Source organism: Bufo gargarizans, chromosome 2 (assembly GCF_014858855.1).
Source record: "Bufo gargarizans isolate SCDJY-AF-19 chromosome 2, ASM1485885v1, whole genome shotgun sequence".
NCBI classification, from domain to species: Eukaryota; Metazoa; Chordata; class Amphibia; order Anura; family Bufonidae; genus Bufo; species Bufo gargarizans.
Window position 1 is genome coordinate 355579791 of NC_058081.1, and position 67643 is coordinate 355647433.

At 46.8% G+C, this 67643-nt stretch overlaps 2 protein-coding genes across 2 annotated transcripts in view; both read right to left on the reverse strand.

Moving 5' to 3' along the window:
* Positions 1-10151, reverse strand: part of PCYOX1L (prenylcysteine oxidase 1 like) — a 17298-nt gene extending 7147 nt beyond the window's left edge. The window contains exons 1-4 of the mRNA XM_044277471.1: positions 10036-10151; positions 6509-6715; positions 4880-5054; positions 269-480 (exon numbers count right to left, since the gene is read on the reverse strand). Coding sequence (XP_044133406.1) covers positions 269-480; positions 4880-5054; positions 6509-6715; positions 10036-10120 — 679 coding nt within the window. The 5' untranslated portion in view covers positions 10121-10151. The remainder of the gene's footprint in view (positions 1-268; positions 481-4879; positions 5055-6508; positions 6716-10035) is intronic.
* A 16736-nt stretch (positions 10152-26887) lies between these two features.
* GRPEL2 (GrpE like 2, mitochondrial) lies at positions 26888-41068 on the reverse strand. The gene is made up of 4 exons (XM_044277474.1): positions 40941-41068; positions 33562-33712; positions 30066-30147; positions 26888-28993 (listed from the first exon to the last, which is right to left on the reverse strand). Exons 1-4 carry the CDS (start codon positions 41012-41014, stop codon positions 28644-28646), a joined length of 657 nt encoding a protein of 218 aa, XP_044133409.1. The 5' UTR covers positions 41015-41068; the 3' UTR covers positions 26888-28643.
* Positions 41069-67643: the final 26575 nt, after the last annotated feature.

Below are 67643 nucleotides of genomic sequence, written 5' to 3' on the forward strand. Positions count from 1 at the left end.
CTCCCCCATACTCATATACGTTCGGCTAGGCCAAATGTGTATTCTATGGGTAGAGAGGAGAAAACTGTTGCCAGACACCTCTGGTGGTGGGTTATCTTCCTGGAGAACAAAAGGATTGGCCAAAAATATTTATTTCGCCTGATAGTTGTCTCTCCCAACATATTATCTTATGTTTCCCCTCTCACAACATCACACCAAATACTGAGGGAGAGAGACTGCAGCTGCATCCCCTTTCTGGGATGGAGATCAAAACATTATTTAGACTTACCCACTAATGCTGGAATTGATACAGATTGCCCATAGCTGGCTTTCATTACAGCACTGATGACATCATCAATGAATCGCTGTGACACTCCAATGCCTTGCAATGACTCCCCAACCGACCTCTGAGTCATATTTACAAAGTGATCCCCTCCCAGTGAACGAAGGAGCCCTTCTATTGTTGAGAAAGCGTATTCATGAGCTTGATATTTATACACTCTGCAAAAAAAAAACCATTATTTATGCTTTTTATAACCTTGATGAAAGGATGCAAATGTCCTAAACAAGGCGTTACACACAATAGGGACAGAAAGGCCCTAGACATATCATCACTAGGGTAGTCTAAAGCTGTCTAATCCAGATAAATTACTATACCTTAAAAAGGATTGTCAATTTGTTTACAACCCTGATTTGTAGACGGTTCCTCCATAAATCAGCTGATGGCAGGTTGTCCCACTAAGACCCCCAGTAATCTGCAAGGGAATCCAGCAGCAAATCCCACCACAGGTAAATAAAGCCTCACATAGTACCCATTGAAATCAAAGGGCTGAGCTTGTAGGTAAAGATGAGTTTCCTAAATCGGACGACCCCTTTAACACACTTAATTGGGCGTAGACCGTGAGAAGTACCCGCTGTTGCTAAAGAATGTGTAATAGTATCCTAAAGCTTGGGATCAGAAGTTAATCTTCATCTCATTTTAACCCCCCCAACAGTCACATTAAAGCTACTTTTACACCAGAGGTTTTACTGGATTCATCAGGGTTCAGCAAAAACGCTTCCGTTGCGGATAATACAACCATCCGCATCCGTTATGAGCGGATCCGGTTGCATTATCTTTAACATTGCCAAGACTGATCTGTCATGAACTCCACTGAAAGTCAATGGGGGACAGATCCGTTTTCTATTGTGGCAGATTATGGCAGAGAAAACGGATCCGTCCCCATTGACTTGCATTGTGTGTCATGCCGGATCTGTCTTGCTCCACATCCCAGGACGGAAGGCAAACTACAACATGTTGCGGTTTTGCTCTACGGTATGAGAACGCAACTAAACGGAACTGAATGCATTTAGGAGCATTCCGGTCTGTTCAGTTTTGTCCACATTGTCAATGAATGGGGACAAAACTGAAGCGTTTTTTTTCCGTTATTGAGACCCTATGACTGATCTCAAAACCGGAAAACTAAAATGCTAGTGTGAAAGTAGCCTAAAATTGGGAAAAAAGCCCGAAAATGTCACTTTTTATTGTAGATTTTAAATGTGTCTCAAATAGAGTTGTCACACAAGTTAGGTTAAGTGCACTGTAACCCCTTAGTGACAAAACTCATTTCAGCCTTAACCGTTTAAGGACCCATGAGCTGTACGTCATGGGTCCGATCCCTAAACATGGCGCCTTACCCGCAGGGTTTCTGCTATTTTAAAGAGGAAGCTTACCAGGCTGCGGCGGAGGGATCCACAGGCTTCTTGGCGGTCTCCATGTCTCCCGGGGCTAGCATGCTGTCAGCGCAGAGAGAGGAGGACATCTGAATATATCCCCATGAATTTGAACGCCGCGCCGCCGGAAGCTCCACCCACTTGCAAGATTCTCTTGCCCAAGGAGAAACTTGCCTGATAACATCACATGCCAGATCCCGCAATAGTTCCTCCAGAGAAACTGCCGTGCGTGCCCGGGGAAGCCTGCAAGCAGGGCTTACTCCCAGGAACGGGTAAGGGAGGCCAAGTGTCCCCGGGGGACACGATCCCTGCTCCAGCCCTCCCACATGAACGTGGGGAAGGACTCCCCCGGAAGGAGGCAAGGCTGGGCGATCTCTGCAAAAACGTTTTCCCGGCACTACGCATATTCCCGAGGACAGGAAACAACGACTGATTAGGTCAGGGGGAGGAGGCCATTCAAATCTTCTGCTTCTACATTGTTTCCTGTCCTGGGGGCGGGGACACCCTCCTGTGAGTGCTGTTGTGGAGGCGCCGGGGAAATGGAACTATGCGTTGTGATTGTTATGGAGGGAGATGACATAAAGGGTTAATATCTAAACCCATGCAGGGACAGGAGAAAGATCTGTAATCTGTCTCCTGTCCCTCCACGTTACCTAGTTGTTCACCTCTCCTCTTCCACACAGACTGAAGTGAGAGCTGCAAGTAAAGTAAATGCAGCTCTCACTTCAACCTACAGTTTTTTTAACCGTATGTCACAATGGCTGAGGGCTTGTATGGAGCGGGCTGCTGCAGCGAGCCTGCTACATATGCGGAAGGCGCCGGCTGTATCATACAGCAGACTTTGTGCCGCAATGACGGGGAACGGCGATCACGCCGAACCCCATCATCTGGGAGGTAAGTTAGAGGGATGCGGCTCCCTCTGCCTTCCGATCAGAACCCCTGCAGTGAAATTGCGGTATTCCGATCGCTTACCATGGCAGTCTGGGCGCAGCTGAAGCTTCCCTGGTCTGCTCATCAGGGAGTGTGTCAAATTGCCATTCACCGTAATAGATCTCTATTAGGGTGAATAGGACAAGGGATCAAAAAAGCACAGGTTCCAGCCCTCTAAAGGGGCTAAAAGTTACAGTTAAAGTAAGAAAAAGTAAAAAAAAAAATATATACATTAAAAGTTTAAATCACCCCCTTCCCAATTTTACATATGTTTATTTTTTTTACTGTGTATCTATTTTTATATCCGTTATCGCAGCTTCTGAAAATGTCTGACCTATTAAAATATTTTTATTTATTTTTTATTTCCTGTGTGGTAAATGCCGTAATGGAAAAAAATAAATGAAAAACACACGATTCGCCGTATTTTAGTCATCTTGTCCCCACAAAAATTTAATAACAGTGATCAAAAAGTCATAAAAACAAAAATGGTACTAACAAACTACATTTTGTCCAAAAATGAAAAAAATTTATAAAAAAAACAAGCCCTCAAACAAAATTTTAAAAAAGGTACTGCAGTTAAAATGGTGATGCAAAGAAAATGTCAATTTTTTTAAAAGTAGTAAAACAAACAAACAAAAATACAAGTTTGGTATTGTCATATTCATATTGAGCTGCACAATAAGGATGTCCTTTTTAGTGCATAGTGAACACCATAATATAAAAACCCCAAAAAACTGGTGGAATTGTGTTGTTTTTTTTGTTTTGTTTTTTCAGCTTAACCCCCTAAATAATTTTCTTCCTGATTTCCAATACAAACCTGGTAAATTAAATGGACCACTTCTTGGTCTGTACAGATCCCTTTACTGCAGTTATTTGCTTATCATTACAGGCAGAATAGGAATGACACATATCACCTATATATAGATAACACCGGATCCAATATTGACAATAGGTGAAAGCTATGGTTAAAGCTTATCTACTCCCTTCTGAACAGGTCAGAAAACATGCCTAGAAAAGTCTCCCATCGAAGTCGGAGGCGCCCTCCTGACCATTGTGTCTATGGCCCATGGGGCTGCCATAAGGCAATTTTCTTAAAGGGATTCTGTCACCTCCCCTAAGCCAAAAAACGATTTTAAAGCAGCCATGCAGCACAGCTTACCTGGATTAGGCTGTGCTCTTTTATCTTGCAATCCGTCCAGCAGTTACTGCAAAAAACGACTTTTATTGATATGCAAATGAGTCCTGAAGGTGCCCAGAGGGGCGTTTTGTTCCTCTTAGAGAGCCCAGTACCGCCCCTCTTACAGTGCCCAGCCCGCCTTCCTTGCGACTGTCTAACTGCCCCCAGCCTGCCACAGCCTCTCCTCCCTCTCCCTCACGCCGAACGAACTCTCGCACAGGCGCAGTACCCACTGAGGGCTGCGCCTGTGCGATCAGCAGGAGACTGAGGGCAGGAGCTTCATCCTCGTCACTGGGCATGCGCCGAGCCCAGTGACGTCCGATGCTCGCTCTTCCCTCAGTCAGCAGGGAAGAGCGAGCATCGGACGTCACTGGGCTCGGGGCATGCCCAGTGACGAGGATGAAGCTCCTGCCCTCAGTCTCCTGCTGATCGCACAGGCGCAGCCCTCAGTGGGTACTGCGCCTGTGCGAGAGTTCGTTCGGCGTGAGGGAGAGGGAGGAGAGGCTGTGGCAGGCTGGGGGCAGTTAGACAGTCGCAAGGAAGGCGGGCTGGGCACTGTAAGAGGGGCGGTACTGGGCTCTCTAAGAGGAACAAAACGCCCCTCTGGGCACCTTCAGGACTCATTTGCATATCAATAAAAGTCGTTTTTTGCAGTAACTGCTGGACGGATTGCAAGATAAAAGAGCACAGCCTAACCCAGGTAAGCTGCGCTTCATGGCTGCTTTAAAATCGTTTTTTGGCTTAGGGGAGGTGACAGAATCCCTTTAATGCTTTCTCAATTCTATTAAGAACAGCTCAGGCAAGAAGGCAGCCCCCATAATCATGTTCAGGAAATACAATTAAAAAAATAATTCAATCAGAAAATAAAAACAGATTAGAAAAAAATAATATTTGTCGCTGGTTAAAAAAAAAAAAAAAACCTTCAGTGACACATTCCCTTTAGGGAAGCTTGGAACGGAAAAAGATGTTTGACGCCTGGGCCATTTAATGCTTTCTCTCTCTAACAAGTGCATTACACATAATGGTAGATTTACATGGTTTCCTAGAAAAATATAGACACACATTTTACCAAACACTAACCTCAGAAATTTTTCCATGGCTTCTTCCACCCACATCTGCAGTCTCAAGAAACTGATTCCATAGTGCCACCAAAGTCGGAAAAGATTTAAGAGGTACCAATCTGTCTCCTCCAGAACCAAATGCTCTCCATTGAAGATAGCACTCTTCCCCGCCACCTCTTTACGGTGCTTTATTCCTTATTATGGAAGACAAAATTGTTACTATAGCACCATGGATGAAAAAATGCCTGAAAAACCTGCTGTCTGGGAAGATTACCAGTAGAAGGCAGCAAGGCACAGCTCCAGAACTTCACAGTGTTTTGTTGGTTTTCTGGATCGGTAAATGCCGCCTATTTCTTATTCATAAAGCTTGTGCACCAAGTTTATTTATAAGCCATTGCCACATGTTCTATAACAAAAAATAGCTGTAGATCTGATGTTTTATTTAACATGCAGAAAGTCTGGCCAAAGTGAGCAAACATTAGTATTTAAGGGTCGTTACATTTTCAAAACACTTATCATAGAGACATATCAAAAGTTTTGGTCAGTGGGGGTGGGGGGGGGGTCTGAGTGCTGAGACCACCACCAATCTTTAGACTGAGGGGAGAGAAGTGCACCCATATCACACTCTCCTCGCTGCACTAGATGGACTAGAAAGTCTACGGGCTGGTCTCCACTCTGTCCTCTCTCTGCATCGAGGGGAGGGAGCGCGATATTCTTGTGCTTCTCTCCCCTCATTCTACAGATTAGTGGGGGTCTTGTTTATTTATTTATTTTACTCATTTAGGCTAATTTCACACTTGCGTTTTTCTTTTCCGGCATAGAGTTCCGTCACAGGGGCTCTTACCGGAAAAGAACTGATAAGTTTTATCCCCATGCATTCTGAATGGAGAGTAATGTCTTCAGTTCAGTCGTTTTGACTGATCAGGCAAAAGAGAAAACCGCAGCATGCTACGGTTTTCTCTCCGGCAAAAAAAAACTGAAGACTTGTCTGAACGCCGGATCCGGCATTTTTTCCCATAGGAATGTATTAGCGCTGGATCCGGCATTCAGAATACCGGAATGCCGGATCCGTCGTTCCGGCATGCGCAGATCGGTAAAAATGTGAAAAAATGTACAAGACGGATCCGTCCTTACAATGCATTCGGATCAGTCTCACAAATGCTTTCAGTCAGTGGCAGATCCGGCGGGCAGTTCCAACAACGAAACTGCCCGCCGGATCACACTGCCGCAAGTGTGAAAGTACCCTTATATAGAGCTGACGTATTCCACGGCACTTTACAGACATTATCATTGTAGTCCCCAGTGGAGATCACAATCTAAGCTCCCTATCAGTATGTCTATGGAGTGTTGGAGGAAACCCACTCAAACACAGGGAGAACATACAAACTCTATGCATTTTTCTTTGGTTGGATTCGAACCTAGGACCCCTGCGCTGTAAGGCACCAGTGCTAACCACTGAGCCACCATCATCACTAAGACCTCAACCTATCTAAACTGAATGAGGAATTGGGCATGTTAGATTCCAACAAGCCCAATCCTCTTCTCCTGGAGAAGGTAAGCTGCTGCTAACAGATTTAGGAGAGTTGACAAGGAAACAGCGCCAAATTTAAAACATATAAGCATTAGGTATACGCACATACATACTCACCCAACAGCTTGACGAAATCCTGCATGTGCAAGTTTAATGAGTGCATTGATGGGCTGCCACACTCATACTGCTGGCTGTTCACGGTTAGGGTGGCCAATCGCCCACCAACACGGTCGGCCTCATATACATCAATCTGCACTTGGGGTCCAAACTGCTGGTGAAGAAAGTATGTGACTGCTGAGCCCCCAATTCCAGCACCAATTACAGCTGCAATATATAAAAAGAGCAACAAAAGAGTTAATCACAAGACATGGCTTCAGCCACATTTGCAACCTTTTTGTTGTTCCACTGCATCTGCACTGAAAAAGGAATAGTCTACCTAAAAGTCTCATATACAGACCTATGTGTCTCCATAGTAAGGCTACTTTCACACCTGCGTTAGGTGCGGATCTGTCTGGTATCCGCACAGACGGATCCGCACCTATAATGCAAACGCTTGTATCCCTTCAGAACGGATCCATTTGCATTATTTATTTATTTTTAAAGTCTAAATGAAAACGGATCTGTCCTGACTTACATTGAAAGTCAATGGGGGACGGATCCTTTTTCAATTGCACCATATTGTGTCAGTGAAAATGGATCCGTCCCCACTGACTTACATTGTAAGTCAGGACGGATCCGTTTGGCTCCGCATCGTCAGGCGAACATCAAAACGCTGCAAGCAAGCGTTTTGGTGTCCGCCTCCAGAGCGGAATGGAGGCAAACTGATGCATTCTGAGCGGATCCTTATCCACTCAGAATGCATTGGGGCTAAACTGATCCGTTTGTGAGAGCCCTGAAACGGATCTCACAAATGGAATTCAAAACGCCAGTGTGAAAGTAGCCTAACAGACTACATACATACTCTGTGGTACTGATTTACTAATGTGTCTGGGCCAAAGATCTGTATCAATTTGGCGCATCTAGGGATTCTATACTTTTGTCCAACCTGCTCACATGGCTTAGCGCAAAGTGGGCGAAGCTTTGTATGAAAGGTACATGGGCTAAGACGCACCATTTAGCGCCAACGATTTGTTGTAAGAATCAGTCTCAAAGTAAGCCAACCAATAATTGGTATAGAGTCAGTGACAGGCGTCTATCCCTGCACCACATTTATCATCTACAGGATTAGTAAATCTGGGCCTGGGTCCTCTGATCCTGTAGTCATACTCCATTCCATCTGCCTATACATTACCGTTATTTTTCCGCTCTTCTCATCCATCCTGCATGCAGGACTTTTGTTTCCGTCAACAACAAAAAACAAAAACGGATCTCAGACAGGAAACGACTCAAACAGATGCACTGGATCCATTTTTTTTTTTTTTTTACAGGATCAGTTTTTTTCTCTTTATATTTCTGTTCTTCTGAAGGATCAGGAGAAAGGAAAAACAATGTTGTGAACGCTCGCTTACCAACATACGCTGTATTTTGGGAATTATGACCCACTTTTCCCCCCAAAAGTGAGTGAAAAGTGGCAGTGCATCTTATAGTCCGAATGCTAATGACCGCACCCATTATGGAAGCGGTCATCAGCAAGCAGGAGGCATGGGGAGGTCAGGGCAGCGCTGCACTGGCTCTACTCACCTCTCCCTGGTCTTCTTCCATGTCCCACTGTGCACTGTGTCCTGACCGCACAGCAGCAGGACGTAGTGCACGTAGGCGCACACTATGGCGCTGTCAGGTCACAGTACAAAGCAGAACCCGGAAGAAGTGATGCAGGAAGCAGTGAGTCATGGATCGGCAGCACCATCCAGAGCATTATTTTTTTTTTGCAATGTCAGATCTAAAGTTTGATGGGGGTTGGGGGTTCTGATGGGGAGTCAATCTGAGGCTGATGGGGGCGGAGTTCTGATCTGAGGCTGATGTAGGCTGAGGGGTCTGATCTTAGGCTGATGTAGCTTGGGGGGTTCTGATCTGAGGCTAATGTAGGCTGGGGGGTCTGATCAAAGGCTGATGGAGCTAGGTGTGTGGGGGGGGGGGGGTTCTGATCTGAGGCTGATGTAGGCTGAGGGGTCTAATCAGAGGCTGATGGAGCTGGGTGGGGGGGGGGGTTCTGATCTGAGGCTGATGTAGGCTGAGGGGTCTGATCTAAAGGCTGATGGAGCGGGGGGGTCTGATCTGAGGCTGATGCAGCTTGGGGGGTTCTGATCTGAGGCTGATGTAGGCTGAGGGGTCTGATCTGAGGCTGGTCTGATCGGGGGCTGAGGGGTCTGATCTGAGGATGATGTAGGCTGAGGGGTCTGAACTGAGGCTGATGGGGGCTGAGGGGTCTGATCTGAGGCTGATGGGGCTGAGGGGTCTGATCTGAGGCTGATGGGGGCTGAGGGGTCTGATCTGAGGCTGATGGGGGCTGAGGGGTTTGATCTGAGGCTGATGGGGGCTGAGGGGTCTGATCTGAGGCTGATGGGGGCTGAGGGGTCTGATCTGAGGCTGATGGGGGCTGAGGGGTCTGATCTGAGGCTGATGGGGGCTGAGGGGTCTGATCTGAGGCTGATGGGGGCTGAGGGGTCTGATCTGAGGCTGATGGGGGCTGAGGGGTCTGATCTGAGGCAGGCTGATGGATGGAGCGGGGGGACGGTTCTGATCTGAGGCTGAGGGGTCTGATCTGAGGCTGAGGGGTCTGATCTGAGGCTGATGGGGGCTTGGGGGGGGGGGTTCTGATCTGAGGCTGATGTAGGCTGAGGGGTATGATCTGAGGATGTGGTGTAGGCTAAGAGGTCTGAACTGAGGCTGATGGGGGCTTGGGGGGGGGTCTGATCTGAGGCTGATGTAGGCTGAGGGGTTTGATCTGAGGCTGAAGGAGCTTGGGGGGGGGGGGGGTCTGATCTACCTCTTAGTAGTTTAGAGCCAAGGGTTATTAGATGACTGGAACAAAGTGAAAGCACCAGTAAAAAAAAAAAAAATGTTAACCCATTGTGACTGAACAGCTCAATATTTTTTAATAAAGGCCAATTGAAAATATGATTTTTATCCAAAAATAAGTTAAGTGCAATCATAAAAATGTTTTACTCCGAAGTTGTACATAGGAAGGGGCACAGTATGCCAACATAGATACCGGCTGCTCTAATGATGTAAAGCTATGTGCCCTTATAACAGCATATGGGGATGAGTGCATGGAAAAACATCAACAAAGACTGTGGTCAGGTTCAGCCTCCTGCTGTGATGGCAACATTAATGGTCAAAGGCACACAGTACGGATCATCTACACAGAAGTGTCACATAAAGGAGCGCTCCAGGATTTTTGTAAAAACTGTCCTTTCTTCTAACCTGTGGACATTTATCAAAGGAAACCTGGATTAGTTGCCCACAGCGACCAATCAGATTCCATCTTTCATGTTCCAAAGGAGCTCTAAAAAAATGAAAGGTGGTATCCGATTGGTTGCTATGGGCAACTCAGCCAGTTCTACTAAATCTCTCCCAAGCTATCCTGACGGGGTGAAGCCCATTTTCTGCGCTAAGTCTGCACGTCATGGTCATAACCTGGAAGATGCCCCTACACCTAGGACCTCACTGTCACATGCTGCTACAAGCCACAGGCTGCCTGTTACCTATCCTGCCAGGCGGGTCGGGAGGGCCGGGCTGCCCGGCGCACAGCTGGGTGACCACAGCAATCAGCAGCACAAGCGGAGCCATGCCGAGGATGCGAGGTGGAAGGAGAAGCTCACTGGCGACCAATCAGCGAGAGGCAGGGTGAGGCGACCCTGTCCGGAGGGAGGCTTGGAACGCAAGCGGCTCAGCGCCTTAGAAGAGCGCATGCGTACAACTGCATCTCTACAGTGCTGCGTATAGACTCTGGGGTTGTAATGTATTTAGAGCACAGCACTTGTGAAGCAAATCGTCTGAAAATCACAGCACATCTCTCTAGGATATCAGATAGGGTGCAGAATACGGTTCAATCACAGACACATTACATGTTCTACAGTCTGCCTGGTGGTAGGTGAATAACAGCTGCAATACGTGACTTAGAAACAGCGCCACCCCTGTCCACAGGCGGTGTCTGGTATTGCAGCCGAGCCCTGTTTCTAACTCAATGACAAGCTGCGCTGTCTGGAACGAAGGCCTCTGGGTAATAATGGTTAGATCTGGGTTCTGACTGCTTGGACCCCACAGATCAGGAGCATGGGAGTGCCATCCATGTGTCTATGGGGCTGACAGCAATCCGAGCACAGTGACTCCGCAGCCCCACAGAGCTGAATGGAGCAGAGGGTTTTGCATTTTTGCTTTTTCGTTTTTTTACTCTCAGCCTTTCCCATAGCCATAACTTTTTTATTTTTCCATTCACATAGCTGTATCCGGGCTTGTCTTTAACGGGACAAGTTGTAATTTCTAATGGCACTGCTCTGAAAGGGTTTCTGTCATCAGAAATAACGTTATTTAGCTGACTGACATTAGCGATGTGCTAATGTCAGCAGTACATAACTGTATGACTTATATCTCCCTGCCTGCCACCGGTCGTGCTAAATAAAGACTTTATAATATGCAAATGAGGCTCTAGGTGCTGGTGGGGCGTTGCTGCAGCACCTAGAGGCTCCGTCCTCTCACCGTTTGGCACGCCCTTGTATCTGTGATTGACATTCTCGGTCTCCTCCGTGCCCCGCAAATCCTGCGCCTGCACCGTCCATTTTAGTATTAGGCGCAGTGAGTGAAGGACGCTCGCCTGCTCCTTCGCTGTTTTCGCACGTGGGGATGTTCATGATGCTCTTTTTTTTTATTGTTTATTTTGGTTTAGAGTAAAGGGGGTGATTTAAATATTTTCTTTATATACTTTTAAAAACATTTATTATTATTTTTTACAATTTCTTTTTTATAGTTCCCCTAGGAAGCTTTAACAAGCAATCATCAGACTTCATTAGCATTGCAGTCTATGAGGATTACATTATCTTCCTTTAGGCCCCATGCACACGGCCGTGAACAACGGCCGTGTGCATGGGGCCTTATAGTGGCAGGGACTCCATAGGAACTTAGGTGTGGCAGCCACAGATCATTCAGGAGGACTGAGGCAGCTGCACACACTTTCTGGCTCCCTGATCCCTAGGATGAGCTGGTGCACTCCTGGAAATGCGCACTTCCCTGTTTTTCCACTGGCACGTGCCTGCAGGACTGGCCGCTCACCATCTTTCTTAATTCCTCAAAGTTGCGTAAAACCTCACAGAGGTCAGACATCCATGCCCACTCGTCTCTTGTGAATAGCGGAAGCTGACTGGAAAGGTGACGACCATGTTGCAGCTGGTCTCTGCTGCTCACAAAGCCTGGCCAACATGTGGAACAAGGAGTTCCAGCGCGTGCTCACGTCGCACAAATGGAAAAGGATTTAGGAAAACTAGAGGAATGGTCAAAAATCTGGCAACTAAAATGTAATGTTGATAAGTGCAAGATAATGCACCTGGGACGTAAAAACCCAAGAGCAGAATATAAAATCAGTGATACAGTCCTAACCTCAGTATCTGAGGAAAGGGATTTAGGGGTCATTATTTCAGAAGACTTTCGCTGGGTTCAGACCTGAGCGTTCGCCATGAAGCGCTCTGTATGCGCGATTGTACGGGCGTTTGCAATCGCGCATACAGAGACAAGCGAACGCCCATTGTCGCGCGTTCCCGCTGAAGTCTATGTACGGGAATGCGCGACAAGACGCCCCAAAGAAGCTCATGTAATTCTTGGGGTGTCGGGCGTTTTACAGCACGATCGTACGCGCTGTAAAGCGCTCAGGTAAGAACCATTCCCATAGGGAATCATTGATTCTTGCCTGTTGAGCATTTTACAGCACGTAGGAACGCGCTGTAAAACGCTCAGGTCTGAACCCAGCCTTAAAGATGGGCAGACAATGTCATAGAGCAGCAGGAAATGCTAGCAGAATGCTTGGGTGTATAGGGAGAGGCATTACCAGTAGAAAGAGGGAGGTGCTCATGCCGCTCTACAGAGCACTAGTGAGACCTCATTTGGAGTATTGTGCGCAGTACTGGAGACCATATCTCCAGAAGGATATAGATCAGGGGTAGGCAACCTCCGGCACTCCAGCTGTTGTGAAACTACAACTCCCAGCATGCATACTGGGTCTGCTCTTCTAAGAACTCTTATACAAATGGATGGAGCATGCTGGGAATTGTAGTTTTGCAACAGATGGAGTGCCGAAGGTTGCTGATCCCTGATATAGATACTCTAGAGAGAGTTCAGAGAAGAGCTACTAAACTGGTCCATGGATTGCAGGATAAAACTTACCAGGAAAGATTAAAGGACCTTAAAGGGTATCTGTCACCTGCTTTTACCATTTTAAGCTGGCACCATTGCTTTGTTGACTAAAGTACCTTATTTCCAGCAGTCTTCTTTTTACTTTATTTCGTTTTGTAGTTTTGATATAAAAGCAATGTTTATGTTATGCTAATTAGGGTCCAAGGTGCCCAGAGGGGCGTTTTTATCACTCTTCGTGCCCAGTGATGCCCCCCTGCAGTGCCCAAGAACGCCTCCTGATCATCAAATAACCTCTCACAGCCCGGCAAACGGTTCCGCCCCCTCCCCACGTCATAGTCTACCTTATAGAAATGCCCCGTCCTTCTTCCTGTCTGCGGCCAGAAAACTCGTGCAGGCGCAGTACCACCTGCGGCCTGCGCGATCATCAACGTCCTGAGAGGAGAGAATATTTAAAAGAAGAAAAACTTCTACAAGGGGACATAGTTTTAAATTAGAGGGGCAAAGGTTTAAAAGGAATATCAGGAAGTATTACTTTACTGAGAGAGTAGTGGATGCATGGAATAGCCTTCCTGCAGAAGTGGTAGCTGTAAATACAGTGGAGGAGTTTAAGCATGCATGGGATAGGCATAAGGCTATCCTTCATATAAGATAGGGGCAGGGACTATCCATAGTATTTAGTATATTGGGCAGACTAGATGGGCCAAATGGTTCTTATCTGCCGACACATTCTATGTTTCTATGTAACAGCCGGTGAGCTGGCAATTTCCAGCGCTGCTGCAGCGTTGACAGACCGGCTAAAGATGTCAATGAATAGCGGAAATGGGCACACACGCGGCGCACCTTCACCAGTAGCTCAGGCAAATTGGGGTAGGTTTTGAGAAACCGCTGAACCACTAAGTTAAACACGTGGGCTAGGCATGGGATGTATGTGAGCTTGCCAAGCTCCAAAGCCGCCACCAAGTTCCAGCCATTATCAGACACAACCATGCCTAGTTCTAGGTTGAGTGGCGAGAGCCACAGCTCAGTCTGGTGCCTTATATCCTGCCACAGCTCTGCGGCGGTGTGCTGTTTGTCCCCTAAGCAAATTAGTTTACGCACGGCCTGTTGACGCTTTCCCACTGCAGTGCTACACTGCTTCCAGGTACCGACTGATGACTGACTGGTGCTGCACGCGGATAATTCGGAGGTGGAAGTGGAGGAGGAGGCGGAGAAGTGGGGGTTGGAGCCACTAATGTAGGTGCTGGCACAAACCCTGATCGACATAGGGTCCGTAATCCTTGGCGTCAGTAGCACCTGTGCCATCCCAGGGTACGACTCGCTCCCGGCCTCCACAACATTCACCTATGTCATGTGGTGGATCATGCTGGTGGTGGTGAGGTTGCTAGTGTTCACGCCCCTGCTCATTTTTGTATGGCACAGGTTGTAAATTATAATTCTTTTGTCGTCTGCACTTTCCTCAAAAAAGCACCAGACTGCGGAACACCTACACCTTGGCAAGGGAGATTTCTGCAAGGGAGTGCTCCATGGAAGTTGCGGGCCTGTTTGGTGTGCCCCGCCTTCTCCCTTTTGCCACCACACTGCCTCTTCCAGCCTGTTGCGTTGCTGCAGATCCCTCCCCCTCTGTACTGCTGTCCTCCCTTGGCTTTGCACCTTCCCAGGTTGGGTCAGTGACTTCATCGTCCACCACCTCCTCTTCCACTTCCTCACTCTGATCATCCTCTTGATTTGTTGACCTAACCACAACCTCAGTGATTGACAACTGTGTCTAATCCTCTTCCTCAACCTCTTGAGACAGTAATTGCTGTTGAGTTATTGGCAACTGTGTCTCATCATCATCCACCTCATTAAACAGTAATTGCCGTTCCCCACCGTCATCTTCTTGTGACTGTGGATGCCTAAAGGTTGGGGAATCAGGGCACAAGATCTGTCTCTCTTCAAGCGTGCTTGGCGAGAGGACCAAATCAAGGAATGGCAAGGAAAAGAAAACCTCAGAATATCCAAGTGTGGGATCACTTGTTTGGTCAGACTCTCCATGGTGGGAGGAAGGAGTATCAAGACTGGACTTGGTGGAAGACAGGATGGTGCTTAACTGACTGGAAGCATTATCTGCTGCAATCCAACCGACCATCTGGTCACACTGGTCTGACATCAAGAGTGCTGTCCTGCGCCACCCTGCAACTGGGACATGAAGCTAGGTATCGTGGATAACTGTCTTTCTTGTGCTCTGGCAGCAACCACAGTTTCAACTAGCCCAGGACCATGACCTCTGCGTGCACCATCAGCATCATGGCCACTTTCCCGTCCCTTACTGCTCATCTTCTTCATTTGAAATGTGATATATGCTTAAAAGTATGTCACACGTACAGTAGCGTAGAATTTGGAAGTGTGTGTGCACACATTTTTTTTTTTAAAGGTATTTGGGATGTGGAAACGTCACCCAGGAGATATCCCGCAGATAATGTCAATGCTGTCACTAGCGGCTAATAAATAATTACAGGGAATGTCACATGTATTTGGGATGAGGAAACGTCATACAGGAGAGGTACCACCAGTAATGTCACTGTCCAAAGCGTCTACGTAAAAAGTACACTGTATGTCATAGATTTAGGCACACACTTTACACTGGAGATGTGGCACTGGTAATGCCCGCAATGGACACAGTCTATTAAAAAAGTACACTAGATGTCACAGATATTTTTTGGTTGCACACACTTTACACTGGAGATCTGGCGCAGCTAATGTCACTGTCCACAGTGGACACCGTGTATTGAAAAAGTACACTGGATATCACTAATGCAGTCCTGATCAAAAGTTTAAGACCACTTGAAAAATGGCAAAAAAAAATCATATTTAGCATGGCTGGATCTTAACAAGGTTCCAAGTAGAGCTTCAACATTCAATAAGAATAAATGGAAGTGACAAAACATTTTTTGAGCATTCAATTTAATGAAAACAACGAATAAACTGAAACAGGCGGTTTTTCAGCTGATCAAAAGTTTAGGACCACACCTCCCAAAAAAACTTAAACCGCCCCAAAACAGAAATCCAACTTCCAAACATGAACTCAGTAATGAGTAGCTCCGCTGTTATTGTTTATCACTTCAAAATTTCATTTCAGCATGCTTGAGGCAAGCGTTTCCATAAGGCGAGTGGGAACATTTCTCCAAGTGGTAAAGACGGCCGCACAAAGGCCATCTACTGTCTGGAACTGTTGTCCATTTTTGTAAACTTCCCTTGCCATCCATCCCCAAAGGTTCTCAATTGGATTTAGATCAGGGGAACACGCAGGATGGGCCAAAAGAGTGATGTTATTCTCCGGGAAGAAGTCCCTTGTCCTGCGGGCATTGTGTACTGTAGCCTAGTCCTGTTGAAAAACCCAGTTGTTACCACACAGACGAGGGCCCTCAGTCATGAGGAATATTCTCTGCAAAATCTGGACATAGCCAGCGGCCGTTTGACGCCCCTGCACTTCCTGAAGCTCTATTGTTCCACTGAAGGAAAAAGCACCCCAGACCATTATGGCGCCCCCTCCACTGTGGCATGTAGAAAACATCTCAGGTGGGATCTGCTTGTCATGCCAGTAACATTGGAAACCATCGGGACCATCAAGGTTACATTTTTTCTCATCAGAGAATAAAACTTTCTTCCACCTTTGAATGTCCCATGTTTGGTGCTCTCTTGCAAAGTCCAAACGAGCAGTTCTGTGGCGTTCAAGGAGACGAGGTCTTTTGAAGACGTTTTTAGTTTTTGAAGTCCTTCAGTCTCAGATGCCATCTGATGGTTATGGGGCTGCAGTCAGCACCAGTAAGGGCCTTAATTTGGGTTGAGGATCGTCCAGTGTCTTGACGGACAGCCAATTGGATCCTCCGGCTCAGTGCTGATGAAATTTTTTTTGGGTCTTTCATTTGACTTTTTTGTTCCATAACCCTCAGGATCATTTAGGAAATTCCAAATGACTGTCTTACTGCGTCCCACCTCAGCAGCGATGGCGCGCTGTGAGAGACCCTGCTTATGCAGTGCAACAACCCGACCACGTTGAAAAAAGGGAGAGTTTTTTTTACCTTTGCCATCACAACGTGTGACTACCTGACAGAAAATGACAATGAATCCATGTCTTTGCACAGATTTGGCCTTTTAAAGGCATGTGGTCCTAAAATTTGGATCAGCTGAAAAACAGCCTGTTTCAGTTTAATCGGTATTTTCAATTAATTGAATGCTCACAAATGTTTTGTCTCACTCTCATTTCTTCTTGTTGCATGTTGAAGCTCAACTTGGAACCTTGTTAAGATCCAGCCATGCTAAATGTGAGTTTTTGCCATTTTTCAAGTGGTCTTAAACTTTTGATCAGGACTGTATTTTAGGGATGCGCACACGTTAAACAGAAGATGTGGCACTAGTAATGTCACTGTCCGCAGCGGAACAGTCTACGGAAAAAGGTACACTGGATGTAACTGATATTTTAGGGATGCGTACACTTTACACAGATGTGGCTTCGGCCTATTAGATGCTATTTAGCCCAGGATGCGCTAAAAATATATATTGCTGCTGCCATACACAATAGTCCTTAAAAGGACTTTTGGGTCTCAGAAAAGTTTCTCTAATAAAAATCTTCCAATAACACTCCCTACAAAATATGTCTCTTCCTATGCACAGCTCTCCTTAAGTCCTCATGCACACTACCTTTCTGTTTTTTGCGGTCTGCGGAACGGAGCAACGGATGCGGACAGCACACGGAGTGCTGTCTGCATCTTTTGCGGCCCCATTGAAGTGAATGGGTCCGCACCCGAGCCGCAAAAACTGCAGCTCGGATGCGGACCAGAACAACGGTTGTGTGCATGAGGCCTAAGTCTGAGCAATTAAGCGCAGGATGCGCTGCAAACATATATTGCTGCTGTCACACACAATAGTCCTTACGAGGAATTTTGGGTCTCTGAAAAGTTTTTGTGATAAAAATCTTCCAATAACACTCCCTACACTGTCTTTCCCTTCCTATGCTCAGCTCTCCCTGACTAAGGCCTATTGCACACGACCGTATGGCTTTTTGAGTATTTTGCGGTCTGCAAAAATTTACAGGATTTGATAAACCTTTTAAAATACAAGATTGTTGTTTTTTGTAAATGTTTTTGTTGTTCTGTCACATCACTTCACCCATCAGATCTCCTTTTTACAAGGAAAAAAAATAACCCTCTCAGGGGCACATTTACTAAGAACAGCTTTTTACGTCAGTCTCAGTTTCCCCCTTGCGTTGCCGTTAGATCTTTCTAACTTATGACGAGGTGTACGCCTAGTCATAAATTAGGCGCATCTGTGGCAGTTCTTGCGCCTGGCGTGATGCTAGCCCCTTAAAGTCCTACTTGCACAGGCATGGCCACCTATCATGCTTTGTGTCAAAAAGTAGATATTATGTTCCAAAATGTCTCTGCAGTACTCCCTGCTTGCCACCAGATGGAGCTCATTGCGTAGCCAACAATGGAGACCAGATACAGTCAACCTTCAGCCTTGCGTCCAAATCTATACAGCCTCCGACTGATGAAGAACTGCCAGATAGTCTTCCAAAAAAACAAGATGCCTGATTTATTATTAATAGATCATATTGTACTTGAGTCTAGACATCAATTTCCTATTTTCATAGAGGTGCATTACCATTATGACTGCTGTTACTTCTGATGACATTCTAGTTTTGGTCATCGGAGGTATTTTTCCAGTGTCCGTGATCCTCTATTAGATATGTCTATGATTATTTTTTTTTAAGTTGGTGACACTTGAGTTATTATTATTTTACAGTTCACAGTAAATGCTGGTAATGAGGTCCCATATTGAGCTATAGAGAGATATTACTTATAATCTCTCCGTAAAATATGTTCGCGCTCCATGATTTTTGGATAGGTTGACAACACTGATGAAGGCACACGCTAGATTCTATGGAAGCCTGATGAAATCTGTATTGGTTTACTAGCCACATGCAAGAACATACAAGGTTGAAGTACAACATGCCTATGTAAGATTATGGCAGAGCTTGGGTACTGCTCAGGGTCAGGCTAAATGGGATTTTAAAATGCCAGAAGTATGAGCTGCTTATTCTCTTCTCTAGAGGTCATAGACTAAATATATGACTAAGGGCTCATGTACACAACCATGTTTTTGTCCACATCCTGTATTTTTTGCATTCACTTCAGTGTGAGCCGTAAAAGATGTTGTCAGCACATCATGTGTTGTCCGCATCCATATGTCCGATCCGCGGCCCCGCCAACATGTCCTATTCTTATTAGTTTTACAGACAAGGATGGGACTGTTCTATAGAGGGCAGGACGTTCCATTCTGCAGAATGCACATGGCCAGTATCTGTATTTTGCAGATTGCGGACCACGTAACAGGCTACAGTTGTGTGCATGAGTCCTAAGGCATATACAGGTCCTTCTAAAAAAAATTGCATATTGTGATAAAGTTCATTATTTTCTGTAATGTACTGATAAACATTAGACTTTCATATATTTTAGATTCATTACACACCAACTGAAGTAGTTCAAGCCTTTTATTGTTTTAATATTGATGATTTTGGCATACAGCTCATGAAAACCCAAATTTCCTATCTAAAAAAATTAGCATATTTCATCCGACCAATAAAAGAAAAGTGTTTTTAATACAAAAAAAGTCAACCTTCAAATAATTATGTTCAGTTATGCACTCAATACTTGGTCGGGAATCCTTTTGCAGAAATGACTGCTTCAATGCGGCGTGGCATGGAGGCAATCAGCCTGTGGCACTGCTGAGGTGTTATGGAGGCCCAGGATGCTTCGATAGCGGCCTTAAGCTCATCCAGAGTGTTGGGTCTTGCGTCTCTCAACTTTCTCTTCCCAATATCCCACAGATTCTCTATGGGGTTCAGGTCAGGAGAGTTGGCAGGCCAATTGAGCACAGTAATACCATGGTCAGTAAACCATTTACCAGTGGTTTTGGCACTGTGAGCAGGTGCCAGGTCGTGCTGAAAAATGAAATCTTCATCTCCATAAAGCTTTTCAGCAGATGGAAGCATGAAGTGCTCCAAAATCTCCTGATAGCTAGCTGCATTGACCCTGCCCTTGATAAAACACAGTGGCCCAACACCAGCAGCTGACATGGCACCCCAGACCATCACTGACTGTGGGTACTTGACACTGGACTTCAGGCATTTTGGCATTTCCCTCTCCCCAGTCTTCCTCCAGACTCTGGCACCTTGATTTCCGAATGACATGCAACAGTCCAGTGCTGCTTCTCTGTAGCCCAGGTCAGGGGCTTCTGCCGCTGTTTCTGGTTCAAAAGTGGCTTGACCTGGGGAATGCGGCACCTGTAGCCCATTTCCTGCACACGCCTGTACACGGTGGCTCTGGATGTTTCTACTCCAGACTCCACTGCTTCCGCAGGTCCCCCCCAAGGTCTGGAATCGATCCTTCTCCACAATCTTTCTCAGGGTCCGGTCACCTCTTCTCGTTGTGCAGCGTTTTCTGCCACACTTTTTCCTTCCCACAGACTTCCCACTGAGGTGCCTTGATACAGCACTCTGGGAACAGCCTATTCGTTCAGAAATTTCTTTCTGTGTCTTACCCTCTTGCTTGAGGGTGTCAATGATGGCCTTCAGGTCGGCAGTCTTACCCATGATTGCGGTTTTGAGTAATGAACCAGGCTGGGAGTTTTTTAAAGCCTCAGGAATCTTTTGCAGGTGTTTAGAGTTAATTAGTTGAGTCAGATGATTAGGTTAATAGCTCGTTTAGAGAACCTTTTCATGATATGCTAATTTTTTGAGATAGGAAATTGGGGTTTTCATGAGCTGTATGCCAAAATCATCAATATTAAAACAATAAAAGGCTTGAACTACTTCAGTTGGTGTGTAATGAATCTAAAATATATGAAAGTCTAATGTTTATCAGTACACTACAGAAAATAATGAACTTTATCACAATATGCTAATTTTTTTAGAAGGACCTCTACATAGTAACATGGGGGGGGGGGTCATTTAGGATCCAGAAATACACCTATATTAGGCATATTTCTGGCACAGATTCCAGCGCAAAGGTTATCTGAGCAGCAATCTGTGACTTTCCCCATTCATGCTAAGTGTTATATAAAAAAAATAAAAAAAGGGGGGGCATGGCGTGTCCAGGGAAAGGGACGGGCATGTCTCATTCATTATTTTCTACACCAGTTTTAGACATAGAAAATGGTCTAAATCAGGGATGCCCAACCTGCGGCCTGCCAGCTGTTGCAAAACTACAACTCCCAGCATGCCTGGACAGACTACAGCAGGGCATGGTGGGAGTTGTAGTTTTACAACAGCTGGAGGGCCGCAGGTTTAGCATTCCTGGTCTAAATGTAAGTCTGCAAGGGAGCAGTCTTACATTTAGAACTGGAGCTGGATGTGCCGAAGTTATGTAGAGCAGTGTTTCCCAACCAGTGTGCCTCCAGCTGTTGCAAAACTACAACTCCCAGTATGCCTTGACAACCTTTGGCTGTGCGGGCATGCTGGGAGTTGTAGTTTTGCAACAGCTGGAGGCACACTGGTTGGGAAACACTGATGTAGAGGCAGTCGCCAATTCAGAACTTCTTTGGATCCACCACCAACCATAGGGGTTTATTAAGACCAGCGTATTAGACCCCCATAGTTTGTAAGGCAGAGGAGAAGAAGAAAAAAAAAAAAAATCGGTCAATCCAGTTCGGCCTGTTAGGCTACTTTCACACTAGCGTTCGATCGGATCCGTTCTGAACGGATCCGCTCATATTAATGCAGACGGTGGCTCCGTTCAGAACGGATCCGTCTGCATTATAACTTAGAAAAATTTCTAAGTGTGAAAGTAGCCTGAGCGGATCCATTCAGACTTTACATTGAAAGTCAATGGGGGACGGATCCGCTTGAAGATTGAGCCATATGGTGTCATCTTCAAGCAGATCCGTTCCCATTGACTTACATTGTAAGTCGGAACGGATCCGCTCGCCTCCGCACGGCCAGGCGGACACCCAAACGCTGCTTGCAGCGTTCAGGTGTCCGCTCACTGAGCGGAGCGGAGGCTGAGCGCTGGCAGACTGATGCATTCTGAGCGGATCCGCCTCCACTCAGAATGCATTAGGGCCAGACGGCTGCGTTCAGGGCCGCTTGTGAGCCCCTTCAAACGGAGCTCACGAGCGGACACCTGAACGCAGGTGTGAAAGTAGCCTTATCCTGCAAGTTGATCTAAAGGAAGGCAAAAAAATAAAAATAAAATATATGTGATGTAGAAGCCAATTTTCCTTCCCGACTCCAATCAGGCAATCAGAATAACTCCCTGGACCAACGACCCCTCTCTAGTAGCTATAGCCTGTAATATTATTACGCTCCAGAAATACATCCAGGCCCCTCTTGAATTCCTTTATTGTACTCACCATCACCACCTCCTCAGGCAGAGAGTTCTATAGTCTCACTGCTCTTACCGTAAAGAATCCTCTTCTATGTTTGCGTACAAACCTTCTTTCCTCCAGACACAGAGGATGTCCCCTCGTCACAGGCACAGTCCTGGGGATAAACAGATGATGGGATAGATCTCTGTACTGACCCCTGATATAGTTATACATATATTAGATCTCCCCTCAGTCATATTTTTTCTTAAAGTGAATAACCCTAGTTTTGATAATCTTTCAGGGTACTGTAGTCCCCCCCATTCCAGTTATTACTTTAGTTGCCCTCCTCTGGACCCTCTCCAGCCTGCTATGTCTGCCTTGTTCACAGGAGCCCAGAACTGTACACAGTACTCCATGTGTGTACATTTACTAAGAACAGCTTTTTACGTCAGTCTCAGTTTCCCCCTTGCGTTGCCGTTAGATCTTTCTAACTTATGACGAGGTGTACGCCTAGGGCATATAACCCTTGTTTGTTCAGCGCGCCGACGCTAATACCCCGAACCCCTGACGAAGCCGCATTGCGGCGAAACATGTCGGGTGGGGACTAGTGTTAGGCGCTCTTTTTAGCTCAGTTGGCAGCAAATGTGTTAACCCCACGTAGTAGTGGGGCTTTAGTTCTGTGTTTGTTGAATCAGTGTGGTGGTGTTGTGGTACCAGTGCAAAGATACCCAACGTATTGGTGTCCGGAACTTGGGCCCAGGTCCCAGGACGCCAAGCAATAGGGCATACCCAATTGTGGTCAACTGTCACCAACCACCCACCTGCACATATATCTCCCCTATTAAATGAGAGAAAAGCAAGTCTTTACACAAATTTGCATTGCCACCTGACAGTTTTAAAATGTGTTTTTTTTTTTTGTGTATCTATTGACTCCCTTTTTAAATGAACTTAATAAAGTATTTAGTTTTAACTTCTAAATTAGTAGACCCCTATAGGGACTTTCTTTGGTCTTTTGACCAGTGGTGTATTTGAGGGTTAAATCCCGAGGGTCTGACTAGGGCCTAATTTTGTGCACTCTAGTCATAAATTAGGCACATCTGTGGCAGTTCTTGCGCCTGGCGTGATGCTAGCCCCTTAAAGTCCTACTTGCACAGGCATGGCCACCTATCATGCTTTGTGTCAAAAAGTAGATATTATGTTCCAAAATGTCTCTGCAGTACTCCCTGCTTGCCACCAGATGGAGCTCATTGCGTAGCCAACAATCGAGACCAGATACAGTCAACCTTCAGCCTTGCGTCCAAATCTATACAGCCTCCGACTGATGAAGAACTGCCAGATAGTCTTCCAAAAAAACAAGATGCCTGATTTATTATTAATAGATCATATTGTACTTGAGTCTAGACATCAATTTCCTATTTTCATAGAGGTGCATTACCATTATGACTGCTGTTACTTCTGATGACATTCTAGTTTTGGTCATCGGAGGTATTTTTCCAGTGTCCGTGATCCTCTATTAGATATGTCTATGATTTTTTTTTTTACGTTGGTGACACTTGAGTTATTATTATTTTACAGTTCACAGTAAATCTCCAAGTTGTGGACACAGAGGAGGATTTTTACACTGAACTCTAAAGCCCCCGATGCACAGTACATTGTGGAGACTGGCAGTTTAGCTGACAGTGTAATGTGCATGGCTGCAGTAACATTCAGCACATATTCTTCTTATGATTGGGGCAATAAGCAACAGATTCCAAGCACTAATGTTCACATCAAATTTTATTTGGTGAAACAAACCTACAATTTGTGAAAAACTCGGCGTGTCCCCTGAATAAAGACCTTTTACGCTTTGCTGCACAAGACCAGAAGAGGCACACAATGCCAATGTCACATGCTTCTCTGGCACCACTGGGTATGTACAGAGGGTGCAGTGCGGCACCATGAACTTCAGATACCTGGCGGGGAAGCAATTCTCTCCCCAGCCCCTATAGAACAGCTCCCCTTACAAATAAAACACAATTCCTAACAATATAAATTAACTAAACCAACATGAGAAAGAGTAAATAAAATGGAAAACTTGTACTAACAAACCATTTACTATACAATTTCCTGCATTTTATGCACTAACTCGTGATACACAGGGTCAGTACTACCACATACTAGCAGTCTGCACTCTGTAAACAGCCAAGTGGGTTGCAGAAAGAAGTAGTGTCTGGAACTCAAGGGGGAGATTTCTAAAAGGAACACAGGCTTAGGTGCCCATATCGACCAATCAGGTTCCACCTTTCATTTTCTCAAAGGAGCTCTGAAAAATAAAAGGTGGAATCCGATTGGTTGCTATGGGGTACTTTACACCAGTTTGATAAATCTCCCCAGCGTGTCTCCATGGTAACAGCCAGCAAACAAATTCTGTGCAGCGTAACCAGTCTTTCAGTCTCTAACTTTGTGTGGATTAGCCAGAAGTAGAGGACCAATAGAAGGGAATGGAACTGAAATATCAGACAAAATACAGCGTGTATTGTTTGTTGCCATGGTGATTTTTACGGCAGCATAGGAGCTGTAGTTAGAAAACAGGAGGAAATGTTTAAGACCTACTTAAAGGGGTTTCCAAGTGATGACCTATCCTCTAGATAGGTCATTAGTATCTGGTCGGTGGGGCTCCGACACCCGGGACTTCTGCCGATCAGCAGTTTGAGGCACCAGTGCTCCTGTGAGTGTCTTACCAAGCACAGCGCCGTACATTGTATAGTGGCTGTGCTTGGTATCACAACTCAGCCCTATTCATGACATCACATGGCCTAGGAAAATATCTGAACAGCAGGGGCCCAGGTGTCAGACCCCCACCAATCACAGATAACCTATCCTCAGGATAGGTCAACAACAAAACAGATAGACACTTGGAAAACCCCTTTAAACGTTGCTTTATTTTACATCACTTAAGAGAATAAGAAAAAAATAAAAATAATAAAAGTTTCCAAAAACATACACAGCCTATGGAGAAAATATTTAAGACTGAAGATGCAGCTGAATTATCAGAAATGAATGGGTCATTCCTGATCACTGCGCTGTGTATCAGTCCATGTTAACTTGGCTCCAAATACTATTTAGGAACCCAGCGTGGAAATGCCTTTTGCAAAAAACAGCTTCTGTTCCATGCAATGCACAGGTGCAGACAAGTGTGCCCACCGTCTGCAGATGCGGACCCATTCACTTGCATGCACTACTTTTTTGCTGTGCGGAGGCATGGACAGAAAACCCAAGTAAGCACCTCAGCGTGCTTCTAATCCGTGCCTCCATTCCGCACCGCATCAAGTGAATGGGTCTGCATCCATGATACAGTGCGCACACGGCCAGTGCCCGTATATTGCAGACCCACTGTTTGCGGGTCGCCATACGTTCGTGTGCATGAGGCCTAATACAGCCATTTAGAATACAAATTAGTGAGAGAAAAAAATTATCTTATTACCAAATATGTATGCTGTGGATACGGGCTAACTCCATTCAAAGGGCATCTGTACCTATGAAACTGGCTGACCTGTTACATGTGCACTTGGCAGCTGAAGGCATCTGTGTTGGTCCCATGTACATATGTGCCTGCATTGCTGAGGAAAGTGATGTTTTATTATATGCAAATGAGCCTCTAGGAGCAACGGGGGCGTTACCGTTACACCTAGAGGCTCTGCTCTCTCTGCAGGCCAGGCATGATGACGTTTTCACTGCTTGGCCCTGTCAAAGTGCAGAGAGCAGAGCCTCCAGGAGTAAGGCTGGGTTCACACCTGAGCGTTTTACAGCGCGTTCCTACGCGCTGTAAAACGCTCAACAAGGAGAAACCAATGATTCCCTATGGGAATGGTTCACACTTGGGCGTTTTACAGCGCGTACGATCGCGCTGTAAAACGCCCGACGCTCCAAAAAGTACATGAGCGACTTTTGGGGCGTTTGTGGCCATAGGACACTGTAGTGAATCACACAAACGCGCGTCAAACGCGCGTTTACTATTACAAAAACGCGCATAAAAATGCGCGTCAAAAACGCACGTAAAACGCGCGTTTGCGCAACGCTCAAGTGTGAACCCAGCCTTATGGCGATCCTATCTCCTCTAATCCTAGAGCTCATTTGCATAAATTAATACATCATTTCCCTCAGTAATGGGCACAAATGAACATGTAGCTGCTTAAGGTTTCCTTAATGCCCGCACCTCACACTTCTGACATCAGTAGTAGTATATATGACGTGCAGTGCAAGCAGATTCCAGTTTTGTCAGCACATAAACATGTCTGCCAGTACATCCTGTGGGTGTTTAAAGGGTATGTGCAGTCGTCTTTATGGATGGAATGTGAAGACCCCCTCCTCCCATTCAAGGACAGTAGAGAGTCTTCCCTAGTGACAAATGTGTTGCACATGCCCCAAAATGATGGTTCCCACGAAGCTCCCGTCCACTTCTGAGGTACTGTGCAGAATACACAATGTAACTTATGTTCTGCGATTTCTTACTGGAAGCTCTCCATTAGGGAGCATTCACACGAACGTGTTTTTCTTCCGTGTCCGTTCCGCAATTTTGACGGACAATGCACGGACCCATTCATTTCTATGGGTCCGTGAAAATTGCGGTATGCCTTTTATTCTCATCCGTGTGCTGTCTGTTCCGTGTGTCCGTTCCGTGTGTTTTAGAACATGTCCTATACTTGGCTGCAAATCACGGTCCGTGGCCCCATAGAAAGTCATTGGGTCCGTGAAAAACGGATAGCACACGGAAATGCATCCGTGTGTCATCCGTTTTTAACGGACCCTTGGACTGAAAACATTCTAGGAAACCCCATTTCATTACCCATCCGTTTTTTTTGCGGACCGTGAATAACGGATGACACACGGAAGCACCACGTCCGTATTATACGGACTTGCGGAACGGAAAAGGAAAGATAACTGAAGACATACGGAACACACGGATCCGTGATTTACGGACCGCAAAACCAACACGGTCGTGTGAATGCTCCCTTATCAGAATGAAACTCCCAGCATATTCCTAGTCAAACAACAGACTACAGGCTGTAATACGCATTCCAGCCACACTCTGCTGATAACAGGAGTTTCTCTTATCAACTAGAAATCACATGGAATTCTTCCCCAAGGTTCCCAAAAAGTGTACATAAAACAGTGCGGCAAAATCTATTATAATGGCAGCGAACGGTGAGATAAGCAACATATCTGAAAATATAATCTTACCCAACTCTTGAATGGTTCCCATTTCACCTGCATAGATGTGTGCCTGCATCTAAAAAAATCTGTGGCAACACTATGGTGCTGCCAGGTAAAAGGTCTTCCCTTCTATGTACATCACAATTTCAGAAACACACAGCGACCACATGGGGGAAAAGTGAGGACAGATTTCTACAACCTGTGCAGTTACTATAAGTCTGTCTTCAGTTAACGCCCCCTTGTGGCGGCTGTGTGTCACTGAAATCTGTACAGCAGACAACTATAAATTGCGGAAACACGATTAGACTATGTTCACACTGGTCAAAGTCTTCCTTCAGAGAGTCTGTCAGTCGTTCCATTACTTTTGGATATAGGTAAAGTCCACGGCACTCGTGTTTAAAGTGATCAGAAATGGTTCATTTATTGTCCATCCGATGCCTCAGATTCACAGTACTAGGGCCATGAACAAGGTCCTGGTGGACCGAAACGTTGGCCAGTGTTATAAGATTTAATTTTGGGATGGACAATAAATGAACCATTTCTGATCACTTTAAATACAAGTGCCGTGGTCTTTACCCATATCCATACTGATCATTACCACTGAGCACCGACAGCTACACAAGGAGTGCCATCCACTACAAACTATTGTAGATGTTGGTTCCATCACTTTTGACATCAAGAATTGCAAGAAATGCTATAGTTTGATGTAGAACTAATGGAGACTTTGATGGGGTCAGATGGCCAGCACATAGCTATCTTCCCATATAAATGAAAGCCACAACACAGCAGTGAACAGAGCCTAATGCAGGTAATGGTTGGACACCCATCAATCTTAGGGTCCATTCACACGTCCGCAAAATGGGTCTGCATCCGTTCCACAATTTTGCAGAACAGGTGCGGACCCCACCATTTTCAATGGGGCCGGAATGTGCGGACAAGAAAAGGCATTTTCTATGAGAACGCACATTGCCGGTGTCCATGTTTTGCGGATCCGCAAACACATACGGACGCGTGCATGGACCTTAATAGTTAGGAGTCATCAATTGTAATACTTCCTTTAATAAAAAACAACTAAAAGAGAAATTGCTTGAGAATAAATGAATACCATAGGAATGCAAGAGTGTTAACCTGATACCAGCTAATCAGTCATTTTTGTCTTTTTGCTTTTCTATATAACTCGGGATAAATACTCTAGCCATAAATATTTAGTGAACATAAAATTAAATAAAATCAAGATGGGACAGTCCCTTGATCCCAGAGATGACTAGAAAGCAGTGTGAGAACTGCACCAATGGGAGGTGACGATAAGGCACTCCAGCAGCGGGGTAACGGCTCCAGGTAAAGTAAAAAAAAGAAACCAAACAAGTAAACTAAACTCTAATTATAATAAATAAGGGGGAACTTTCCGAGGGATGTAGAAAGGGTATTTGAATCAGGCCACATTTTGGTCACTGTCTTGCGTTTCCACTGCAACTCCAACATGAGCATGACGTATGGTTCGCCCATGTAGTTTGTACCCATCTTGCTGTATGGTGGCCACACTGCCAGGCTTTCTGCCCTCTGCTGGTACATGAGAGACTATTTCATGGTCATAAGGATCATACGGTCCTCCCACTGGGGTCATTTTATGTAGTCCGTGTTTGGTAAATATGCTTTGCAGTTTCTTTTCCACTAAAGATAAGATTTCTGACGCATCCTTCATCCCTTTCTGCTGCGTTTCGTTCACCGACTGCTCCAAAATATCTGCCACATCCACCAAGTCCCGACAGAAGCTCTGGATACCTGCAAAAAAAGACCAGAGTGAACAGATGTCACAGCGCTTCTTCTGTACACAAGCTGACCAGCGGTTTCTACAGGAGGACGACCATCAGATGCATGTTTCACTGCCAAAAATGCATGAAGGCGACTGACAGTGCAAAATGTGTGTGACAATAGTGCACTTTTGAGTCACTTGATTCAGTCTTTTAAAAAGTTAATCCAAGTTTAGGCAACTTTTTACTTTTGGCCAGTACTGCACATTCAAAATGCTCCCTTCAAATGAGGAGGCTCCTCTCAGCAATGTTTCTGGTTCCAGACCTGTAACATACTGCGGCCAGTCACTGGCTTCAGTGGTGACAAGACCCCATGCGACACATGACAAAGCAGTGGCTTGCCGCTTGGGACACATCACCGCAAAGGCCTGCGACTGGATGCAGTGGCGCATGTGAACCCACCTGGATGTGTAGAGGTCTAGAACCTGAAACATCGGAGAGAAGCTCTGCGATGGAACCAAGCGGTGAGGAGCAGGGGGGTGGATTACTTTGCTTAGGTACAGTGCAGTAATGGCCAAAAGGAGATGTGTACTTCAGATATTGGCACATGTTAGATCATGTCTGCATGATCTAACACTGTCCAGCCATTGTTGGCAGTGGTAGACTGTGCAGGGACCCACCCATCTCTGACAAGGAGAATGGTAACACCCAGTTAGCAATTTATTCATACATTTACAGTAGGAATAATAGAGGAAAGGCACAACATGCAGTTATGAGAAAATAGCCGTTTCATGAGGAACGCAAGTAATTACTACATTAGCCATGTCAGGAGAGGTTACAGGTCCTCCATAAGAAATACTATGGGCAAAATCTGATGAATGACTGGTCACAGCAGCAGTAGTTCTCTTCTTTAACCCTGTCCTCGTCACTCACAGACAGTTCTTAGTTTCTATTTACTGCATATGACAAATCATGTGTCTGTCTGTCATGCTCATGGCAGGGAGAAGAAGTGAGAGAACGGCAATTAATGTATGCAGTCCTGTCTTCTGCTCCGTCAGACAGAAGTCGCTGAGTGATCTACAAAGAAGGAACCAGAGTCTTACCAAAGAGTTTTGCATCCTCCACAAACTTCTGTGTCCTTTTCCTAACGTTCTCCGAATCTGTTACTGCTCTTTTGTAACTCTCCTAGCAAAGAGAAGGATATTAGAGAATGCCGCCTGTAGTGACTGGATTCCCCCTTTATAATGGGACAAAACAACATACAAGGGGTGAATTTCTGGTTTCTGTTAAATTTTATGTCCATTAAAATATTCTAGTTTTCAAACCAGCAAAAAAAAAAAAAAAAAAAAGGGCAGATTGGCAAAAAAAAATAATATATCAGATTGCTTGGAGATCCCAGGTGTAAGACAACAGAAGTCAATGAAAAGCCATAGGACTCATGCACACGGCCGTTCCGTGCATTGGGGACCGCAAAATGCAGGCAACGTCCATGCAGCAGCCGGGACGGATCGGAGAAGGTCCCATTGAGAGCCGCAATGCAGTGGCGGACAGTGACCTGACTAAGGGTCCATTCACACGTCCTTTGTTTCTTTCCTGATCTGTTCCATTTTTTGCGGAACAGATCTGGACCCATTCATTTTCAATGGGTCCTGAAAAAAAAAAAATATTTGACAGCACAATGTCTGATTTTGACATGAAAATGAATGGGTCCAGATCTGTTCCGCAAAAAACTGAACAGATCAGGAAAGAAACAACGGACGTGTGAATGGACCCTAAAGGGTCCCGCGATGCAGGGGCCAAAGATTCTGCTGGTGTTGCAGAACTGGATGCATATCCAGCGGAGAACTGTAGTGTCTAAGACCCTGGACATGGAGGTATGGACACTGTCGTAGAGGAGTCTATTGTCCAGAGGCCAACAGATGAAGTTATGGACATTGCTGATAAAAGGTATGGAGCTAACCAGTAAAGCCCCTTCAATTTGTCCAGCCGTCATCATGGAGACCGTACTGACTGCAGGTCCACAGCACCAATACTATGGACTGACAACTGGGGATGATAATGATGACCTAGTGGCTGATACCTCACTGTATGAGGCAGTGGAGACCACTGTAGCAGTCAATGACTTCACTGTGATAGCTTAAAACTCCAGTCAGGGGGGTGAGAAAACCATGGAAATAACTGACAAAGTCAGAGCCCTTCTTAATGGGGACTACCCAGATGGATTACTGGATGACGAAACATCTGATCAACATGGATTATTAGAGTCATTTGACAATGGACTGTTCGTCAGTCTAATCACTCCTGTACCTGGCACCGTGGACGGAGTTCCAGAAGTGACCAGGATTCATCAGAACCTGTGTCCAGAACCAGAGGAGGTAATGTCTGAATTGGACATGATGACCTAGGGGACTATACCCTTTTAAGATCGGGAGTGAGCTTTAACCATGAGACTCAAAGTCGAGATGCGCGGAGGCGGATCTTGTCACCAGTTGTGTGTGTGTGGGGCGGGCGCAGAGATAATAGGCCCTTCAACATCAAAACTGACCCGCCAGATATCCAGTTCCGGGGTAACCGGGGTGAGCCCTCTTCCTGAGGTGAGGGAAGAGGTACCATTGCTATGTCAGCTTAGCTATGATGGCTCCCAGTGATCTCGATATGATTGACCTTTGTTTGAGAGGTCGGCTGATCTCCACTCACAATCCTGTCTTGGAGAAGGCATTGAGATGGGCTCAGGAGATGATCTGTTAATCCATCTCTTAAAAAGGGGGAGGTCTCAGGAATTATTATAATGTTTGCAGTGATAATATATGTTTTATGGTTATATGTCGTAGTGTATCATATTCCGGTGTGATTTACATATCTATACAGGGTGTATTTATATTTTCTGTATTACAAGGCCAGCAGCCATGTTGGGGGTAATTGATTTATGAATTGGTTTAAGGCTGCATAGAGCGAGCCGTGCTGTCTGCCTCGTACCTGGGAAACAGCCAAACTGCTCCCCGGGACATAGTTAGCACAGAGATGGTTTGCTGGTCACACTTCAGGACAGGGGACTGCAGACTCTCTGGCACCTTTTCTTCAGCAGGGGGGTTCCTAACCAGAGAATGAACAATTATTTGTAGTCCTTTGTAAAATGTTGAGGAGGTGGATGTCTCCAAAATCCAGCTCATCACCTCTGGTATGATGGGGGCATTTCATGGACACCAGACATGGTGTGTCAACTCGCCTTTATCTTCCTAGAAGGATCTCCTCTTCCGAGCGTCCTGGACGTGTCTAGTTTGATATGCTAGGACTTGGAACTGTGAGATATGAAGAAGGGCTGGGGCCTGTCTCTTCCCCAGGGCAACTGGGAAAATATCTTGGATATTTTCACACCTGTTCCCTAGATGTCCGGAGGGGAGAGGGAGGCTGCATGTGCAATAAAGCCGAGTCAGAATCCCCCTCAGGCCTGCCCCTGAAGGAAAGACATAAAAATGTAATCCCTAGGATATTTGGGTGTCAAAGTGGGAGATCCAACCAAATTGGTTACTCTGCCCAAACTTTGCAGCGTGCTGGCTCTCTCATTTTGGGTAGAGAGCTGGTCTTATGGCTTCACAGCCTTTTAACTAAGATCAAGTGTAGTATCTGTTCTTAGATTCCTGGTGGCCAGAGTCCTGCCAGGATGTAGAGCAGAGAACCACACAGCAAGCCTAGGGTGTACGGCTTGGGTTTAAAGGTACCCTTACTAGGTGACCAAGGCCTCTGCTGGATCTAAGCCACGGCCTGAGATGTTTGAAAGCCTAAGGTGCAGAGGTGCCCCAGGAGTGGTGACCTGAACTCACTGGGGGTGGGAGCCCACTGAGTGAGGGCACATTTGCACACACTTCACCTTTACACATTTTGAGCACACTGACTTCTCTCTGCTCAGCTTCGGCCCAGAAAAGATGAGGAATATCCAAAAATTCCGGTCGAATGTCCAGGCCGCAATGGCACACATTCACTTATTTATCTTTTATGTTCACTGTGTGTTCACTTTTCACATTGTTAGTATCCCCCTTGAGATCTAGGGGGGTGGCCATCCCAGTTCCACACCCCCCCCCCCCCCCCCGCCAAACCCCTTGGTCTCTCCCTTTGGGAGAGATCAGCCTTAGTAGTTGAGGCTCCATGCTACACCTGGGGTGGCGCCCAGGTTGAAGACCGGAGCCACAGACGCGGCACACCCTCAGCTTCGGCTGAGGGTCGACTGGGTGTACCCCCGGCTTCGGGTTACCTGTTTTGTCTCGGTCCCTTGCAGGAGCCTTCTGACCCGGAGGGACTGGGAAAGGTTTATGGGGGGCCCTTATTTGGAAGAGGGCCTGCAATTGACTGTACCTAGTGCATGTTTTTTGTGTGGCACGCTGCACAAATTTTGTTGCACGGGTGTAGAAAGCACGCTCCTCAGGCTTATAAAAATAAAATAAAAAAATTACTCTGCCGAAATCTCCTGGGAGGAAAGAATTTTACCACACAAATGTTAAGTATCAGAACATTCTAGGTTTTCTCCTTTTTTATTTACAATTGTTTGCGCTTTATGTACAGTCAGTCTGGACCCTTCTTCATGTATGGCCACTAAGAACTTACTGTTAAGTCTCGAACCTCCTCCTCGAGCTTGAGCGCCTTCCTCTCGAGTGATGTCGCCGCATAAGACTGATCGGCAGCACCGTTGTCTGCGGTGGTCTGGTCCCCGGTACTTTTCTGTTGAGGGGCGGCACTATAGGCACACACCGAACACCTGCCAAGTAAGGGGAGTTTAATAAAACCTCTCTCTCCATAAAGAATGAATAACCACACATGCAGGTGGGAAGTATACAGGGATAATAGACGGAGATCTATCTCAATTAGCAGACAGAGGATGCAGGCCGCTGCACAGAGGCCATTGTGTTCATCGAGCCATGGCATGGCCTTTTACTTGACCCCATTACTATACCTCCTAGCTGCTGCCTTTAGGTGTGGGGTCATTCCTGAATCCTGCACCACAGGGAACTTACATAATCTTGTATTGTAATCACAATGATATTACCAAACCTTTTCCACCATCGAAAGGACGCAAGGCATTTTATCAGTGCAACAGGCTGAGTGGCTAAGGTCTAAAGCTGGCCATACACCTTGCAGAACTGGCTTAGTTTCGTAGGCCAACCATCTAATGTGAATGTGGGCCTCCAGACCTTCACCCAATACCATGCCTGACCCTTTTGACCTTGACGAGATAAGCCACCACTGCCCATAGCAACCAGATTCCACCTTGTTTTTCAGAGCTACTTTGAAAAATGAAAGGTGGAATCCGATTGGCTATGGGCAACTAAGCCAGTTCTCCTTTATACCAGTTTGGATAAATCTGCCCCACTTTGTCATACACTTGATACATGGGGACCTATGGGCATGAGTATACATCAGGGAATACTGCTGGTCTATATCACAAGATGTGACCAGAGTCTAGCAAACGTACAATCACTCCAATATGCTGAAGATGCAGATTCCACATCTGCAGTGTGAGGTCCTGGGAATTATATATAAGGCTACGTTCACATTTTGCTGGTCTACATATGTTATACAGATAGGATTCTCCGCTAGAGAGATTCCATGGAAGTTAATGGGGATGTTAGGGGCCATGCACCCGGTACAGTGATGAAGGAGACTATGCAGGTCCTTTTATTGCCGATTCCCAACTGAAGGGAAGAAAATCCCTAAAATCAGAGGCACGTATTGTCCCACAGTGGCCCTCAAATTCTGGATCCCAAATACAGCCACATAGGTGAGGGGTTAGGGTACTTTCACGTTAGCGTTTTTCTTTTCCGGCATAGAGTTCCGTCACAGGGGCTCTATACCAGAAAATAACTGATCAGTTATATCCCCATGCATTCTGAATGGAGAGTAAGACCTCTTTCACACTTGCGTTGTCCGGATCCGTTGTGTACTCCACTTGCCGGAATTACACGCCGGATCCGGAAAAACGCAAGTGAACTGAAAGCATTTGAAGATGGATCCGTCTTCAAAATGCTTTCAGTGTTACTATGGCAGCCAGGACGCTATTAAAGTCCTGGTTGCCATAGTAGGAGCGGGGAGCGGTATACTTACAGTCCGCGCGGCTCCCGGGGCGCTCCAGAGTGACGTCAGAGCGCCCCATGCGCATGGATGACGTGCCATGCGATCACGCCATCCATGTGCGTGGGGCGCCCTGACGTCACTCTGGAGCGCCCCGGGAGCCGCACGGACGGTAAGTATGCTGCTCTCCCGCTCCACACTACACTTTACCATGGCTGCCAGGACTTTAGCGTCCCGGCAGCCATGGTAACCATTGAGAAAAAGCTAAACGGCGGATCCGGCAATGCGCCGAAACGACGTTTTGCTTAAGGCCGGATCAATGCCTTTCAATGGGCCTTAATTCCGGATCCGGCCTTGCGGCAAGTCTTCAGGATTTTTGGCCGGAGCAAAAAGCGCAGCATGCTGCGGTATTTTCTCCGGCCAAAAAACACTCCGGTCCGGAACTGAAGACATCCTGATGCATCCTGAACGGATTTCACTCCATTCAGAATACATTAGGATAAAACTGATCAGGATTCTTCCGGCATAGAGCCCCGACGACGGAACTCTATGCCGGAAGAAAAGAACGCAGATGTGAAAGAGCCCTTATCTCCGGCAGAAAAAACTGATGACTTGCCTGAATTCCGGATCCGGCATTTTTTTCCTCAGGAATGTATTAGTGCCAGATCAGGCATTCAAAATACCGAAATGCCGGATCCGTTCTTCTGGTCTGCACATGCCCAGAACTTAAAAAATGAGAAAAATAAATAAATACCGGATCCGTTTTGCCTGACTACGGAAAAACGAATCCGGTATTGCAATGCATTTTTCTGACTGATCAGAAAAAATGACAGCGTTTGCATACAGTTTGCCTGATCAGGCAGACAGTTCAGGCAACGGAACTGCCTGCCGGAATCAAACACCACAAGTGTGAAAGTACCCTTAGTGCCGATCTTTCGCTATACGTTTCTGTGAAGGCTATAAAGCAGAACGATGTAGTAAAGAGTGGAACTTTGTTCTAGCTTATGTCATCAGATGTGAACATTCTGTAAACCACGCGGTCAGTATGGAGGCTTCGCCCCCTCTTCAGTGCAGTGCCTCTCCTTCGCTGACTGAGGCTACGTGAAGGAGCGAAGGAGGAGAATGGAGTCTCAATGCTCCCCTCCTCCCACTCTGCACACAAGCTATAGCTAGAAACCAAAGTCCACAGCAGAAGATCTCCAGATGGGCTTCATTCCTGCCCCAGCCCTGTGGCTCGTACAGGTCCTATAGAAAAAGTTTATTCCCGATACCTGGCCTGTATAAAAACTCGTCTTTCAGCCAGCATCAGTGCTGCGCAGGAAGAACGATATTCCTAGGAAAGAAGTGATCTCATCTCCATTCATGATCAGGCAGTTATTAGGAAAGTCTGGTTTGTTCCTGATAACGTGTCCGATCATCAACCAGGGTAAAAGGACCTTACAGGGGTATTCAGCTGGATAGGGGATGACTCTCTAACCCAGGCATCCTCAAACTGCTGCCCTCCAGCTGTTGTAAAACTACAACTCCCACAATGCCCTGCTGTAGGCTGATACCTGTAGGCTGTTCGGGCATGCTGAGAGTTGTAGTTTTGCAACAGCTGGAGGGCCGCAGTTTGAGGATGCCTGCTCTAACCCAAATACCCCTTTACCTCATGGGGCTGCATTGTGAAACTACAGCAGTGTGCGATAATACCATTATGCGTAGTCTGGTTATTGCACTTTGTGGAGGTATACTGTACCACCAAAACCATACGTCTTTTACCGCAGCTTCTTTCTTTTCTTTTTTATATGTGGAATTATTATTTATATATTTTTTTTTTACGTATTTCCCCTGTATTTACACAATTAAATTTGGCTCTGATATTTTAGTGGTGGTTTTTCAAGCGCTTTTTGCACACAAAAGTAGCTCATATTGGCATATATAAGGTCCCCCTTTTCAGCAACGCCCAGCCCCTTCCACTACATTTCTGTACAGTAACACTTTTTTTTTCTCATTGATGTGAATGTAAATACATTTACATCCATTAACGGTATCCAGTTTTTTCAGATGTCATAAAATCTTTAAAAAATAAAAATTTGTGAAATCTTAAAAAACGGACACAAACGTATTGAAACCTATGCACATCCCTCAAACATATGTTAAAGAAAGGATAGATCACCACCAAATTGTATACGCTTGTGTACTTTTACCATATGTCTAAATGTATCCGCTTGACTGGCGACAAAAACGAGATGTGAACAGGCTCTAAACCCGTCCCCTAGCCGGAGCATTCGGGGGGGGGGGGGGGGGGGGGGGAAATAAAGGATGTGGAAACCCTAGACGTGCCAAATTGCAGCAAATTGTGAGCAGATGCGTTAGTAAATCAGGGCCTGTGCGTCCGTCTTATCACTAGCATTTTCTTCATGACCGTTTTCCTCCTTAGAGAAGATGTCAAACGTCTGGAAAACCGCCAAAAACACAAACACCACATGCTGCGTTTTTTTATAAAAGGGCTACTTAATTAACAAAATGGTCATTAACCAAAAACACTTGTGTCCTGCATTTGATATTTCCTAGATCCTTCAGCTAAGCTAACATTCAGAGCAGCCACTTTTCCTGCCAAAAATGCAGGGGCAAAAATAAATACATAGACAAAAAAAAGCAAAAAAGTACAGAAAAGGGGTGGAACCCCCCCCAGGTTTGAAAGTACCCTAAAAACTATGTTGCTGTTACTTGTGGCAACAAATGCTGTTTTGTTCTGCTACAGTCTTGTTCTCATGCGCACCGAGGGTACCTGCACATTGCAGATTACACGCGCCTTTTCCACATGGATTTCCGTGCAGGAAAACCTCAGCACAAGGGCTCATGCACACAAGCGTATTTTCTTTCTGTTGCCATTCAGTTTTTTTTTTTTTTTGCGGACCGTATGCAGAACCATTCATTTCAGTGGGTCCACAAAAAAATACAAAATACGGAAGTTAATCCGTGTGCATTCCGTTTTTCGGTTCTGCAAAAGAATAGAACATGTCCTATTATTGTCCACATTATGGACAAGGATAGTACTGTTCTATTAGGGGCCAGCTGTTCTGTAAAATACGAACATTATCCATAATTTTTGCGCACCACAAAATACATACGGTCGTGTGCATGAGCCCTTAGGCCTCATGCACACAAACGCATTTTCTTTCCGTGTCCGTTCCTTTTTTTTTCTGCATACGTATATGAAACGTGCAGGTAGCCTTAACCCTATGGACCCAATGCAGACAAATCTTAGAGAAAAGCGACTTCAACCTTTCTAGTGGCTTGGGAGACAATTGGAACCATAGCTGGGCCCATTGTGTAAACAGGCCCCCTGGCATGGGGTCACTCAGGCATTTTTAATGGTGGTGTCACCACAAACATTGCAGCTGTGTGAACCAACACTGGCCTTTATCTTTAGTCAAACACCTTGACTAGAGCTGGGGCCACCAAGGCAGATAAAAGAAAACTAATTTCCCCGGCACAGAGGTGAAATGTGTAAGATCCCAATCCTAGAGGTGGCCACACACAGGACTCCCTCTCCAGACCACTGTGACCCAATTCCATCCAACCACGAGGATTACCCGGAGAGCACAACAGACAGTGCACAGCTTGCGGAAACTCTTTCTGATGCAATAGTCATATGCATCAGTCATATGCAGAGTCATTTGCAGAGTCATTTCCACCCGGGACCGAGAAGTCCAGCACAGCAGATTCCATTAATGTGACATGGCCATAACGTGTCTCCTCAGACATGAGAGGAGGAGGAGTAGTAGTTGTAAAGAAGTGCAGTCTACCACAGAGCTCACTTTTCCTAGCTTGGATGTATGTCAGCAGAAGGGGGTCATCAGAGAAACCAGCACGTCCCACCACTTTGCCAACTCATTGCTACAGGGTAGGAGGACACCACAACGGAAACAATACCGTACTTAGCTCTAGAACCCCACATCTAATATGAACTATACACCAATGAATAAATATTCCTAGTCTACAGTGTGCAGGGTCTTCCTGGGGCAGGAACATTTTCATGTCAAACCCATGACACGTGCACAACAGTCCTGACATGCCTACAATACCCGATTCTAGGAGCTGATGATGTGTGTGGTTGCAGCCTCCAGTGACGTTCTACTAGAGTACATCGGACAGATCCGATTGTGATGCCTTACGCTACATTCAGTACATACTGATCTATACGTACACTGCTCACACTATATACATGCGGTGAGGTCCAGAGGATAGGGGACAAGCTGTTGTCGTGGGACAATCCCTTTAACTGACTCTAAAAGCCCCCATTTGCCCAGCGGAGGCTAGAGGGGTGTCCCTTTGGACTCGTGTCAGAGTACATTGGTGTACGTTTTTTTTTTTTTAGCAGACTGCAGAAACCATATTCCACGTGGTATATAATCTGTTCTAACATTGGAGCCTAAGGGCGACTTATGCCACCGTATATCAATTGGGAGATTCTCCAGATGTATACTCAGACATAAGGTGAACGAAACTAGGAAAATCCAACTCGTCTGACGGTTAGCCTTCATTCACACTATCAGCATTTTGTATCGAACATGGGAAGTTTTGGATGTCCTCCAGGTTCTGGACTAGGCCAGAGTTGCCTGAGGGTACCTGACCGCCCCCTTGTAATAAGGCAGACACAAATAGTGCGGAGCTCAGCCCCATCAGCGGGGGGGTAGGATTTAGATAACTACCTTTACATATTAACATACCAGGCAATTCCTGGCAATCTGACCTGTTTTCTTGTGTAAATGGAAACTATTTGTATTCTGAAAGGTCTGTAGACCCTGGGGGGGAGGCTAGGGGGTGTCTGTTGGTGGTAGAGTGCCCATCATCCCATTCAATCACAAGGGGGGATGGGCCATCAGCATAGCCAATATTTGTACCAATGCCCAGTAACCTTTTAAATCAAGCTATTAAGGGTCCATTCAGACATCTGCAAAACATGGATACCGGCCGAGTGCGTTCTGCATTTTGCAGACCACATATGGCCGTCCCAAGGATAGAAATGCCTATGCTCGCAGACAAGAATAGAACATGCCCTCTCTTTTTTGAGGGAAGCGGAACGGAACTATGGTGTGCTGTCCACATCTTTGGCAGCCCCATTGAAATTAATAGGGATGCACCCGTTCTGAAAAAAAATTGCGGAAAGGATGCAGACCCAGAATTACGGACGTGTGAATGGACCCTAAGGCCTCTTGCACACGAACATGTGCGCTCAGAGGCCGTACTACGGCCCGCAATGCACGAACACCCACCATAGAAGACAGCCGCAGCGGATCGCAAACCCAATCACTTTAATGGGTCCACGATCCGGCTGTTCCGCAAAAAGATAGAACATGTCCTATCTTTTTGCAGAACGGAAGTACGGGACGAAACCCCACAGAAGCACTCCGTAGTGCTTCCATTCTGCATCTCCGGATTTGCGGACCCACTGAAGTGAATGGGTCCGCATCCGTGATATGGAATGCACACGGGCCGGTGCCTGTTTATTGCGGATTCGCAAATGCGGTCCATAATACAGCCACGGAGTGCAATAAGCATACGGCTGATGTGAAGAAAAACTGCATTAGTGGCTCATAGCAGCCAATCAGATTCCATCGGATTGGTTGCTGTGGGCAACTAAAAGCCAGTTCTACTTGACACCAGACAGCACAAGGATCGCTCTGAGGACGCCAGAGTCCGGGAAGGGCCGCTCATGTGATGCACTGGGGCTCTATAGAGGGGATACGTAGAGAAGTGCTGACCCTCCTGCAGCACGTGCGGTCAGTTACTATGGTAACTAACGGACACTGTACAGTAGCCCTGATAAAGCCATATAGTAGTGGCCTCCACCGTGTAACGCACGAAAGGGCCCCACTGACTACAGCTCCTATACCCCACTCCATTTCACTTTTAAGGGCAGCACTCACCTGCTGTGCCGGGCCCCGTGGGATAGCAATACCCGAAGCTGGTCAGCCGCGGCTCTCATCCTCAGCCCTGCCATGTCCACACTTCTCGTCTCGTCTTTCTGTTAGTGTAGGAGCGCGGCGCACATGCGCAGTAGAACCACTACCAGAGCACGGGCAGCAGCCAATAGAAAAAGGGGGCGTGTGAAACTACAACTCCCGGCACGCAACTGGCTGCCCGGCGGGGCACGTGACGTTCGGTTACACCTAGGCTAGGGAGCTACGTCCCTTAGCTGTAACAACAGTGGGGTTGCCTATAGCAACCTTGCGTCAATCCTCATGGTATGGCGAGCTGTGCTATCACGTGGTCACATTTTGCAGCCATTTGAAGAATTTCTCAAAAACCGCATGTCAGAACTGATGTGAATGAACTGCATGGAAAACCAGCATTTTTTTTTTAAATGTTACATTTCATGGCAATTGAGAAAAAAATATGTGGCACCCTGTGATTTATAGCTATGGTCAGTTATACAGCAATGGCCTGAGGTGGATTACTCAGATCTGCATGCAGGAAATCAAAGCGAAATACAGTTGACCAAATTTCACGTACACGGTGCGTAATCTTGTGCGTGAATTAACCCGTGATGCAGCTTTTAACCCTTCCCAACTAGACAGTTTTCCGTTTTGTTTTTTTTTCCCGTTTTTTACTCCCTGCTTTTTATTCCTCTATTCACATAGCCAAATGAGGGAGAAGTTGTACTTTTTAGATGGCACCATTTAATGCATACAATGTAGTAGGAGCCAGGGGCATAACTAAAGGCTCATGGGCCCCGGTGCAAGAGTTCAGCTTGGGCCCCCTTCCCTCAGTACTTTGTGTGTCTTCTTATGCGGCACAAGTGTCTTTGGGCCCGGAAGCGACTGCTACCTCTGCACCCCTACAGCTACACCCCTGGTAGAAGCTGGAAAAAATTCCAAATGGGGTTGAATTGGAAAAAAAGCGTTCCCTATGTGGTAAAACTGACCTATGCCCTTTATCTCCTGACTCCTGGCTCTGTACGATTACAATACCACAACCACATTTATATAGTTTTTATTGTGTTTTAATACTGGAAAAAAATAAAAACATTGTGTAAAATCATTTTTTTCTTTCCAGCAACATATTCTGACCCCATAACTTATTTTTTTATAGTTAAAGGGGTTCTGCAGTTTGTTTAAACTGATGATGTATCCTCTGGATAGATCATCAGCATCTGATCGGTGGGGGTCCGACACCCAGGACCCCCGCCGATCAGTTGTTTGAGAAGGCAGCGGCGCTCCAGCAGCGTCCCGGCCTTCTCACTGTTTACCGCCGGCCCAGTGACGTCACGACTAGTATCAACTGGCCTGGGCGGGGCTAAGCTCTCTTCACTTGAACGGCCTCTCGCCATACGCTGCCGGGCCTCTGCCGGAACTCCGCAGCGCCCCCATTATACAAATAACAAACATTTTTTTATTAAAAATCACATGATGTAAGGACAGGTGGCAGAAAAAGCATCCTCCAGAAAGGTGTGTATATTATAATGTATGGGCTACATGCACTGGGATAGCACCCTGTAAACAACATAGCTACAAATAGTGCCAGGAATAAATAGTAATAACTGTGTCCAGACCAGAGTATAAAAAAACAATATTCAAACTCACCCATTTGCAATTGTGGTCAGTGGTGGACGTGACCCCAACGCGCGTTTCATCTGACAAAGATACCCCCAGACGAAGGTACGCCAAAACGCGCGTTGTTTTTTTTTATACTCTGGTCTGGACACAGTTATTACTATTTATTCCTGGCACTATTTGTAGCTACGTTGTTTACAGGGTGCCATCCCAGTGCTTGTAGTCCAGACCATACATTATAATATACACACCTTTCCATATTCACCACCATTTGTAAATGATGTGGTCTCTGGAGGATGCTTTTTCTGCCACCTGTCCTTACATCATGTGATTTTTAATTAAAAAAAAATGTTTCTGTTATTTGTAGACACGATAAAGCTTTATAATATTTTATGGGTACTGTTTTGGGCTCGTTTCTTTTTTGTAGGTTGTTTGCCGTTTTTGAGCTGGTACCTTGGTTACCATAATAGATGCGGGTAGTGCTCAAGCACAGTGTACTGTACACCCGTGACTTAGGTGTTATGAGTGCTTGGCCTGTTTGGTCTCAGGATAGGTCATCAATATCAGATCAGCTGTATGAAGGGAAGGCGTGCGCAGTGTGCATGTGCCGTCTCCCTTCTCTCTTCCTGCTTGCCACAGACATAGCAGTGAACAGGAAGAGAGAAGGGAGACGGCACATGCACACTGCGCACGCCTTCCCTTCATACAGCTCATCTGATATTGATGACCTATCCTGAGGATAGACCATCAATATTAAAAGCCTGGAGAACCCCTTTAAGGACTGGTTATCAAATTATGGTTACTCTGCTAAGTAGCTGTTTTCCACAACAATTTTTTATGCTTGACAAAGAAAGGAGTGAGTCGAAATGTTTCAGCCTAAGGGTCCTATTCACACGTCCGGAACGAAATTGCGCGTGCGGCCCGGCTCCGGAAATGCAGACCCGCACATCCAAGTCCGCATTTCTGTTCCGGAAAAAAATAGAACATGTCCTATTCTTGTCCGCAATTGCGGACAAGATTAGGCATTTTCTATTAAGTGCCGGCGATGTGCAATCTGCAAAACGTGAAACGCACATCACTGATGTCCGTGTTTTGCGGTTCCGTGGATCCGGCAAACACACATAGATGTGTGAATGGACCCTTATGTAGTTATTCTCTCCTAGTAAAATTTACTTAATCAAAATGTTAATATATATATATATATATATATATATATGTATATATATATTTACTTTATATTTATTTTTTTACTCAATATTCATAGAAAAGGTATTTTAATTTTTGGATGTTTTTCATCTTCATTTTGGTAATACTATACCATTGAAAATTAAATCTAAAATATTGTTCTTCTGCAGCAGGCAGCACAGAGAGATAAAACTCCTATACAGCCCCAATGTAAGCAAGAATGGATTGCGGCAAAAGGGGAATTTAAAACATGGGCGGAGAGGCAAGAGGGTTTCTATAGGGCACAGTGGGAGCTAGAACTTCACAAATATGGAAACCAAATGGGAAAACTACTGGGTAATCTGGCTAAGGGTCGACAGATGGCGAAGCCTATTTACCAGCTCAGCAGCCCGGGGGGAATTTAACTTCTAATCCGTCGGAAATACTGAAAATATTTAGGGATTACTGCTCAGCCCTATACTCTAAGCCTAATGATTACACAGAAAATGAAACACACTATCTAGAGGGATTAAAATTACCATCGTTATCTCCAGAACAGCTAGACCTTCTTAATAGGCCCATTACAGCAGAGGAAATACAGACCACAATAAGCCATTTGCCAGGAAGCAAAACCCCGGGACCCGATGGATACCCAGGCGATTGTTATAAAATATTAAAAACACAGATTTTCCCGCTTCTATCCTGTGTGGGGAATGCAATACTGAAGGGGACCCAGCATCTTACCCCCCTATCTCCCTTATCAACCAAGATCTAAAGATCTTTTCCAAATTAATAGCCAATAGATTGGCACAAGTGCTCCCGTCTCTGATTAGCCCGGAGCAGGTTGGATTTATGAAGGGGAGATCGGCGGTCACAAACATCCGTAGAGTATTGGCGGCCCTAGATGTAGTGGGAGGGAGAAAGGAGGGATCCTCGACACCTGCCCTGGTCACACTTGATGCTGAAAAGGCTTTCGATAGAATTCATTGGAAATGGCTAGGGCGGGTGCTGGATAAACTGGAAATGAAGGGATCATTTTGGACATACATAGACCAACTGTACTCTGGCCCACAAGCTACGATAGGTATCCAAGGCTTTCTGCCAAGGCCTTTTGACTTATATCGGGGGACCAGGCAAAGTTGCCCTTTATCCCCTTTGCTCTTCAATCTAGCGGTGGAACCCTTGGTTAGGCATCTAAACTCCCAAGGGAAATTTGGAGGAGTTAAAGGGGTTGTGCAGGTTCAGAGCTGAACCTGGACAGCCCTCCATTTTCACCCCGGCAGCCCCCCTGACATGAGCATCGGAGCAGTTCATGCTCCGATGCTCTCCTTTGCCCTGCGCTAAATCGCGCAGGGCAAAGGCATTTTTCTGAGTTCCGGTGACGTACCGGGGCTCTCTATGGGGCTGACAGGCAGCCCGGTGACGTCACCGGCACTGATGGGCGGGATTTGGCTCTGCCCTAGCCAGTAAAACAGCTAGGGCAGAGCTAAAGCCCGCCCCTCAGAGCCGGTGACGTCACCGAACACACTGCTGGGCGGAAGTTACCGCCCGGCAGTGTGTTATTGAAAACACAAGAGCCTGTGCCCTGCGCGATCTAGCGCAGGGCACGGGAGCGCATCGGAGCATGAGATGCTCCGATGCTAGGCTCAGGGGGGCTGCCGGGGTGAAAATAAGGGTATGTCCGGGTTCAGCTCTGAACCCGGACAACCCCTTTAAGATTGGGACGGTAGAACTAAAAGTAGCTTTCTTTGCGGATAATATTATCTTATTCCTAGACAAACCCCAGGAGCACCTACAAGAAGTTTTACACAACATTACTGACTTCGGTAAACTTTCAGGTTTTAGAATCAACTTATCCAAATTCCTTACAGCTAAGGAAAATGAGAGGAGCCCCTCAGAATCCAATGCTATATGTGGTATACAGATAGTAAGAGATTACATAACTTATTTAGGAATTTAAGTGGGGAATAGAACAGACTCGTTCTACAAACCTAAGGCTACTTTCACACTAGCGTTCAGAGCGGATCCGTTCTGAACGGATCCGCTCATATAATGCAGACGGTGGCTCCGTTCAGAACGGATCCGTCTGCATTATATTGTCAAAAAACGTCTAAGTGTGAAATTAGCCTGAACGGATCCGTCCAGACTTTTACATTAAAAGTCAATGGGGGACGGATCCGTTTGAAGATTGAGCCATATTGTGTCATCTTCAAACGGATCCGTCCCTATTGACTTACATTGTAAGTCTGGACGGATCCGCTTGCCTCCGCACGGCCAGGCGGACACCCGAACGCTGCAAGCAGCGTTCAGGTGTCCGCCTGCTGAGCGGAGCGGAGGCTGAACGCCGCCAGACTGATGCATTCTGAGCAGATCCGCGTCCACTCAGAATGTATTAGGGCTGGACGGATGCGTTCGGGTCCGCTTGTGAACCCCTTCAAACGGAGCTCACAAGCGGACAGCCGAACGCTAGTGTGAAAGTAGCCTAACTCTGCACCTTTAGTACTCAAAATAACACAAGAGCTACGCAGATGGCATAACCTGTCTTTGTCACTGCTGGGAAGGATTCACTTAATCAAAATGATGAGTTTCTCAAGACTCTTGTACCCCCTCCAGACCTTACCTTTACTGATTAAACACACAGACATAACTAAATTACATAGCGAAATGACACACTTTATTTGGCATGGGAAACGCCCAAGAATGGGGATTAAGAAGCTCATGGCTCTCAAATGGAAGGGAGGTATGAAAATGCTAGATATAAGATTGTATAACTTATCCTGCCTCCTACGGCATATTATAGATTGGATAAGACACACAAATCACCATTCTGACTATGGTCTGGATAGGAGTCTGTGCTCCCCGTGGGATCCTGCCACCCTGCTACACTTGAGATTGAAAGTTCTACCCATGCACCTTAGAACTTTGGCCCTTTTTAGACACACCTGGGCGTCATGGAAAGCGATCAGAGTACAGTTTTGGTTGTGCCATAGAATGTCTAACTATCTGCCACTTTAGAATCACCCAGAGTTTTAATAAGGTAGACATAACAGCCTCTTCAAGGAATGGAGAGAGAAGGGGATACTCTCGGCTCAACATATGATGAATGTCCTACAAAACAGGTGGATGACGTATCAGGAAACCAGGATAAATACAATCTGAGCCCTTTCCAAAATATTCAGTTTGCTCAAATACATAACTTTCTCACTGCTAGGTTGTCTGACCCTTCAAAGGAAACAAGACAAAATAGCCTTGATAGGATTATACAGAAGGAGACAGGACCCAAGTCTATAGCTATTATATACTCTCAAGTAAGGGAGGCGCTGGGTGATGGACTGCCACTCTTAACTTTCAGACCTTGGACTCGGATATTGGAAGACCAGGAAGTGGGTGACAAGATATTAAAAGGGTGGGTGGCACTAAGAAAGTCTATACTAAATGAATCTTGAAGAGATACCCACTTTTGAATAATGCTATATATGCTTTTAATTTACCACCAACTCCAAACAGACCCAACAGATTGACGAGCTGCCAGAAATGCCATACACCACAGACCGATTCATATCATGGGTTATGGGAGTGTCCACAAATATCCTCTCTATGGAATCAAGTAGCGCGCATTGCAAGAGATGTATGTGACATGGACATCCCCATACACCCTATGATTTACCTGTCCAATAGAAGGTCCAATAGAACGGCGCTTGCCAGTTCTCTTTCACGCTCTGAGTATGGTAACCAAGAGATCTATTTTGTTAAATTGGCTGTAATCCAAGATTCCCACCGAGGAAATGATTCTGCAAAATATGAAAGCCTTGATGGCTCTAGAACAAAGAGAAGCGGAGAGGCGCAAAGAAAGCAAGGTGGGAAAGTTCTTTAAAGGGAACCTGTCACCTGGATTTGGGGTATAGAGCTGAGGACATGGGCTGCTAGATCGCCCCTAGCACATCTGAAATACCCAGTACCCATAGCTCTGTGTGCTTTTATTGTGTAAAAAAACGATTTAATACATATGCAAATTAACCTGAGATGAGTCCTGTCCCTGACTCATCTCATGTACAGGACTCATCTCAGGTTAATTTGCATATGTATCAAATCGGTTTGTTTACACAATAAAAGCACACAGAGCTATGGGGACTGGATATTGCGGATGTGCTAGATGCCATCTAGCAACCTATGTCCTCAGCTCTTTACACAAAATCCCGGTGACAGGTTCCCTTTAAGGTCTGGAGGAACTTCATAGTAAGAATTCTGTCTGACTCAGAAATAGAGAGCATAGAAAAGCCTTTAAATTTTACTAAGTGGTGCTTGATGGAACAACCGAAGGGTACACTAGGCAGACTGCAACAGGGACAAAACTGATAGATATAGTTTGGTCATTATAGTAGATTATACTATGCTGATTGTACTTTTCAAGTCCTAAAAAAACAATAAAAAAGGAATCCGGTATGATAACTGACTTGAGGATGCAAATAAGACTATAGAACTCATCTGCTAGAACATGGGTGGTTTTCATATCTTATTTTCCCTTGCAGGATATGTTATTTGTTTTTTGTCTTTTATGTTATTTATCTGCAATGTTGTTCATACATACTTGTGTAATTTGTTTTATCTTCAGAAAAAAAAAAAAAAATCCTATACAGATAGGTAATTCATTATTTTGTTTACTGCTGCTGTGAGGCTATCTGCAGAGTAATCCTGCTAATAATAGTAGGTGTAGAATTGGAATAACTGTATGACAGCTTTATTGTTATTTTGCTACGCCTAGATAAGGATGCCCACAGAAGAGCATTGCACTTATCAGTGCCACGGGTCACTGCTGAGGCCAGTCATTGGCTCATTTGACCCTCATTGGTGGCAGAAGTTTACATGTGGGGAGCAAAGTGCAGTGAAGGGAGCGGTGGGCCCACAGAACCGGAATCCAGCATTGGGGAGCAGGTAAGTATGCTCCCCTTAAAAGGTCTTGCTGGATGGGGGGGTATTTAAAACAGTTGGACAACCTCTTTAAGGAGCCAGGACAGGAAATAGAATACATGGAGTGACTTCAGAAGATTATATCCCAAAACACATGCACCATATAGAAATGTGACATAGCATATTGACATATCAGTTGATGGGAGTTTTAGTAGATTTTCATTTTGGTTTTCAGTGAGTAGTTTGTGGGATTTTCCCCTGCTGTTGATGGCCAGAGGGGAGGGTTAGGTAACATTGACAATTCCCAGAAATGGGGAGGGAGAGATATCTCAGCTATCAGTAAGCCCGGCTCCTCATTGTCCACACTGGTGGTCCTGCACAGGAAACTATTTGATATGCTAATCACACGTGGAGTTGTGGAATGTTACAGATGTCCCTACAGAGAGCACTGAGTCACCATGTGAGGCACACACAAAGGGAAGGGGGTACATTATGCCCATTTAACACAGGCATCCAACACTTACAAATGTGTCTACTTCATAGGGAGGTAGACATGATATCTGATTGTACATGGGTCAAGAGAGCAGGCAATGATTGGGAACGATCATCCCCCTTCTTCTCCAATCCTTGGCCCATGTAAAATGGCCTTTAGCATCTTACTGGTAAAAGAAAATGAAATGTTACTATTTCCTGAAGTAATATTGGATGATCCCATACAATTCTGAGACTGCATATCTCTATAAATAATAAAAAAAAGGTAGCGTGAATATCCAGGTAGCTCTTTGTTCACATTTGTGTTTAAGGCTCTTTCAGCAGTAATAGTGCAGGATTTTGTCTTTGTGACTTTTCTGGGCTAATTTCTGTTATGTTACATTTCTATATCACTCCAGTTTTGAAATGTGAGTGGAAAGTGAGCCTGGTTAGTCTGTTGAGCAGTGCAAAATCATTAGGCTACACGCACACGACCGTTGTGTGTTTTGTGGTCCGCAAATCGCAGATCCGCAAAACACGGATGGCATCCGTGTGCGTTCCGCAATTTGCAGAACGGCACGGACAGCCTTTACTATAACTGCCTATTCTTGTCCGCAAAGCGCGGACAAGAATATGACATGTTATATTTCTTTTGCGGACCACGGAACGGAGCAACGGATGCGGGCAGCACACGGAGTGCTGTCCGCATCTTTTGCGGCCCCATTGAAGTGAATGGGTCTGCATCCAAGCCCCCAAAACTGCAGCTCGGACGCGGACCATAACAACGGCCGTGTGCATGAGGCCTTAACCTGATAAATCACAGTTTTTGGTAGAAGTGATAGTCTGCGCACTGTTTCGCTGGGCCGGGGCATGCGCACTAGTTGAATTGAGGCCATGCCCACAATGGGTATTGCAGTGTGCATGCCCCGGCCGGCGAAGCAGTGCGCGGCAGTGGGATCTCGGCCAGACCTAGGGATAATACAAGGGAATAGAAGAGCGGGCAAAGGAAGAGGCTGGGGAGGAGTAACTCATTGAATGCCGCCCCTGGGCACTTGCAAGTGCTCATTTGCATATGAAATAAAGGAAATTTTTCCTGCTTCTGGATGTCTAAAGAATATAACAAAGGTACCATTACATTCATGTATAGGTGTGCTGCAGAGCCATGTAAGCGCTGTGTATGGCCATATGGAGGTGACAGACTCCCTTTAGCACAAACTGGATACATTTGCTACATTGATCTGAAAGTGTCTTCCTGGATCCAAACTGTATGTTAAAGGGATCCTGTCGTGTTGAACATGGTATCTGGGCTGCAGGCAGCATGTTATAGAGCAGGAGGAGCTGAGCAGATTTCTATATAGTTTTATGGGAAAATATTCAGTAAAACTTGTATTTCATTCATTTAAATTCCTGCTCTTTCTGGGCTTTGAAGTCACAACGGAGGTCCTATCAGTGACTGACAGAGTTCCCTCTATGACTATGTATACAGAGAGAGCTGTCAGTCACTGACTGAAGACAAGGATTCGGTCCTATCAGTGACTGACAGCCTTCCCTCTATGATTGTGTATACAGAGAGAGCTGTCAGTCACTGACTGAAGACAAGGATTCGGTCCTATCAGTGATTGACAGCCTTCCCTCTATGATTGTGTATACAGAGATAGCTGTCAGTCACTGACTGAAGACAAGGATTTGGTCCTATCAGTGATGACAGCCTTCCCTCTATGACTATGTATACAGAGAGAGCTGTCAGTCACTGACTGAAGACAAGGAGTTGGTCCTATCAGTGATGACAGCCTTCCCTCTATGATTATGTATACAAAGAGAGCTGTCAGTCACTGACTGAAGACAAGGATTCGGTCCTATCAGTGACTGACAGCCTTCCCTCTATGACTGTGTATACAGAGAGAGCTGTCAGTCACTGACTGAAGACAAGGATTCGGTCCTATCAGTGACTGACAGCCTTCCCTCTATGATTGTGTATACAGAGAGAGCTGTCAGTCACTGACTGAAGACAAGGATTTGGTCCTATCAGTGATTGACAGCCTTCCCTCTATGACTGTGTATACAGAGATAGCTGTCAGTCACTGACTGAAGACAAGGATTTGGTCCTATCAGTGATGACAGCCTTCCCTCTATGACTATGTATACAGAGAGAGCTGTCAGTCACTGACTGAAGACAAGGATTCGGTCCTATCAGTGACTGACAGCCTTCCCTCTATGACTGTGTATACAGAGATAGCTGTCAGTCACTCACTGAAGACAAGGATTCGGTCCTATCAGTGATGACAGCCTTCCCTCTATGACTGTGTATACAGAGATAGCTGTCAGTCACTGACTGAAGACAAGGAGACGGTCCTATCAGTGACTGACAGCCTTCCCTCTATGACTGTGTATACAGAGATAGCTGTCAGTCACTGACTGAAGACAAGGATTCGGTCCTATCAGTGACTGACAGCCTTCCCTCTATGACTGTGTATACAGAGAGAGCTGTCAGTCACTGACTGAAGACAAGGAGTTGGTCCTATCAGTGATGACAGCCTTCCCTCTATGACTATGTATACAGAGAGAGCTGTCAGTCACTGACTGAAGACAAGGATTCGGTCCTATCAGTGACTGACAGCCTTCCCTCTATGACTGTGTATACAGAGATAGCTGTCAGTCACTGACTGAAGACAAGGATTTGGTCCTATCAGTGATTGACAGCCTTCCATCTATGACTGTGTATACAGAGATAGCTGTCAGTCACTGACTGAAGACAAGGATTCGGTCCTATCAGTGACTGACAGCCTTCCCTCTATGACTATGTATACAGAGAGAGCTGTCAGTCACTGACTGAAGACAAGGATTCGGTCCTATCAGTGACTGACAGCCTTCCCTCTATGACTGTGTATACAGAGATAGCTGTCAGTCACTGACTGAAGACAAGGATTCGGTCCTCTCAGTGACTGACAGCCTTCCCTCTATGACTGTGTATACAGAGAGAGCTGTCAGTCACTGACTGAAGACAAGGATTCGGTCCTATCAGTGACTGACAGCCTTCCCTCTATGACTGTGTATACAGAGAGAGCTGTCAGTCACTGACTGAAGACAAGGAGTTGGTCCTATCAGTGATGACAGCCTTCCCTCTATGACTGTGTATACAGAGAGAGCTGTCAGTCACTGACTGAAGACAAGGATTCGGTCCTATCAGTGACTGACAGCCTTCCCTCTATGACTGTGTATACAGAGATTGCTGTCAGTCACTGACTGAAGACAAGGATTCGGTCCTATCAGTGACTGACAGCCTTCCCTCTATGACTGTGTATACAGAGATAGCTGTCAGTCACTGACTGAAGACAAGGAGTTGGTCCTATCAGTGATTGACAGCCTTCCCTCTATGACTGTGTATACAGAGATAGCTGTCAGTCACTGACTGAAGACAAGGATTCGGTCCTATCAGTGACTGACAGCCTTCCCTCTATGACTGTGTATACAGAGATAGCTGTCAGTCACTGACTGAAGACAAGGATTCGGTCCTATCAGTGACTGACACCTTCCCTCTATGACTGTGTATACAGAGATAGCTGTCAGTCACTGACTGTCAGAACCTCCCAGGGAGCCAGTAGTGGGATGAGGAACCCACTGGCAGTAAGCAGCTGACAGCCCAGAATGCGGTACAAGTTTAGGGATAATCCAAGAGGGGTAGTCAATGTCCTGTCCGGGTCGAGGCAGGCAGCGAAGGTTCAAGGCGGAAGACAGTCCAGGGGTCAGTAGCCGGGAAGGATACAAAGAAACAACAGGCAATAGAAGGATCTGCAGGGAGGCTAGGTGTTCACCATAAGGTGGAATAACTCAGCAATGAACCAGAGCTCAGGCCAGGTCTTTATAGCCAGGGAAGGTAGGAACCACCCTCCCCAGGAACCAATGGCAGGCGAGGAAGGTGGAAGGTGTGTACTGGGAATCTCCCTCAGCAAGGCTCACACCTGACAGCCGGATAATGCAGGAACTCTATGCACCCGGAAATGTGCGAGCAGCCTGTGTACTGCGCACACGCCGTGCACCCGCACCTCGGGCACCAGGTGTTCTACCGAGCTGAAGGGGAACCCGTGCCCTGCGCCGTGCCCGTGGTCCCAGAGTAGGGGTAACACCCCCTGCTTCCTGACAGAGCCCCCCACCAAGGAGCGGCCTCCGGACGCGACCCTGGGAAGGCCTCTCGGGGTGAGCCCGATGGAACGCCCGCACCTTGGCGGCCGCATGGACATTCCCCAAGGGCTCCCAGGAACGCTCCTCGGGACCGTACCCCTTCCAGTGGATGAGATACTCCAGGACCCCACGCCGGCGGCGGGAGTCCAGGATCTCCTGGACTTCATACTCATCATCGTTATTCACCTGGATGGGAGGTGGTGGAGCAGGTGCCCGGTCCGGGAATGGGTTGGCACGGTGTGGTTTCAACAAGGACACGTGGAATACCGGGTGGATTCCCAGGGAAGTAGGCAACTGGAGCTTGGCTGCAACGTTGTTGACCATACTCACGATCTCAAAGGGACCAATGTAACGGGGTCCCAGTTTTCGGGAGGGACAGGACAGCTTGAGGTGCTGTGTGGAAAGCCACACCTTGTCCCCGTCTTTGTACCTGGGGAATTCTGTGCGTCTACGGTCTGCCTGCATCTTGTGCCGCTGCTGAGCGGCCTGGAGTTGTTGCGTTAGGGTCCGCCTCAGTTCTCGTAGGAGCCGGAGCCGTTGAGCCACTTCAGGCACTGGGACATCAAGGGGGAGATCCGGGAGAGTTGCGGGATGATAGCCGTAGTTGGCATAGAATGGTGAGAGCCTGGTGGAGGAATGAAGCTGATTGTTGAAGGAAAATTCCGCGAAGGGGAGATGGCTCACCCAGTCGTCTTGTAGATGGGATGTGTAACAGCGAAGGAACTGTTCGAGAGTTTGGTTGGTCCTTTCGGTCTGCCCATTGGACTGGGGGTGATAGGCAGAAGACAGGCTGCGAGTGATATGAAGGCTACGGCAAAACTGGGTCCAAAAGCGGGAGGTGAATTGTGAGCCCCGGTCTGAGACGATGGAATCAGGGAGCCCGTGCAACCGGAACACGTGTTGGAGGAACAACTCTGAGGTTTTTTGGGCCGTCGGGAGACCGGAGGTCGGAATGAAGTGGGACATCTTGGTACATCTGTCCACCACCACCATGATGGTGGTACAGGCTTGTGAAGGCGGTAAGTCCACAATGAAATCCATGGCTATGTTGCGCCATGGAAGGGTTGGCACTGGCAGAGGCTGTAATAACCCAACAGGTTTTGAGGTGGGACGTTTGTAGAGTGCACACACGGAACAAGACTCTATGAAGGAGCGTACGTCGGCTGCCAAAGAGGGCCACCAAAACTGACGTAGGATGCATTCCATGGTGTTGCGCCTACCTCGGTGGCCTGCTGTGGGGTGGTCATGGTGATGCTGTAGTACAGGCAGTCGCTGGGAGACTGGGACGTAGATCCACTTTTGGTGGTAACAAAGCCCCTGCTTCGTTGGCAGATGGGCTGCCTCCTCTGGAGCTGGCATGCTGGCCCGTCGGATCCTCTCAATCAAGGAGTGTTGGGTGGCTAGAAAGTATGCGGCTGGCAGGATCGGTTCCGGAGGTGCAGGATCGGCCTCGGAGGAGCACATACGGGACAAGGCATCAGCCTTGCCGTTCTTGGATCCCGGTCGATAGGTAATCTGGAGGCGAAAACGGGAGAAAAAGAGAGCCCACCTGGCTTGTCGAGGACGCAGTCGCTTGGCACTGCGGAGATATTCGAGGTTGCGATGGTCGGTGTACACCACCACAGGGTTTTCGGCTCCTTCCAGCAAATGTCTCCATTCCTCCAGGGCGTCCTTGATAGCGAGCAGCTCCCTCTCACCCACATCATAGTTGCGTTCGGCCCCGGTGAGTTTGCGGGAATAAAAGGCAACGGGATGGAGAAGCTGCTTCTCCCCTTGGACCTGGGAGAGAACAGCCCCGATAGCCCCCTCGGAGGCATCGGTCTCCAGAAAAAACGGGCAAGAGGCGTCCGGTTGTACTAGTATAGGTGCCTGTGTGAACAGCCTCTTAAGGTGCTGGAATGCCTGTTGGACCTTCGGGGTCCATTCAAACAGGGTGTTGCTCCTGGTCAGAGCAGTGATGGGAGCGCAGATCGCTGAAAAGTTCCGAATGAATCGGCGGTAAAAATTGGCAAAACCAATGAACTGCTGCACCATCCGCCGATTGCGGGGGACAGGCCAATTCTGGACGGCCTGGATCTTCCTGGGGTCCATCTCCACTCGACCTGGGGATAGGATGTAGCCCAGGAACTCAATGGACGAGACTTCGAAGGTGCTTTTTTCAAGCTTGCCATAGAGACTGTGGGTCCGCAGACGCTGGAGCACCGATTTGACATGCCGTTCGTGTTGTGGCAGTGATCTGGAGAAGACAAGGATATCGTCCAGATATACCACAACATGGGTATCCAACAGGTCACGGAAGACGTCATTGATGAAGCACTGAAATGTGGCAGGGGCGTTACAGAGCCCGAAGGGCATGACAAGGTACTCGTAGTGCCCAAACCGTGAGCGGAATGCTGTCTTCCACTCATCCCCCTCCCTGACACGAATCAGATTGTAGGCCCCACGGAGGTCGATCTTGGTGAAGAAACGGGCATCCTTGACTCTGTCCAGCAAGTCGGGAATGAGAGGGAGTGGGTACCGGTTTTTCTTGGTGATGTCGTTCAGGGCCCGGTAATCGACACAGGGCCGGAGACCCCCCATCTTTTTTTCCCACAAAGAAGATGCCGGCCCCAACTGGAGAGGTCGAGGGACGGATGAACCCCTTCGCTAGGCTCTCCTCTATGTAGTCCTTCAGGGCCCTGGTCTCGGGTTCGGACAGATTGTACAAGCGCCCGTACGGCAGTGGGGCTCCAAGGAGCAGGTCAATGGGGCAATCATAAGGCCTGTGTGGCGGCAAGGCGTCTGCTCCTTTTTTTTCAAAAACGTCTGCATAGTCCCGATATTTGTCAGGTAGTCTGTGTTCAACGGTGCCCAGAACCGCAGGAGGGCTTGGAGCCGGAGACGCGTGAACAGGAGAACCGCTCAGGGAGGCTGACTGACGGCTCGCTAGAGACCACTTCCAGGGTGCGCGCCGGCGTAGGGGGAGGCGAGGGTGGTAGCGCGGTGCGCTGCTCCTGTGTGGCAACCCTCTGCAGCAGGTGCTCATGACTCGCTTGCATCTCCTGAAAGGCCTGCGTCATGAGGTTAAGTTGCTGGGTCATGGCCGTCATGGGATCCACTGCTTTTGCGGGTTCCATGGTGAAGGCTGAGTTATTATGTCAGAACCTCCCAGGGAGCCAGTAGTAGGATGAGGAACCCACTGGCAGTAAGCAGCTGACAGCCCAGAATGCGGTACAAGTTTAGGGATAATCCAAGAGGGGTAGTCAATGTCCTGTCCGGGTCGAGGCAGGCAGCGAAGGTTCAAGGCGGAAGACAGTCCAGGGGTCAGTAGCCGGGAAGGATACAAAGAAACAACAGGCAATAGAAGGATCTGCAGGGAGGCTAGGTGTTCACCATAAGGTGGAATAACTCAGCAATGAACCAGAGCTCAGGCCAGGTCTTTATAGCCAGGGAAGGTAGGAACCACCCTCCCCAGGAACCAATGGCAGGCGAGGAAGGTGGAAGGTGTGTACTGGGAATCTCCCTCAGCAAGGCTCACACCTGACAGCCGGATAATGCAGGAACTCTATGCACCCGGAAATGTGCGAGCAGCCTGTGTACTGCGCACACGCCGTGCACCCGCACCTCGGGCACCAGGTGTTCTACCGAGCTGAAGGGGAACCCGTGCCCTGCGCCGTGCCCGTGGTCCCAGAGTAGGGGTAACACCCCCTGCTTCCTGACACTGACTGAAGACAAGGATTCGGTCCTATCAGTGACTGACAGCCTTCCCTCTATGACTGTGTATACAGAGAGAGCTGTCAGTCACTGACTGAAGACAAGGATTCGGTCCTATCAGTGACTGACAGCCTTCCCTCTATGACTGTGTATACAGAGATAGCTGTCAGTCACTGACTGAAGACAAGGATTCGGTCCTATCAGTGACTGACACCTTCCCTCTATGACTATGTATACAGAGATAGCTGTCAGTCACTGACTGAAGACAAGGATTCGGTCCTATCAGTGATGACAGCCTTCCCTCTATGACTGTGTATACAGAGATAGCTGTCAGTCACTGACTGAAGACAAGGATTCGGTCCTATCACTGACTGACAGCCTTCCCTCTATGACTGTGTATACAGAGAGAGCTGTCAGTCACTGACTGAAGACAAGCATTCGGTCCTATCAGTGACTGACAGCCTTCCATCTATGACTGTGTATACAGAGAGAGCTGTCAATCACTGATAGGACCGCCTCCTTGACTTCAAAGCCCAGAATGAGCAGGAATTTAAATGAATGAAATACAAGTTTTACTGAATCTTTTCCCATAAAACCATATATCAATCTGCTCATCTCTTCCTCCTCTATAACATGCTGCCTGCAGCCCAGACACCATGTTCAATGTGACAAGGTCCCTTTAAACCCCACATTGTATATTATTTCATGGCTTGGTGCAATTTGAATCTTAAAACTGTTATATTAGGATGCTTTTTGTTCTATTGTAACAATTAAAACATGTGGATATGCATGAAAAAATGTATCTTTTACACAATGAACTATGGGGGAGATTTATCAAACTGGGGTAAAGTAGAACTGGCTTAGTTGCCCATAGCAGCCAATCAGATGCCTCCTTTCATTTTGTACAGCTCCTTTGGAAAATTATATGGTCAACTAAGCCAGTTCTACTTTACTCTAGTTTAATAAATGACCCCCTATGTGTCAAAAAATTTGGTAGGTATGCATTCTTACTCCAGTAAAAGCAAAGGTGCCAATTGTCCTGGATCCAGCTGGACAGTCCCGTTTTTTTACCTCTATTCTGCCGTCCCGGGTGGTTACCTGGTTGTCCTGCTATGAACCCCCAATGTGCCCCACCTCACTGTTTGCTGAGAGCTCTGAACTGTCAGTCAGTGGCAGGCAGCCTACACAGACTCCAAAGACAGACATGAAGAAGAAGGCAGGCCAGAGAAGTACTAAGGGTGGGTTCACATTGCGTTTTTCCCATCCGTTTAACGTATACAAAAAAGTATACATTAAACGGATGCCTCAGACTGATGCCGTACAGTGGCGTCCGTTCACTATAGAGTTCCATTGTAAAAAACATTTTTTACCAGACTCTGCAGGATACAAGAACGTGGGGTGCTGCGTTTTTGTATCCTTTTTTTCTAACGTATATGTCAAGCGGAGGCATAAAACTTTATGTGAACCCACCCTAAGGCCTCATGCACACGACCGTAGTTATGGTCCGCATCCGAGCCGCAGTTTTTGCTGAGCCTAGGAAGGGAAAGACAGTGTAGGGAGTGTTATTGGAAGATTTTTATTACAAAAACTTTTCAGAGACTCAAAAGTCCTTGTAAGGACTATTGTGTGTGACAGCAGCAATATACAGTATGTTTGCAGCGCATCCAGCGCTAAATTACTCAATCTTAGGCCTCATGCACACAACCGTTGTTCTGCTTCGCATCAGAGCTGCAGTTTTTGCGGCTCAGGTGCGGACCCATTCACTTCAATGGGGCCGCAAAAGATGCAGACAGCACTCCGTGTGCTGTCTGCATCTGTTGCTCCGTTCCGAGGCACCGCAAAAAAACCATAGCATGTCCTATTCTTGTCCGTTTTGCTTCAGTTTTTTGCGGATCCGCGGTTTGCAGACCGCAAAAAAACGGCACGGTCGTGTGCATGAGGCCTAAGTGTGATCATCATCACATTGCTTGACTCTGCTGGACAGCCTCCATCTGCAACTATACTCTGCAGATACAGCGCTGTGCTCCTGGCCCAATTACCAAGTGCTCACTCAGGCTGGAGAGCAGTGAGTCACACTGTGCTCCTGGCTCACTTACCAAGTGCTCACTCAGGCTGGAGGGCAGTCAGTCACACTGTGCTCCTGGCCCACTTACCAAGTGCTCACTCAGGCTGGAGGGCAGTGAGTGACTCTGTGCTCCTGGCCCACTTACCAAGTGCTCACTCAAGCTGGAGGGCAGTGAGGGATGCTGTGCTCTTGGCCCACTTACCAAGTGCTCACTCAAGCTGGAGGGCAGTCAGTCACACTGTGCTCCTGGCCCACTTACCAAGTGCTCACTCAGGCTGGAGGGCAGTCAGTCACACTGTGCTCCTGGCCCACTTACCAAGTGCTCACTCAGGCTGGAGGGCAGTGAGTCACGCTGTGATCCTGGACGACTTACCAAGTGCTCACTTAGGCTGGAGGGCAGTGAGAGATGCTGTGCTCTTGGCCCACTTACCAAGTGCTCACTCAAGCTGGAGGGCAGTGAGTCACACTGTGCTCCTGGACGACTTACCAAGTGCTCACTTAGGCTGGAGGGCAGTGAGTCACGCTGTGCTCCTGGACGACTTACCAAGTGATCACTCAGGCTGGAGGGCAGTGAGTGACTCTGTGCTCCTGGCCCACTTACCAAGTGCTCACTCAAGCTGGAGGGCAGTGAGTCACGCTGTGCTCCTGGCCCACTTACTAAGTGATCACTCAGGCTGGAGGGCAGTGAGTGACGCTGTGCTCCTGGCCCACTTACTAAGTGATCACTCAGGCTGGAGGGCAGTGAGTGACTCTGTGCTCCTGGCCCACTTACCAAGTGCTCACTCAAGCTGGAGGGCAGTGAGTCACGCTGTGCTCCTGGGCCACTTACTAAGTGATCACTCAGGCTGGAGGGCAGTGAGTGACGCTGTGCTCCTGGGCCACTTACTAAGTGATCACTCAGGCTGGAGGGCAGTGAGTCACACTGTGCTCCTGGACGACTTACCAAGTGCTCACTCAGGCTGGAGGGCAGTGAGTCACGCTGTGCTCCTGGACGACTTACCAAGTGCTCACTCAGGCTGGAGGGCAGTGAGTCACGCTGTGCTCCTGGACGACTTACCAAGTGATCACTCAGGCTGGAGGGCAGTGAGTGACTCTGTGCTCCTGGCCCACTTACCAAGTGCTTACTCAGGCTGGAGGGCAGTGAGTCACGCTGTGCTCCTGGCCCACTTACTAAGTGATCACTCAGGCTGGAGGGCAGTGAGTGACTCTGTGCTCCTGGCCCACTTACCAAGTGCTCACTCAAGCTGGAGGGCAGTGAGTCACGCTGTGCTCCTGGCCCACTTACTAAGTGATCACTCAGGCTGGAGGGCAGTGAGTCACGCTGTGCTCCTGGACGACTTACCAAGTGCTCACTCAGGCTGGAGGGCAGTGAGTAACGCTGTGCTCCTGGCCCACTTACTAAGTGATCACTCAGGCTGGAGGGCAGTGAGTCACACTGTGCTCCTGGCCCACTTACTAAGTGATCACTCAGGCTGGAGGGCAGTGAGTCACGCTGTGCTCCTGGACGACTTACCAAGTGCTCACTCAGGCTGGAGGGCAGTGAGTCACGCTGTGCTCCTGGACGACTTACCAAGTGATCACTCAGGCTGGAGGGCAGTGAGTGACGCTGTGCTCCTGGCCCACTTACCAAGTGCTCACTCAGGCTGGAGGGTAGTGAGTGACGCTGTGCTCCTGGCCCACTTACTAAGTGATCACTCAGGCTGGAGGGCAGTGAGTGACGCTGTGCTCCTGGCCCACTTACTGAGTGATCACTCAGGCTGGAGTGTAGTGAGTGACGCTGTGCTCCTGGCCCACTTACTAAGTGATCACTCAGGCTGGAGTGTAGTGAGTGACGCTGTGCTCCTGGCCCACTTACTAAGTGATCACTCAGGCTGGAGGGCAGTGAGTCACGCTGTGATCCTGGCCCACTTACTAAGTGATCACTCAGGCTGGAGTGTAGTGAGTCACGCTGTGCTCCTGGCCCACTTACCAAGTGCTCACTCAGGCTGGAGGGTAGTGAGTGACTCTGTGCTCCTGGCCCACTTACTAAGTGATCACTCAGGCTGGAGGGCAGTGAGTCACGCTGTGATCCTGGCCCACTTACTGAGTGATCACTCAGGCTGGAGTGTAGTGAGTGACGCTGTGCTCCTGGCCCACTTACTAAGTGATCACTCAGGCTGGAGTGTAGTGAGTGACGCTGTGCTCCTGGCCCACTTACTAAGTGATCACTCAGGCTGGAGGGCAGTGAGTCACGCTGTGCTCCTGGCCCACTTACTAAGTGATCACTCAGGCTGGAGGGCAGTGAGTCACGCTGTGATCCTGGCCCACTTACCAAGTGATTACTCAGGCTGGAGTGTAGTGAGTCACGCTGTGCTCCTGGCCCACTTACAGTCACGCTGTGCTCCTGGCCCACTTACTTACCAAGTGATTACTCAGGCTGGAGGGTAGTGAGTCACGCTGTGCTCCTGGCCCACTTACAGTCACGCTGTGCTCCTGGCCCACTTACTTACCAAGTGAGCACTCAGGCTGGAGGGTAGTGAGTCATGCTGTGCTCCTGGTCCGCCTCCAGTTGATCTGGTTATTTTCTCAGAGGTCTCCATCTGATGCTGCATGCCTGAAATCATTGTCTGCTTTCTGGTCCGATCCTCATCGCTTATCTTCTGCTGAACTATAGCTATTTCCTTTTTTTACTGACTTTATTGTGCTCCTGATATACAGTTGTGGACATTTTTTTTTACTGCGCATCAAAAATAGTCATCTGTCCCTTTCCAATCACTATTTTCCCCATCTAAAAATTTGCAGCATACCATAAGTAGGATACACCACAAATGTCAGATGGATACAGGTGCCACGTCATGGTCTCTAGACTTAGGGTCCATTTACACGTCCGTAGCGTGTTTTGATCCGCAAAACACGGACACCGTCAATGTGCGTTCTGCATTTTGTGAACCGCACATTGCCGGCACTAATAGAATATGCCTATTCTTGTCGGCAATTGCGGACAAGAATAGGACATGTTCTATTTTTTTCGGGAAATGCGGACCTGGAAGTGCGGGTTCACATCTCCGGAGCCGGGCCGCACATCGTGCGGCCCCATAGAAATGAATGGAGCCTTAAAGGGGTTGTTTCATTTCAGCAATTGTCATTTATTATGTAGAAAAAGTTAATACAAGGCACTTACTAATGTATTGTGATTGTCCATATTGCCTATATGGGTGGCTGGATCAATTTTTCCATCACATTATACACTGCTCGTTTCCATGGTTACAGACCACCCTGCAATCCATCAGTAGTGGTCATGCTTGCACACTATGGGAAAAATTGCTTGTCTGTGTGAGTGTAACACCCCAGAGTTGTGTTACTACACGCCTCTACCCAGCTACTATCTTCTAAGAGCCTTTAAATTGTCATCTGATGTAATTTACAGGTCCTTCAAAAAAAATTAGCATATTGTGATAAAGTTCATTATTTTCTGTAATGTACTGATAAACATTAGACTTTCATATATTTTAGATTCATTGCACACCAACTGAAGTAGTTCTAGCCTTTTATTGTTTTAATATTGATGATTTTGGCATACAGCTCATGAAAACCCAAATTTCCTATCTCAAAAAATTAGCATAGTTCATCCGACCAATAAAAGAAAAGTGTTTTTAATGCAAAAATAGTCAACCTTCAAATAATTATGTTCAGTTCTGCACTCAATACTTGGTCGGGAATCCTTTTGCAGAAATGACTGCTTCAATGCGGCGTGGCATGGAGGCAATCAGCCTGTGGCACTGCTAAGGTGTTATGGAGGCCCAGGATGCTTCGATAGCGGCCTTAAGCTCATCCAGAGTGTTGGGTCTTGCGTCTCTCAACTTTCTCTTCCCAATATCCCACAGATTCTCTATGGGGTTCAGGTCAGGAGAGTTGGCAGGCCAATTGAGCACAGTAATACCATGGTCAGTAAACCATTTACCAGTGGTTTTGGCACTGTGAGCAGGTGCCAGGTCGTGCTGAAAAATGAAATCTTCATCTCCTTAAAGCTTTTCAGCAGATGAAAGTATGAAGTGCTCCAAAATCTCCTGATAGCTAGCTGCATTGACCCTGCCCTTGATAAAACACAGTGGACCAACACCAGCAGCTGACATGGCACCCCAGACCATCACTGACTGTGGGTACTTGACACTGGACTTCAGGCATTTTGGCATTTCCCTCTCCCCAGTCTTCCTCCAGACTCTGGCACCTTGATTTCCGAATGACATGCAAAATTTGCTTTCATCCGAAAAAAGTACTTTGGACCACTGAGCAACAGTCCAGTGCTGCTTCTCTGTAGCCCAGGTCAGGCGCTTCTGCCGCTGTTTCTGGTTCAAAAGTGGCTTGACCTGGGGAATGCGGCACCTGTAGCCCATTTCCTGCACACGCCTGTACACGGTGGCTCTGGATGTTTCTACTCCAGACTCAGTCCACTGCTTCCGCAGGTCCCCCAAGGTCTGGAATCGGTCCTTCTCCACAATCTTCCTCAGGGTCCGGTCACCTCTTCTCGTTGTGCAGCGTTTTCTGCCACACTTTTTCCTTCCCACAGACTTCCCACTGAGGTGCCTTGATACAGCACTCTGGGAACAGCCTATTCATTCAGAAATTTCTTTCTGTGTCTTACCCTCTTGCTTGAGGGTGTCAATGATGGCCTTCTGGACAGCAGTCAGGAGGTCGGCAGTCTTACCCATGATTGCGGTTTTGAGTAATGAACCAGGCTGGGAGTTTTTAAAAGCCTCAGGAATCTTTTGCAGGTGTTTAGAGTTAATTAGTTGATTCAGATGATTAGGTTAATAGCTCGTTTAGAGAACCTTTTCATGATATGCTAATTTTTTTAGATAGGAATTTTGGGTTTTCATGAGCTGTATGCCAAAATCATCAATATTAAAACAATAAAAGGCTTGAACTGCTTCAGTTGTGTGTAATGAATCTAAAATATATGAAAGTCTAATGTTTATCAGTACATTACAGAAAATAATGAACTTTATCACAATATGCTAATTTTGTGAGAAGGACCTGTATATTATGTCTTCACACCTGTGCATGTAAAACCATGTTAAATACAAATGTTCCTTATAATTTTCCAGGTTGACCAGCAGGTGGCAGCAATACATTGGCCAGGTACCAGTTACAGTTTAGTATATATATATATATATATATATATATATATATATATATACATACAATACAGACCAAAAGTTTGGACACACCTTCCCATTCAAAGAGTTTTCTTTATTTTCATGACTATGAAAATTGTAGATTCACACTGAAGGCATCAAAACTATGAATTAACACATGTGGAATTATATACATAACAAAAAAGTGTGAAACAACTGAAAATATGTCATATTCTAGGTTCTTCAAAGTAGCCACCTTTTGCTTTGATTACTGCTTTGCACACTCTTGGCATTCTCTTGATGAGCTTTAAGAGGTAGTCACCTGAAATGGTTTTCACTTCACAGGTGTGCCCTGTCAGGTTTAATAAGTGGGATTTCTTGCCTTATAAATGAGGTTGGGACCATCAGTTGCGTTGTGGAGAAGTCAGGTGGATACACAGCTGAATAGACTGTTAGAATTTGCATTATGGCAAGAAAAAGAAAAAAGTTCTTTACAAATTCCCTCCCCCCTTGCTCTACGTCCTATAGGGAATCTGAATGCTATCACCTAGTCTGACTGGGGGGCGGTTAACAACCAGTACATTGTATTGTCTGAGCAGATTTATAGAATAGGTAAGAATGTAGACATCTGATAAGAGCCGAGTGGTGGGCAGGGAGGGCTGCTGATACCTGACTACATCTCCTGACTCCACTGCACACACTTGCTTACCATGTGGATGTTGGTGGACATGGTGTGTGGAAAGCCTTTTTGTGCAATGGGTATTTTGGGCTACCAATTTCCTACCTGTATGTGCCACCACATTTGTTTCTGTACTTGTTAAGAACCAGGAAAATCAAGTTCCTTTGAAAATTGCTTCCGTAGCAAACATTAAAGGGGTTCTGCAGTTTTTTTAAACTAATCATCTATCTTCTGAATAAATCATCAGCATCTGATCGGCGGGGGTCCGACACCTGGGACCCCCGCCGATCAGCTGTTTGAGAAGGCAGCGGCGCTCCAGCAGCGCCACGGCCTTCTCACAGTTTACCGCTGGCCAAGTGGCGTCACGACTTGTATCAACTGGCCTGGGCTATGCTCCAATCAAGTGAACAGAGCTTAGCCGTGCCCAGGCCAGTTGATATTAGTCATGATGTCACTGGGCCAGCGGTAAACAGTGAGAAGGCTGCGCTGCTATAGTGCCGCTGCCTTCTCAAACAGCTGATCGGCGGGGGCCCGGGTGTCAGACCCCCACAGATCAGAAGCTGATTATCTATCCAGAGGATAGAGCATCAGTTCAAACAAACTGCAGAACCCCTTTAAGCATAATGTAAAACCTGTTATTAATGTTAAGGAAAAAAAAAAAGGGGGGGAGAGATGGAGTTGATTGGAAAGATCTGCGGTTCCAATTCAAATGTTAAGACTGAACATGGTGGGAGTTGAGCCTAAGAAACACAAGCATGTGGGTGCTAAAGATGGGTGCATACCCCATCTGCAACAAAGGTTCTATATACCTTCTATATACATGGGGCAGCCCTCTTAGCTGCCTGGCCAAGAGGGACTATAGTGCCACACATACATGGCTGTGGGTGCAGCCATGTTTTCCATCTCAGTCAGTTGAAGCCCTAGCTTAAAGGGGTTGTCTAGCATTTACTAAGTCCTAACTTTAGGATAAGGCTACTTCCACACTGTCGTTTTGGCTTTTCTTTTACGAGATCCGTTCAGGGATCTCACGAGCGGTCCAAAACGGATCAGTTTTGCCCTAATGCATTCTGAATGGGAAAGCATCCGCTCAGAATGCATCAGTTTGCCTCAGTTCAGTCACCATTCCGCTTTGGAGGCGGACACCAAAACGATGTGTGCAGCTTTTTGCTGTCCGTCTGACGAAAAAGAGCCAAACGGATCCGTTCCGACACACAATGTAAGTCATTGGGGACGGATTCACTGACGTTGGTTGGTTGTTGGTTATGACGTTTTCACTGACACGGTCTGGCACAATAGAAAACTGATCCGTCCTCCATTGACTTTCAATGGTGTTCAAGACGGATCCGTCTTTGCTATGTTACCGATAATACAAACAGATCCGTTCTGAACGGATGCATGCGGTCGTAATATCTGAACGGATGCGTTTGTGCAGATCCATGACGGATCCTCACCAAACAAGAGTGTGATAGTAGCCTAAGCCATCACTGTTCAAGTTTTGCCCGAAGTTGACACCAGAACTGCACACCACCTAGTGGTGGAGGGAGCTTGTTTCTACAGCTTCTGCTCCCATTGATGTCAATGGATTTTATAGAACAGAACATTTATTGTTAGTTTACTTTTTTTTCATTGTCGTAGTTTGGTTGTAAAGTTGTAAACTTTAATCTTGAGGTGAACACAAACCTGCTGGCAGGAAAGAATGTGACACAAGAATACTGGTTACTTGTCTCCATATGTGGTGGTCAAGATACTTATTTCCAGCAGTCAGACTATTGCGGGAAAGCGCTGACATCACCTGCTGTAGGAAAGCAATTAACTACAAAGAGCAGTAATCAGTAAGCCACTTTAGGCATGTTTGCTTGGTTAGAACAGGTGTGGGGGGTTCGCCTACATCATCATACTTTCCAGGCATAGTAGTGGAAGATAATTGGTAGTATAGGAGTGGTAATGTTATTGAGAAAAACAAAATGTTAATGACTGTCTAGGTTAAGACCCTCTCCCATCCCCCTTTATTGTGTCCCTGTAACGTTTGTGTATTGCATAGTCACTGACTTTCCATAGTGAAGAGGTAAAGATTGTGAGCATGGTGGGGGCAGAACAATTGTTTTCAAAGACGATATAGTCAACATCAGATGTCCACTGTCATTTACTGAAGTGTCCACCATAATCTATGATCATTCCAGTGGAAAACGTGGAAATAATTAAATTACTAAAAGGGATTCTGTCACCAGGAAATTCACTGTTACACCGGGCACAGTGCCTTGTAGGGTTAACTCAGCTGAATGTGATGGTACCTTTCACTTAGCGATACATTGCTTCATTCTGGAGAAAAAGTCATTGGAATCTATATGCAAACGATCAGTTAAGTGCACTGAGGGCGGGCCCAAGACACTCTGTACATCCTTGCTCCTCCTGCTTCCTCTGCCAGTCCCTCCCCCCTCATCTTGATGGACAGGGCCAGGCAAGATTTGGTGCACTTAAAGGGGTTGTCTCATCATGGACAATGTCGGCATATTGCTAGGAGATGCCCCCATTGTCTTATAGTTATAGGTGTGGGTTCCCACCGCTGGAACCCACACCTATATTGAGAATGGAGCCCGGCAAGTGAAGAAGGGCGCACTGCGCATGTGCAGCCGCCCTCCATTCATTTTCTATGGGGATGACGAATATAGCCAAGCACTGGCCCGGCTTTTTCCGTCGGCTCCATAGAAATAAATGGGAGTGGGGGCCGCACATGCGCGGTACGCTCCCATTCACTTCTATGGGGAGGCGGCCACAACCTTGCAAAGCTCCGTTCTCGATATAAG

Bases quoted from the DNA above. Each gene is read 5' to 3' on its own strand.
- GRPEL2 (XM_044277474.1), bottom strand. From the start codon at position 41,014: ATGGCAGGGCTGAGGATGAGAGCCGCGGCTGACCAGCTTCGGGTATTG. The intron at 33,713-40,940 runs GTGAGTGCTGCC...CTTACTTGGCAG, and splicing joins CACGGGGCCCGGCACAGCAG to GTGTTCGGTGTGTGCCTATA. The intron at 28,994-30,065 runs GTAAGACTCTGG...CTTTTTTTGCAG, and splicing joins GGAGGATGCAAAACTCTTTG to GTATCCAGAGCTTCTGTCGG.